We start from the raw sequence: 69,805 nt of genomic DNA on the forward strand, positions 1-69,805 counted from the left end.
GCTCAGAGGTAGAGCGGGTCGCCCACCAAGTGGAAGGTCGGCGGTTCAATCCACGGCTCCACTAGTCCACATGTCGAAGTGTCCCAAACTGCTCCCGAAGGCTGAGCCATCGGTGTGTGAATGAGTATTTTGATTAGATCCTGATGGGCAGGTTGACAGCTTCTGACATCAGTGTATGAATGTGTATGTGAACACTGACATAGCAGTGTAAAGACTAGCAAGGCGCTATATAAATGCAAGTCTATTTACCATTTAAACAAGTTTATACAACTAACCGAGAAAACATCTGTTGCTGTTTTCTGCCCACGTTGTTTACAACCTCATAAGTTTGTGTATCTCTGGAGTGTCTGCAGGAGGCAAGCAGAGATCCTGAAGTCCATGTTTCTGTTTCTGTTCAGAAGAAATGTGGCGCTTCAGCCTGTTTTATAAGTCTCTCTATGTTTTCTATCTTTTGATTGAATCCACATCGACTCTGGTTGAGTCTCTGAACAACTGCAGACCAGAGTAAAATGTGCTTCTTTAATTTTCTTCTTTTCTTCTTTCTCTCGTAGGAATGTCACATGTGGCAGATGCTCCTCCCCTCTGCTCAGAGATGGGTGAGGGGAAAAGGGGGTGAAGGGCCAAGAGGGAGAGATGTGAGTGAGGAGGAGGAGGAGGAGGAGGAGGAGGAAGAAGAGGGAGGTGTGCTGCTGGAGAAAATCCACTCCAGACAGATACATTTCCTCCTCTCCAGCTCGACCAGCAGGCTGCTTTAAAACCTCCAGCCCACAACAGTTTCTTCCTCTCTGCACGCTGACTCACCATCAGAGAGGAGGAAGACTCTCCAGACCTCCACAACATCAACCTTTTGTTCTCTGCAGAACACACTTCTGAAGAGAAAGCTCAATCTGTGCGTCTGCAGGTCAGATGTTTGAGTTGTTTTAGTTTGAGAGATTCAGAGTTTTTCTTGGTGTTTTTCATTGGAGTCATGAGGGCCGAGGTGCTGGTCGTCTGGGTGGGTTTGACCCTGAGCTGCTGTGCTGCTCTGGTCGGAGCTCGAGAAGATGATGTGGAGGAGAAGAAACTCTCCATAGATCAGATTCGAATGAGAAGAGAAACCCGAGAACTGGTGGAGCACAGGATGCCGGGGGAGGAAGAGGCTGTAGAAATGATGAGAGATGAGCCTGTTGAGGTGGTGGAAGAGGAGAGGACGAAACCAAGGAAGAAGAAAACACCTGAGGAAATTGAGGCAGGTAAGAAGCAGCTATGGTACGACTAACACAGACACAAAGTCTACTGGGGGTCTTATAACCCTCTGAGACCCACAATAGACCAGTTCTTGTCTTTATTAGTGGGGTCCAGGAGGTCTTTAGGGGAGATAGCAGGTCAACAGTAGATGTCACATAGAAGTGGTGTACATCATCTGAAAGCTGAGAACCTGGAGATTAATTTGAGATGCAGCTCAGCACTGTGTCTCAAGTTGTTCTAGTGTATCAGGGTTTAGAACATGATGATAGAAGTATATGATGGTCATCCCCATGCTCTAGTATGTCTCATAAGTTGTTGCAGCAATTTTGGGTTTGTTACACAGATTTGGTGCTAAATTTAACCATTTTTTACCACTCAAGAATTCATAAAAATGATCAATAATCCCTCCAAAATACCACATTAAGACACCGAGACCTTGAGGAACACCATAGTCAAAAAACATGCTGTGATTTGGGATCAAAAACTTTTGACATCTTGGAGATTTCTGCAACATTTTTCAGTGATTTGATGGCGAGCACTTCTGTTGTGTAAACTGCTCAGAAACAACCTTATTGTCAATCTAGCTAGGAAAGCCTTCCATCCTCTGAATGCTCTAGGTCTCTAGTTTGATCCATCCATCCTCTAAATACTCTAGGTCTCTAGTCTGATCCATCCATCCTCTGAATGCTCTAGGTCTCTAGTCTGATCCATCCATCCTCTGAATGCTCTAGGTCTCTAGTTTGATCCATCCATCCTCTGAATGCTCTAGGTCTCTAGTCTGATCCATCCATCCTCTGAATGCTCTAGGTCTCTAGTCTGATCCATCCATCCTCTGAATGCTCTAGGTCTCTAGTTTGATTCATCCATCCTCTGAATGCTCTAGGTCTCTAGTCTGATCCATCCATCCTCTGAATGCTCTAGGTCTCTAGTGTGATCCATCCATCCTCTGAATGCTCTAGGTCTCTAGTTTGATTCATCCATCCTCTGAATGCTCTAGGTCTCTAGTTTGATTCATCCATCCTCTGAATGCTCTAGGTCTCTAGTCTGATCCATCCATCCTCTGAATGCTCTAGGTCTCTAGTGTGATCCATCCATCCTCTGAATGCTCTAGGTCTCTAGTTTGATTCATCCATCCTCTGAATGCTCTAGGTCTCTAGTTTGTGGCTGTAAAGTTTCATGAGGCTGTCATTATCCTAGAGGTCAGCACAGGTCATTTTATACAGTGAGGTCAAGTCTCAAAAGATGGTCTTACTACAATGAAATGGGAGGCAAATATATCACATTTATACTGCATTCAAAAAAACTGCATGGTTTTTTAACCTCCTTCCTGACGAGCTAGTATGACATGGTTGGTACCGATGGATTCATCAGGATTTCTAGTTTTATATGATACCAGGATCTTCATTCTAGCTTTAAAACTGAGCCACTACAACCTGATTAAGTGTGCAGATCTTTCTTGACCTTGACTCTGCTCTGAGCTTGCAGCCAAGACTCTGAGGAGACACAGACAGGAAAAGCTGCAATCAATCTTTGAGGAAGGAAAACATTTGGTTTGTTATCTGGTGCAGCTTTTCTCTCTCAACTTGAAGATTAGCTTATCTTTGTGCGTGTTTACCACATGCATTAACATTTAGTTTAGACGGAGGGAGCTCAGTGATTCAGAGATGACGAGGCAGAGGCTTGCAGTGATCCAGTTGGTGGTCTGACATTTTCTTGGCAGCCTGACAGGACCGGCCGTCTCTGCCAGGAACACAGCTCTCGTACACAACTGTTTTAGGTTTAAGTAGCTTGTTTTGTCCAACACAACGATCACAGAGTGAGTTTTTACAGCGGGAGCGGCGTCTGTGCTTCTCCAACAAAGACACATCTGTGAAAAACACAAAGTCTGAGCAACAGCAGAAATATTTCCACTACGATTTTTCCATGAGTGAGCAGGATTTATGAGAGGGCCCACTTTCAGGAGCATTGATGCACCGATGGTCTGAACTTTCCGCTGCATGAAGCAAAACCACAACCCTTAGCAGCCAGAGATTTTCATGTGTGGCTGATTTAAGTTACATAAAAGGCCATAATTAACAAAACCTGAGACCCAAAACTATTTTTTTCTTTGCTTTTGTTTATCAGCTCTGCTGAGCGCGCAACATCTTTATCAGCTCTGACTTGCTGTCAAGTCATGAATGCTGTTATCTTAAGTTTACTTTGATAACATTTACTGGAAACGTGGCTGGAAAATGTGTTGTTGGGCCTCTACACCTCAAACCTCAACCTAAATGTTCCCATTAAGTTCAGACTTTATGCCCAAAGCCTCAAACTAATCCTCTGCTGACATGCTTCCAGTTGTCCTCAATGTTTCTGTGTTTCTATTAAGTTGATTAAACACAGATTTATTTAGAAAATGTATATACTGGAAAATCTGCACAGCTCACACCGGACCAACATTTCGACATATACTTATAACATAGGTTATATTTATATTTCTTTATCTTTCAGTCAGTGCTGCACCTGATTTGACTGTTATCAGCTCATTAAATGTGCGTTATCAGTCATTATAAGCCTCATAGATGATGGTCAGTAGGAGCCTGCTACACCTACTACGTTGTAAAGTGAAACTTAAAAGCAACACGTTCCAACATGTTCGGTCCAGCTTCTTTAGGTTTAGGCAACAAACCAACTTAGTTAAGTTTAGGGAAAAGATGGTGTTTTGTTGGTCGGTTGGTCCACCAACTTTGGTCCAAACTGAACTATTTCAACAACTACTGGATGGATTATTATGCAATAGACATGCAGAGAACCTGGAACGTTTGGGTCCCGCTGTGTCTGGTTGGTAATCCAGCTATGATTGTATTTTACCATCATTTGGCAAAGGAACCATTTGACTTAAAGGTCCCATATCATGCTCATTTTCAGGTTCATGTTTGTATTTTGGGTTTCTACCAGAACATGTTTACAAGCTTTAATGTTCAAAAAACACTTTATTTTCCTCATACTGTCTGTCTGAATATGCCTGTATTTACTCTCTGTCTGAAACGCTCCGTTTTAGTGCATTTCAACGGAATTGCGTTGCTAGGTAACAGCTTGGGTCCATGTTTACATCCTGTCAGCTGATGTCATTCACATACATAATGCAACAGGAAATAAACTGGGACACATTTAGTATGTTTACGTTTAAAACTGTGAAATGGTCTAAAAATTGTATATTTGGGACATCACAAATGGACAGAAATCCTGATGGCTTGTTTCAAACGCACAATTTGTGAATACGGGCTGTGTGTATTTCTCCGTGGATTGAGCTTTTTGATACTTTCACGGTATTTATATAGCACTTAAACCTGCTTTATAACATAAAAGACATGAAAATCTCACTTTTTACAATATGGGACCTTTAAAACTATAATGGTGTCTGAGAAAAGCTTTGAGGTCTGAGCACTGGACCTGCAGTATATAATACATGTTATAGTTGACTGGTAATGAAGAGTGGCTGCCCGGTTCAGAACACCGGGGGTGAGTAATGGGTTGTAGTGGAACATCAGGAAACACGTCTAGCAGAAGAAAACAAGCCGCCCTCTGTGTCGGCGTTGGCGTTGGCATTGGCGTTGGCGTTGGCGTTGGCGTCTGATGATGATGGTTACATAACGACGGTGCATTAAAAACACTGAAGTTCTTTGAAGATCTCCTCTCTGTAATATTCCTCCACATGGAACCAACTATTTTATACTTTAAAGTCTTTAAGCAGTTTCTCATCAGACAGTTGAGGAGGTGGAACGAGACTCTGAGCTGTTTGAAGGTTGTGACATCGCCTCCATCCAGCTGTTAGTGGGTCTGTTAACAGCTGGATTTACAGGATATTTACAGAGCACACACTGTAAAAACATCAGGTTTTCACTACTTAAAAATATAACTGGAATTTTGCATTTACTGTTTAGCTATTGTATATATAAGTCAACGTTTGGTTTAAAATAACTACAGAAGTGGCGTTACTGAAGTACGGAAGTTACGTGACAAATAAATCAATGTTTTTCTGGCCTCACGCGGGGCACCAAAATGGTCTCCTGAGTATTTTTTGACCCACCCATCCACCCCGATCTCCTCCTTACGCAGCGTTTCTCGCTCTTTATACTTCCTGGTTCATAATTACGTGGATTACATACAAATTGATTTCATGGAATATATATAATAAATATGAATCACTGTGCATTACTTGCTACAAACGATGTATGAGAACAGCTTGAACCAGGAGGACAAAACATGACCTTTCCTCTCGCTCTGCCATCAGATCTAGCTCTTATAGAACGACTCCTTCATGTTCTCTGGACAGTATTGACCGTCAAAGGAACGACTATCTGGGGAGATCATTAGGCCTCGGTAATGGTCGTTATGTCTCAGACTAAAAAAAAACAATGAATTCTCTTTCAGAAGCAGGTCCTGCTGCGTTTATGTGTTCTGTCTGTCTGAGTTTCAGTTGTAACTTGTTTTATAGGTACAGTTAGACGTTTCCTTTAAATACGTCTGAGCTAACAAACAGACAAACAAGACAATAAGAGAAACATAAAAGTTCATATAACCCTCCAATATAAAAATAACTGGTTGTTTTCTTCTTCTGACTCTCCGCAGCCAGAGCAAAGAAAGCAGCGGAGAAGGAAGCCAAAGCAAAGAAGCAGAAAGGCCCTAAACCCACCAAAAAGCCCAAAGCCCCGAAAGCCACCAAAAAACCCAAAGTGCCAAAACCCACGAAGAAGCCGAAGGCGCCCAAAGCCACCAGGAAACCGAAGGAGACGACCACGGCGCCGCCGCCGCCGCCGCCGGTCACCAAGAGTCCTTCTCTGGACGAGGAAGAGGAGCGGCTGCTGATTGAACTGGGCTGGGACACACGTATGTTCACAATATACTCATATATGGTTATGGTTTTTATGGGTATTGGAACACACAGATATTCCTGATATAATTTAGATGTAAATGTCTGGTCTGACAGGACGGTGGGGTTCCACCTTTTAACTGTTGAACTTGATCTCCACAGTGATCCGACCTGTGACCCCGGTGGAGCCGGCGTGGGAAGAGCCCGTCGAGCCGGGACTGGGTGAGACTTTCATCACGGGTCACTGAACCAGGTTTTAGTGCTCGCTCACAAAATAAAGTTGTGGCCATAAATGTCATAAAAGCAGAGCAGAGACTTTATCACATTAAAACCCCCGACAACGTGTGTGCTTCAGTACAAACTACTCAGAATTACTATTTCAAAAACCTCTCAGTGAGCCGGACGTACGTTTTATCATCAACATCCACTCAGAGCCAAAAGTTTTATGAAGCCTTTTACGACGAAGCTGAAGAGTTCCAGCGGGTAACGATGAAGTGAAATAGACATTAATACTGCTGTTCTCCATGAAGCAGATAAAGACACTACGGGGTAAATAATAATTAAATTAAAGGAGGTAATGCAGATTTATATCTCCTATAATGATGATGAACTTCTGTTATTAATGTGCTGCAGTGGAGTTATTTTTCTTTGTTTGATAGCAGAGATTTTGCCGTTATAATAATACTGTTTGTGCTGTTTTCTTCACAGATCGTGATAGAAAACGAACCACAACTACTGAGGTCATCATGTATATACCAGGTACCCCTCTGTCATACTATATGGGTTTCATTTTTATCTTATAATCTATGTATTAGGGTTATAATAACGCCTCTCAGGGCCTCCGTACTGAGGGATCGTCATGGAATAAAGTCTGTAATCATCTATCTGCTTCTGTTTCAGAGGAATCCACCACCGTCCCGTATGTCGGCCCTTGGTATGAAGAGTACGATTACGCCGACTGTACGTCCGTCATCATATATAACATAGATATCACTTCCTATCAATAATAAATGAGCTGCAGTTATGAGATGTTTTCTGTGTTTGATTCTGTCTTCACAGTGTCCGCTAAGAAACAAGAAGAAGAGGAGGACAGAGCTCGCAAAGAAAAGGCAGAAAAAGGTTTTTAATTTACATTTTTTTTCTGGAAATCACGTAGATTAATCCGCCGCTGAAAATAGTCCCCCAAAAAAACCCCATTTCCTTCCTGTTTGATTGATAAAATGAGCAGCTGTTTTAGGAAATTACTGAGACTTTAGAGAATAAAGTCATAGGTTTATAAAGTAGTGTTATTTTATTTTTTCTTGTAAAGTTATGACTTTATTCTCGTAATATCCCGACTTTGTTTATCGTAAAGTTATGACTTTATTCTCGTAATATTCCGACTTTGTTTATCGTAAAGTTATGACTTTATTCTCGTAATATTCCGACTTTTTTTCTCATAAAGTTCTGACTTTATTCTCGTAATATCCCGACTTTGTTTATCGTAAAGTTATGACTTTATTCTCGTAATATCCCGACTTTGTTTATCGTAAAGTTATGACTTTATTCTCGTAATATTCCGACTTTTTTTCTCATAAAGTTCTGACTTTATTCTCGTAATATCCCGACTTTGTTTATCGTAAAGTTATGACTTTATTCTCGTAATATTGCGACTTTGTTTCTCCTTAAGTTATGACTTTATTCTCGTAATATTCCGACTTTGTTTATCGTAAAGTTATGACTTTATTCTCGTAATATCCCGACTTTGTTTATCGTAAAGTTATGACTTTATTCTCGTAATATTCCGACTTTTTTTCTCATAAAGTTCTGACTTTATTCTCGTAATATCCCGACTTTGTTTATCGTAAAGTTATGACTTTATTCTCGTAATATTCCGACTTTGTTTCTCCTTAAGTTATGACTTTATTCTCGTAATATTCCGACTTTGTTTATCGTAAAGTTCTGACTTTATTCTCGTAATATCCCGACTTTGTTTATCGTAAAGTTATGACTTTATTCTCGTAATATTCCGACTTTGTTTCTCCTTAAGTTATGACTTTATTCTCGTAATATTCCGACTTTGTTTATCGTAAAGTTCTGACTTTATTCTCGTAATATTACGACTTTTTTTTCTCGTTAACTTATGACTTTATTCTCGTAATATTACGACTTTTTTTCTCGTTAATTTAAGTTTGGTGAGCCGGACGCATTGTGCTGGACGGGCTAATTTGCATAAAGGACTGTTCCCGCCTGTTCTGCGCGTTTTTAATTAATGACAATAAGAAAAGGGGGTTAGAAATATGAGCTAGAGGTGGAGGAAGAATGTGTGTTGTTATATAAAGCTCAGAGAGCAGCTGTTTGATGTTATGATGATATCAAGAGGAAGGACGGACTGAAAAGATCAGTTTGATAACGGCTGTTAAAGTCTTACATAACATTTTTCTGGAAAACAAAATGAAAAGTTACAAAACTCTACTTTGAGATCCAGTTTTCTGCGTGAAGATATTCAGCTCAATCTGACCCATATTTCAGACACAAGAGGAGGAATGTGTTGCGTGGAGATGAAGCTGCACCGTACAGCACATATGGAAATATTTTGTGTGCTGGTGGAGGAGGTGGTCGGCTGGAGAGCGAGGTCCACGTGAAAACATGTTTTAACACATGTTGTTTTCTCATTATGAAGCCGAGCGTCTGAGGAAGAAGTGGGAGGAGGAGGAAGACGAGAGACTGAAGCAGATCTCAGTGCCTGTTGAACTAAAAAGTAAGAGAATAATTCAAGTTCGTTCTCTTGTTTCTCACTTTTTAAAGTCTGAAGGGGTTTTACTTTTGAAGTATTGCACTTAAGCACAAATACGACTTGTACTTTACTATTTCCATTTTTTTTGTTACTTTATACTTTATACTTTATACTTCTACTCCACGAGTATATAAAGGAGTAAAAAATACCTCTCTTCAGCTCACATACTTTAATTCCAACCAATACTACTGTCATTGCTATTCTTCTCTTTAACATTATGCTTAACTTCATTTTATTTGCCTTTTTAAGATAAATCTATTATTATATTAAATCTATTAAAAATCTCTTTTTTATTATTATTATTATTATTTTTTATTAAATTTCTTTTTCTTTCATATGACCAACACCAACATAGGGTGGGAAGTCCTCTTTCTATGTTTTTATTTCATGTCAAAGACACTCAGTTATGTTCTACATTTAAACATTTAAAAAGAATACAAAAAGATTTTAAATAAATAAATAAATAAAAAAAGCAAAATAAAAATAAAATAAATAAAAAAAAGATTAAAAATAAAAAAGATTAAAAGAATACAAAAAGATTTCAAATAAATAAAAAAATAAAAATTGATTAATTAATTTTAAAAAAAGATTTAAAAATAAATAAAAAAAGCAAAATAAAAATAAAATAAATAAAAATTATATATATATATATATATATATATATATATATATATATATATACAGTATAGCAGTAAAATGCAACATACACTTTAGTGCAGCCGTAATATTAATCCAGAAACATCAGATAAAATAGGAAAACACTGAGAGGGAACATTTGTACTTTAACTACATTTTGCTGATACATACTTTACTTCAGTGAGGTTTTGAATGCATGACTTTTACTTGTAGTGGAGTATTTTCACATAGTGGTATTAGTACTTTTACTGTAGTAAAGGATCTGAACACTTCCTCCAACACTGTTAATCCACTGAGCCTCTTTTTTAACTACTACATTGTGTTCAACAACAACTTTTACTGCGTCTCATTAAAAAGAGAAGCAGCTTCGGCGGCTGCTCGGCTGCCAGCCAGTGTTTTGAATCAGAGTGTTTCTGGACCGTTAAACTGATCCGGTTTGTGTTTTCTTCCCGTCTCAGAGTGTCCTCCTCTGGGCCTGGAGTCTCACCGGGTGGAAGACGACCAGCTGCTGGCGTCCTCTCAGTCTCACCACGGCTTCACGGCTCAGAGGGGACGACTCAACATGCAGGTTAAACTCCAGCTACGACAGTCTACTCTCAGAGCAAACATCTGTTTACGAGTCTGGATGTAGAGTGAGCTGTGTTGTTGTGTGCAGGGCTCTGATAACGAGGAGGATCTGTACGGCGGTGCGTGGTGTGCAGAGGCAGAGGAGAGGAACCACTGGTTCGAGGTGGACGCACGCCGAGAGGTGGAGTTCACCGGGGTCATCACTCAGGGAAGAAACTCAGGGCAACTGTGAGTCTAAACTCCACTTCAGAAGATGCATACAGATGTTGATGTGATTGTTTATGGAACTGTGGAAGCCCATTTCTGCAGGGAAATAAAGCCAACAGATGAAATGTTGGGACTGACATTAAACAAGACGTTCTACTAATAGTCTGAGGTCATGTCTCTGATGTTAAATCCAGCGGTACATGTCCACCAGGTCCAGCGAGGACACTGGGGGACAGGCTGCTCCACTCAACTGGACGTTCAAGAGGTGGCGTACCCGATCTTTGAATGCACCTGATTGGTCTCTGGTTTTCTGCTCGCCGTTTCAAACAGGAAACAACACGGCGGCCTGCTCATAAACGTTCTGTTATTGTGTCTAAACAATCCAACAGAATCTACTTCTGGAATTGTTTTTTAAGAGAGAAATCGTCTATGATGCCACTACTGAATCTGGTTTCATTTTAGAACTAGATCGACTAGTTTCACACTTGGTCCAAGTTTCGTGAGCCGGATGCATCGCTCTGGACGGGCTCATTTTCATAAAGGACTGTTCCCGCCTTTTCATTTTGAAAGAGCAACAAGCCAATGAGGAAACTCCAACACTCGGCCAACCAATCGTGTGACTTCATCACTCAGTCAGTGACAGACTTTTGCGTTTGTAGGGCTGAACCTCGAGGCAAAAAGTCTAAATTATGAGATACTAGTAGATACTTTTGACTTCGTAAATATACTATGAATTTTGACAACCTGCATCAATTGAGTGTTTTTGGCCACTTGGGGGCAGGACAACAAGCTGCAAACAACATTAACATATATTTAATAACTTTATAAAGTGTCTAATATGCTCTCAAACATTATTACACGGCTTTGCTGAATGCTTGATTCGGATTGGTTAATCACGGCGTTCTACGGTCTGTTATTTCTCTATAACAGACCGTTGCTATGTATAACAGACCGTTGCTATGTATAACAGAACGTTGCTATGTATAACAGACCGTTGCTATGTATAACAGAACGTTGCTATGTATAACAGACCGTCGCTATGTATAACAGAACGTTGCTATGTATAACAGAACGTTGCTATGTATAACAGACCGTTGCTATGTATAACAGACCGTTGCTATGTATAAGAACGTTGCTATGTATAACAGACCGTTGCTATGTATAACAGAACGTTGCTATGTATAACAGACCGTCGCTATGGGCGCAGTTCTGATGTCGGACTCTGGAAGACCATTTTTGTGTCAAATTATTGATTTCTTAAGTAAGAAGCCGTGTAATAAGCGGGATAATGTACAGCTAGCGGGTCATTGTTGTGAAATAAAGCCCTTCAGGGAGGCGGAGAGGTGCCGCATCGCCCTGTCGGGGTTTATTTCACAACAATGACCGGCTAACTGTAAAAAGTCATAAGTATTATTAGTCTTATTTTGGCAGAAATGAGCTTCCATACAGATCAGCACAAATTATGATTAATCTCATTTTCCTCTCTATAGGGAGGATTTTGTGTCGTCCTACTTTGTGGCGTTCAGTAACGACAGCCGTGACTGGACGACGCTTGATGACGGCTACGCCGAGTGGGTGAGTGGAAATTAAACAATACAAATAATAGCTCACATTAGATAGATTACCGCTTTACTTTTCTACTGTTCCTCTCCTGCAGTTGTTCTATGGGAACGTGGATAAGGACACGCCGGTGTTGGGTCAGTTCGCGGCGCCCGTGGTGGCGCGCTACATCCGCATCCTGCCTCAGAGCTGGAACGGCAGTTTGTGTCTGAGAGCGGAGGTCCTGGCCTGTCAACTACCAAGTCAGTACCTCAGAGAACAACATCACGGCACCACTGACCTGCAGTCAGCAGTAAAATGTCTCAACTCTTTACGCAGCTTTGTTTGAAGACGTTCCTTGATCTCATGAGTCAGAGCGTTCTCATTCCTGACAGGAATAGGTCATCCTCCACTGGACGGAAAAACACAACGTTTTGCCAAAAAGCTTCACCCAAAAGAGTCGATTTCACAACATGAACCTCACAACATGAACCTCACAACCTCAGTGATAAAACAAAGTGTATTACATAACTGAATCACAGAATAACTGTTAAGTGTTTCCACCTTTCCCCGGTGGTGGAAAGTACATTTACTCGAGTTCTGTGCTTGCAATTTTGAGGTACTTGTACTTGGGTATTTTCTGCTACTTCTACTTCACTGCTTCTCAAAGGAAAATATAGTACTACATTTATTTTATACCTTTAGTGACTTCAAATTAATAATACAAAACATAATCGACAAATAAATGATGTTGTTTATTATTGGTTAAGATTAGGGCTGTCAAAGTTAACGCGATAATAACACGTTTATGCAAATTCATTTTAACGTCAACAGCAGAGAGATACACAGCATTACCAGTAGTAATAGTAGTAACTTCTTCTCTAGTTTGCTAACAGCGTGTTGCTTGTTTCAGGCAGCTACCGCAGTGAGAATGAAGTCACCCCGTCAGACGACCTGGACTTCAGACACCACAACTACAAGGACATGAGACAGGTCTGGCTAAGTAAAAGATAACCTGTCGTGCGTCATCGTAGTTCTGTAAAGAACGACGTCACAGATTTGTTTCTCTTCCAGATGATGAAGGTGATAAACGAAGAGTGTCCCAACATCACCAGGATCTACAACATCGGTAAAAGCTCTCAGGGCCTGAAGATGTACGCCATGGAGATCTCCGACAACCCCGGAGAGCACGAGACCGGTACGAGTGTGTTAACGTGATGCCGCTCAGGAGTCACGACTTTAAATAAAGCCACCTGTCCTGGTGTTAATAAATAAAGTTTCTGTTCTGTCCAAACTAGGCGAGCCTGAATTTCGGTACACAGCTGGTCTCCACGGTAACGAGGCGCTGGGTCGAGAGCTCCTTCTCCTGCTGATGCAGTTTCTGTGTAAGGAGTACAAGGATGAGAACCCCCGAGTGCGCCGCCTGGTGGACGGAGTGAGAATACACCTGGTGCCTTCACTCAACCCCGACGCCTACGAGCTGGCCTTCGAGATGGTACGATGGAACATTAATTACACATAAATTAAACTGCAAAACGTTGGTGTAACTACAGTAGCTTGAAGCTCTGAGACTGAGTCAGAATACTGGTATCCTCAGTCAGTGGTGGACTACGGCTGAATAGTATATCAAGTATATCAGCATCGTTGTTTTCCGCATCGTTGTTTTACGCCATGGTTGTTAACGCCATGGTTGTTTTACGCCATGGTTGTTTTACGCCAACGTCGTTGCACGCCAACGTCGTTGCACGCCAACGTTGTATTACAAAACAACACTGTGTGGAAATGAGGTGTTAACTAGTCCACCTTCTCGTTCCTCCAGGGCTCGGAGATGGGGAACTGGGCGCTGGGCCACTGGACCGAAGAAGGTTACGACATCTTCCAGAACTTCCCGGACCTCAACAGCATCCTGTGGGGAGCCGAGGACAGAGGCTGGGTCCCTCGCATCGTGCCCAACCATCACATCCCTCTCCCGGAAAACTTCGTCAACGGCTCTGTGGGTTTGTTTTTAATGCCACCAAGAACCCGTCCACCACTTATGATCCTACACATTCAAACATGTCTCTGCTTCTCGCTTTCACAGCTCGCTACGGAGACAAAATCCATCATTTCCTGGATGGAGCGCACCCCATTTGTGCTGGGAGCTAATCTGCAAGGAGGAGAAAAAATGGTCGCGTACCCTTTTGACATGCAGCGTCCATCAATCGTTGTAAGGCTACTTCACAAAGAAATAAACACATAGATGATGTCATCAGTCATATAATATTAATCCTTTAATCCCTTAAAGGTAACCGACAGCCGGCGTTGGAGAGGTAACTCCGACATGAACGAGGAGACGTGGGCTCGCATTCAGCGGCAGAACGAGGGATCTCTGAGGGAGACGGCAGACGACACCATGTTTCGATGGTTGGCGATGTCGTACGCCCACAGCCACCTGACCATGACGGAGACCTACCGAGGCTCCTGCCATGGAGATGATGTCACCGGGGGACAGGGCATCACCAACAGAGCCAGCTGGGATCCGGTGGTGGGCAGTAAGTGTGGACTTTCCCACTAATCCCAGTCATCCCTGGTGGTATCCGTGGACGGATTCATCAGTTTGGCGTCCTCATCAAGTACAGTGCACACAGGTTTACTGATCCTTCCTGTCATCCTCTCCCACAGGTATGAACGACTTCAGCTACCTGCACACCAACTGCTTCGAGCTGTCCGTCTTCTTGGGCTGTGACAAGTTTCCCCACGAGAGTGAACTTCCTCTGGAGTGGGAGAACAACCGCGAGGCTCTGCTGTCCTTCATCGAACAAGTGAGAACTGGACCGATAAGTATGAGACCGTAGACTGTATATATAGATGGACGACGCGTCTCCGCTTCTGTGCTAATGCTAACTCATTTCCATGGTTTTAGGGACTCGTTCCTGTAGCACTCGTACTCATAGTGGCTTTAAAGTCTTGTCTATAAATGTTCAACTGAAACCAGTGTAGACACTGTGATACTGTGGTTGGAACTAAATGGTGTTTCCTGTGCAGGTACATCGAGGGATAAAGGGCGTAGTGAGAGACGTGGAGGGAAATCCGCTACCTAACGCCACCGTAACCGTGGAGGGAATACGGCACGATGTCAAAACTGGTATGTTGGGTACAACAACTAAGATACTCTGTTTATTTAAGATGACAAAAATGACTTTTTTCATCAAGAACTTCAGCTCCTAACCGTTAACCCACACTCATTCTAGCTTTAGGTGGCGACTACTGGCGGCTGTTGAACCCCGGAGAGTACCGGGTGACGGCCAGAGCCGACGGCCACACCCCTCAGACCAGACTCTGCATGGTGGGCTACGACTCCGGAGCCACGTCGTGCAGCTTCACCTTAGCCAAATCCAACTGGGACCGCATCAAACAGATCATGGCGCTCAACGGCAAGAGGCCCATTCGACTAGTCCCCAAAGTCAACGTGGTGAAGACGACGGCGGCTACCAGCCCCGCCGCCCCCACCGTCGACAGCCACGCCGTCGCTCAGAACGTAGAGCGACTCCGGCGGCTACGGATCATGCGTCTACGCCGGCTGCGTCAGCAGAGACTACGAGGCGGTCTCAGCACCACTCCGACTACAACGACCACGACGACGACGACGACGACAACGACAGCCCCCACGACGATACGTATAACAGAGAGAACCACTTCCTGGTACGACTCCTGGTTTCCGGTGGACAGTTGGATGACAGAGAACCCGTTTGATAGCGTCAACTTTGACGCGGTGCCCACACAGGACTATCCTTTTGAATACACCATTGATTGATTCCTGCATCACATCTATGTAAGACCGTACTAACCACTTCAGTCAGCTGCAACATCACAGCTTCAAAATACAGTATGTTGATTATTTAGTGTTCACTTGTTGGCTAAACGGAGACGAGGGCGACTTTAAGGGAACGTCCATGAGATAAATGTTTTTGGAAAATTCTTCACAGAGAATTGATCTGGAATAGAAAGCTTCTGCTGAGCAGAGACGATATAAACACACGTTTAATTGGATTCAATAAAACAATATACGGCATGTCACAACACATATGATAATGTTCCTTTAACGGCTTTACGGTGGGATTGCTGGTTTAATGTACTGCTGAATGCATCTGATTAAAATGAGTTATTTTCTAAATAACCTTCGTCTGTGTATTATTTGGCTATTTTGGATTTTAGGTTGTAGCGGCTCAGTTTTAAAGCTAGAGTGAAGATACTGGTATCATATGACACTAGAAAACCTGATGAATCCATCGGTACCAACCATGTCATACTAGCTGGTCATGAAGGAGGTTAAATAACGCTCCAAACTTAAGCTAAATTTTGGTGAGGAAAAACTGGCATGGCCATTTTCAAAGGGGTCCCTTGACCTCTAATCAAACAAACGTCCAAAAACTTTCCAAAAAAAAGTCTGAAAAAACCTGAAAAATGTCTGAAAAACAAAAAGTGTGAACAATGTCCAGAAAAATAAGTTTGAAAAAAGACTGAAAAAAAAGTCTGTAAAAAAAAGTCTTAAAAAAAAATCCGAAAAAGTCTGAAAAATATCTGAAAAACAAAGTGTGAATAATGTCAAAAAAAAAAAGTTTGCAAAAAGTCTGTAAAAAGTCCGAAAAAAAATTCCGAAAAGTCTGAAAAAAAAGTTTGAAGTCTGAAAAAAGTTTGAAAAAAAATCTGAAAAAAGTCTGAAAAGAAATTCCCGAAAAAAGTCTGAAAAAAAAGTTTGAAAATTAAATTCTGAAAAAATCCGAAAAAAGTCTGAAAAGAAAAATCCGAAAGTCTGAAAAATGTCCGAAAAACAAAAGTGTGAATAATGTCAAAAAAAAAAGTTTGAAAAAAGTCTGAAAAAAAATCTGAAAAACAAAGTCAGAATAATGTAAAAAAAAATGTAAAAATACTTACCAGACATGTCCACTTTATGATAATCACATGCAGTTTGGGGCAAGTCAGTCAAGTCAGCACACTGATGTTAATAAAGATTTATACCTGTTGTACATGAGCATGTAAAGCATCGTAAATCTGACCCACTAGAACAACAACACAAATACTCGATGTTTAAGAAATCATTTTATTATAATAAACATTTCCAGAACAGGTGCATTAGAAATAATACAGATACTGTATTCCTCTACGTACGTTAGATTATCCAACTTCAAACTGATGTTTCCTGCGTTTTCCTCGTTTCAACGCTCACACAAGTCAGCGTTTATGGTCCGTTTCATCCATCCAGAGTCCATCCAGTTTATATTCGTCTCGTCTGGGACAACACTGAGACAGAAGCGTCCTCTTCGTTATTAAAGTCTCTTTATTATTAGTTATACGATCCAGGACTGACTGCAGCTACGACTGGCCGGCTTTTCCTTTCCTGTTCCTCCCTCCGCTGTATCGGAAACTCTTCAGCGGGTTCCTCCCCGGGATGTTCTTCTACAACACATTAAATCAATCATTCTTTAACGCATCCTTTCATTCAAACCTGTGCATTGTTGTGTTTAATATGCAGTTCAGATTTCATTCTTTGTAAAAACAAACACAGACGGAAAACATATGAAGTAGACTAGAGAGACAGAGTTTGATCGTTGATAGTTAGATACAGGGCTAAAAAAATAATGATTCATTTACAGATTATTTTCTCAATCATTCAATTAAAGGGACTGTTTGTAACTTTCTAAGCGTATAAATGTACCGGGTCGGGACACATACGCGCTCACATATGCGCGTTCGCGTGTGGCCGCTGCCTCTCCTCCTCTGCGTGCTTGCCTTCACTCAGACAACGCGCACGTTCTTGCGTATTCGCTCCACCTCTCACGTGCATGCTGCTCACTCCACACTGCAGAAGAGTTAGTTTAGCTCTGAGAATATCTAGTGAATGTTCAGTGGACGTTTGTGCAGAAATAACTGCTGCAGCTCCTCCAGACCAACAGAGGTTTCCCGTGTCTTGTGAAGTGACGGGGCTCCGCAGAGAGAAACGTTATCGTCTCCGACCAAAACTCCGCTGTCCCGTTCCCTCCGGCCGCGGTCGGGAGGCTGAGGCGGGAAAAGCCAACACTAGGATCAGCATTGATTCATGGAGAGACCTTGGTCTGGTCAGCTAACATTACTGCCAAGCAGCTGAAATATAGAGTGATATTGTGCTTTTAGCTGACGTGTGTCTCCTCACTGTGTTGATCGATGCTCGTTCATGTGTATTTAGAGCGAGCAAGCGCGAGCCCGATGCTGACTTTCGTTGATTTCACGGCCACAGGTGTCGCTGTTAACAAGCATTTTCTGAAAGTTACAAATAGTCCCTTTACCATAATGCACCATTTCCCGCACAGTTTAACACCTGTGATAATCTGACTGAGCACATACCTGTTCTCCTCATCTTCCTGTTCTCCTGCGCTGTCGGCTATGTTTAGCTCAGTTTTAGTTTGCTGTCCTGCTGCTTTCAAGATGCTGGAGATGCTGAAAGTCTCTTCCTGACCAGGTAACATCTCCTCCGAGTGATAACACTCACGGGAAGTAAAAAAAACTAAAACGTTTTCTCTGAGAAGCAGTTAGCTGTTTCGTCCTGTAGAACCAGTCCGCGTTAAATCTGGTTCTTTAAAACAGAGGTTTGGTTTGTAATAATATCCCGCAGCTGGTCGACACCGAGGTGATTAATCTCTCTTCCCCTCTCCTCACTATCACCGCCACTCTCGTCAAAAGAAATGTAGTTTTGTTGTTTTCCCGCAATCAAGGCAGTAATAATAATAAAGATAAATAACAGCGTCAGTTCCACTAAAAGCGAGCTCTCTTCTGCTGCCAGCAGGCGGCGCTCCGTCTCACCTTGAAGCTGCTCTTGACGACTCCCTCCGGTTTCGGTTTCATCTTCCTCTTCCTCCGGTTCAGCAGCGGATTCACGGCGCCCTTCAGAGTCTCGGGGACTGGAGGAAATCAGAGAAGATGATGAGTTCTCTGTAACCAAGGACATTTTGAGGTACTTGTACAGTATTATTAATTATAAAATATTATTATTATCATTAGTTTATTTATATTTTTGTATCATTAATCTGAATCTGTGAAGTAACTAAAACTATAAAAGAGATGTAGTGGAGTAAAAAGTACTAAAAGGACAAAAATATTTGCAGAAGTATAAAGTACAATAGAAATACTCAAGTGTCCTTTTCATATGAAGTTGCACATGCATATGCTGTGTATTAACTGTTTTTTTCTTAAATTGTATTTCATTGAATTAAATAATATAATTTATAATTAAATAAATAATTAAATGTAATTTTTGTATATATCATCTGTTTTTATTTATTACATTATGGACCATTTTTGTGTCCTTAATAAAGTTATTATTATTTACAGTGACAATATTAATAGCAATGACTTTATTAAGGACACAAAAAAGGTCCATAATGTAATAAATAAAAACAGATGATATACTTCTAATTAATAATACTTATAATTATATTTTATGGTACTTTATACTTCTACTCTATTACATTTTGGAAGCAAATATTTTTAGTCATTTTTAGTACTTTTTACTCCACTAAAACTATTTTACAGTTTTAGTTACTTTACAGATTGAGATTAATAATACAAAAATATAAATAAAATACTACGATTATAATTATAATGACTTTAAAGACACAAAACAATATTTGTAAATAAAAACAGATGATATATACAAAAATGCAATTTAAAAAAAACAATTTATACACAGCATATACATATGCAACTTCAGAAGAAAACTTTACTTGAGTATTTATATTTTATGGTACTTTATACTTCTACTCCACTACCTTTTGGAAGCAAATATTTTTTATACTATATAAATATTTTAATTTTTTACTTTCAGAATATTAATATAAAAATATAACTCCACTAATAGATTAGGATGTATTATAGATTAAACTACCCAGCAGTATATATAAAGTCATTAAAATGATCTCCACCTTTACCAGCTGCAACATTAAAGCATCAATGATTAGAATATATATATAATATATATATTGTTCTGCACAATGAGTCCTTTCACTTTTGCTACTTTAAGTATGTGTTGAAGCGTCTTACTGAGGTACTCGGGTACGTTCCTCAGGTGCGGTTTGATGACGGCAGGATGGAGGTCTTTGTCGTGTCGGAGCAGCTGCAGGTCTCTGGGGTTGTCCTCAAAATATGTCTGAGAGACGGCAGATAAAACATCCGATCACTAAACGTCCTCACACACACACACTTCCTCCTCCTCCTCCTCCTCCGTTTCTCTCTCTCTCTCTCTCTGCAGACGATGGAGATCATCTCTCACCTTCAGTTTCTCGGAGTTGAGCAGCTCCTGTTTGATCTCCTTCAGTCTGGCCTCCTTCACTGCCTGCTTCGTCACAGACCGCATGGCGTCCTGCGAACAAAAAGAGTCATCAACCAAACATTGAAATGAACTGAAGTCTGAACTGATGCTCATTATAAGAGACTTCATGTCTTTGTTTTGACTCGTCACAGGTATGATGATGGTACTCACCCTGCACCTGTACCTGAAGCCTTCAATCTCCTCCATCTTAAACTCATAAGGTTTCAGAACAGATTCAGTATTATCTGAAACAAACAACGTACACGTTTCATATTAATACATAAACACGTTCTTTTCCTACTAAACAGGAAGGACCAGACACAGTTTACATGACACTTCACATATTCATTAGAAGAAGTCCTCGTTACCTCCGGTGAGCGCCTCCTCCACCTCCGACAGCAAATGGAGCTCCGTGTGAGAGATGAAAGACAGAGCGGTTCCTGGGTTGTCTGCTCTCGCCGTTCTACACAAACACAACCGTATCAGAGGTCGACTCTCATCAGAGATAAAACTGCTTCTTACTGCGTCTCAAAATAATCAAACAGAGCTGAAGTGAAACCCGACTCACCTTCCGACTCGGTGGATGTACGACTCGACGGTCGTGGGGAAATCAAAGTTGACGACGTTGGCGACATTTTGGAAGTCCACACCTCTGGAGACTCCGTACTCCTTGTCCTTCGTCCTTTAAAAACAGCATTCATACGTCACCAAAGACGTACAGTTTGGCTGTTTGATCACTTTATTTAATATCTGAAGAGCAGATTTACCTCTACAGATTCAGACTTTGTGAAAAAAGCAACATCTAAACATGCAGATTGAACAGAACTCACTTCCCTCCTCGCTCTGAGCTCTTCTTCTTCTTCCCTTTGCCTGCAGTCGTCTGCGGAGCGGCAGTGGGGTCAGCCAGACTCTGTTCATCTGTGGCGATGATGTAGTCGTAAAAGCCCTGGTTGAACTGGGTGATGATGTGACACCTAAAGGAGAGTGGCGAGAAACATCAATACGAACACAAAGAAAGAGGATTAACATTAATAATCTACTGTATAGATAACCGTCCTCTCTCACCTAGACTGGACGGGCAGCTCTGAGTTGAGGACGCAGGCAGGAATACCGAACTGCTCCATGAACAGTTTGAGTCTGTAGCATCGCTCCACGGCTCCAACGAACACCAGCGTCTTCCCCTGAACCAGACGCAGCTTCAGCAGCGTGTAGACCAGCAGGAACTTGTCCTCCTCCTCACACTTGATGCTGTACTGCTGCAGCTGGCTGCTGTCTGGCAGCTGAGAGCCCTGCAGCTTCAGGATCACCTGAGAGGAGAGACAGGTTTAACACTGACTGTACAGTATCTGTAATAATGATGACCAGCTCTCTAAGACTGTGAATGTGACCTTACAGGGTTGTGCAGCAGCAGCTCCTTTAAGGCCTGAACGTCCTCGGTGAGAGTAGCCGACATCAGGAACGACTGGTAGATCTTCGGCAGATGACTGTTAACACGCAACAAGATACAGAGGAAAGCTTCAGTTTAGGGGGAAGAGGGAAATAATCCATACAGCAAAGTATCGCCATATTTTGCGTGACAATATTGCATCGATTCACAGACGTCAAGTTCAAACAATTAACCTCTTAACAATCCGACGGCCCGCCTGCGGACCCGGACGCTATTTATTTCTCTTTCAGAGGTTGTAGCTCATGCAGCTTCTCATTTCCTGATTTTGTGCGTCCTCGTTTCCTCGTCTCATCCCATAGATCTCAGTGCTCCATCAATTCCTAAAATGCATTTCGAAGAGCGAAGAGGATTGCCAGAAGAGCTATAAGCGAGGATACACCAGTGTATAATCTCAAACCACGGCAGGACTCTACACATCTCACTGATCCTTTTGTTTTCACCAGTCGTCGTTATTTAAGACGATCAAACTGACTGACCGTCACCGTTTGTGTAGCGCCTCGTAAGGCGATGTTCTAACCACATTCCTTAATGACATTTCACCTTCATGTGTTTATTATTGAATGTAGGCTACATCAAATCCAACTGCTATAATCGTGACATTATGTTTACAGCCGCAAACAGCTAATTATGATATCACACAGTAAAACCACTCTGCAGCCTGCAGTTCAGTGTGTCCGCCTGTTTCACCTAAAATACATTGAAAAAAAAAAAAAAACTTAAAACAATATTATAAACGTTTTTTATCTCACTGCGACGACATTTACTGATGCATACGTTTACTGATGCATACGTTTACTGATGCATACGTTTACTGATGCATACGTTTACTGATGCATACGTTTACTGATGCATACGTTTACTGATGCATACGTTTACTGATGCATACGTTTACTGATGCATACGTTTACTGATGCATACGTTTACTGATGCACGTTGGAAGTAATGAATGAAATGCAGAAGAGGAAAATTAATCAGAAAACAACTTTTCTTTCTCTCATTCACAGCACCGCCGCGATGTTCTCCCTCTTCTAATGTTACAGCTCGCCTTCGCCATCTCTCTCTTTTTATCTTTTCTTTTTAAATGAGTCGTGGAGCCGACAGCAGAACCGCGGTACACGAGTTGAAGCAGCAGCGCTGTGTGTGTGTGTGTGTGTGTGTGTGTGTGTGTGTGTGTTTGACCAATCAGCGACGGTCATCTCTGTAAACTCCACCCCGAAAGTTCCTGTACTTTCAGAAAGTACTACTACCCTGGTCCCTGCTATCGAAACGCAATGAGTTCCTCAAAAGGTTCTTAGTTCAGGGGGAAAGTTCCTGCGGTGGAAACGGGGCTTATAACCACATTTTCAGCAGCAAGACAGCTGTTTTCAGATCAGTCACAAGCAAAGCATGTTGCTTAAACTCTACAAAGGCGACATGAGGCAACGCAACAGGCGTCCTCCATCGCCGCTATTCTTTGATGTCGGCTTGGTGTGTCTGGGCCTTTACAGCTTCATTAAACCAATATGTTTGTATCAACATTGAATTAAATTAAATAGCGCAGCAAAAAAAATGCTGCAGCACTTTTAAGACTTAGTTCATTGTTGTGGTTTCACAGCACATTTGCTGTTTTGGTTCAGTCTCAGACTCTCCACAAACACATTTTCAGGCAGCTGTTTTCAGCAAAAACGTTCTGATAAAGCCACCGTACACCGCCTGCTCAGCAACAAACAGCAGACAGACAAAGTTAGAGACTAGTTGGTGAACATAGTGGAGCATTTAGCAGCTAATGCCGAACTCACACTACACAACGTTAGCAACATCCTTCAAATGAAACAATCTGAGAAGGAAAAACATATTCTCATAAGCACACTCAGGCCATAACTGCTTAATTTTAAGGAGCCACAAGCCAAAAAATGTTGGGAATAAGTGCTTAAACTCTTCACTAAATGGGACGGTGATCTTTCTGGTGAATGAAAAGTCTTCGTGTTCTCACCACAACAAGTTCTTCAGGTCCGCCTCGAAGCCAAAAGAGAAGAGCAGGTCGGCCTCATCGACCACCAGCATCTCCAGGGACGAATGCAGGACCAGGTTCTGGGCGTTGAGGTGGGCGAGCACGCGGGACGGCGTCCCCACGACCACGTCGGGCTTCTCCATTAAGATTGGCCTGTTAAAACACGACCAGAGCGTCAACTACACACTAGTCATCTATATCTAGTTACACTGGATACAGATCCTGAGTGAGTGAAATGTGTACATGGACTGACCTCTGTGCCGACAGGTCAGCTTTCCCGGTGATGTCGGCCACTCGGACGTCCCTGGAGCAGTACGCCGTTAACTGTCTCATCATGGTCTGGACCTGCTGACCCAGCTCTTTGGATGGAACCAGGATCAGAGCTCTCACATCCTGCTCACGAACGCTCTGCAGACAAACAACGACAAACACAGAGTGAGCTGTCAGGAGGATGAAAATACGTAGACATGCATCATCACACAGGTAAAGTCTTTGGGTTCATGCACCCTGAAGTGTTTCCCCTCACCTGTTTGGAGGCCAGGATGCGCTGGATGACGGGTACAGCATAAGCTGCAGTCTTTCCAGATCCGGTCCGAGCTCGAGCCAGGAGGTCTTTCCCCTCCAGGGCCAGAGGGATGGCCTTCTCCTGGATCAGAGTCGGCTGGGACCAACCCAGATCTGCAACCGCCTACATCACAACAACAACAACACAGAGAGAAAGGACTGAACACTCACTTTTACTGCTGTTTGTAGATTGATTACTTCTTTAAGGTTTGATTTTCTTCCCAAAACATTTTGAAAAAGTATAATTCTAACAAACATTGAGATATTACTCACTTTTAACAATACCAGTTTTTCAGCAGATGGAATTTACATAATTAATTTGATTAATTTCGTAGCAAAATATCATATCAAATGATATGGCTTAAAAGAATACCCTCCTTTTATGCTTTTAGAGATACTGATTTTAAAACATATTTGACTATGATTAAAACTAAAAAAATCTAAATTGGCAAAAAAAGATTATTTAAACATTTCAAATTTATTAAAATTGTTTAACAGACCCTGATTATTTTTTCTTTATTATTATTGTTTATTCAACTTGTTTCCTTTCCTTAAATGTTTTCGTTGTAATTTATTTTATTTTTATAGTATTTTTATACTGTGAAATATATTTACTGATTATTTCTTTTGCTGAAATGTCTGAACATGTACTTTATGTAACTACTGTATTGAACTTTAGAAATAAAAATGGCAAAACCTATTAGATTATATAGACATTTCAGATTTATTCCAATTGTTTAACAGACCCTGATGTGTATATATATACATTATATAATATATAATATATAATATAATATATATTATATATTATATATAATATATATAATATAATATATATTATATTATATATAATATATATTATATTATATCCTACTCAGGTTACAGAATTTAATGTAACACCGGAAGTCGTTTTTATAGCTATTTTGACAGCTTTAATGTAAAATGTGTTGCATTAAACTGGATTTAGCATAAAACAAAACGTTTAAGGTCAAACTGAGAATGATGTAAACTCTACTATAGATATAAAAACACAGTTATTTGATATTTTCAGCAGGTTTAACGTTATTTAAAGCAGTTTAACGTTATTTAAAGCAGGTTTAATGTGTTTTTTAGCAGGTTTAATGTGTTTTTTAGCAGGTTTAATGTGTTTTTTAGCAGGTTTAAGGTGTTTTTTAGCAGGTTTAATGTGTTTTTTAGCAGGTTTAAGGTGTTTTTTAGCAGGTTTAAGGTGTTTTTTAGCAGGTTTACGGTGTTTTTTAGAAGGTTTACGGTGTTTTTTAGCAGGTTTAATGTGTTTTTTAGAAGGTTTAAGGTGTTTTTTAGCAGGTTTGCGTCTCTTTTCTTCGGTTTTTACTTCCAGCTGAAGGTTCAACGTTTCACTAACACTGTATTCCACATTAAGTGATCATGTTAAACGTGTTGTTACCTTTAGAAGACGGTCGTCTAATCCCATCTCATGGAACTGAATCCTCTCAGCGGCCATCTCTCCTCTCTAGCAGCTCACATGTGCGTCGCAACTGTTTGACGTCATGTTGCCTTCAAGTCCCTCCTCTAAAGATCCGTGTTCCCAGATTCTGCTTTTCTTCTTCTTCTTCTTAAATGAAATAAAACACATAAAATAAAAATGTAATAAAACAAATTAAATAAAAAATAATAAATAATTCGAAATATAATAAAGACATAAAATACATTATACAACAAAATAAAACACAATAAAATAAAAGACAATGAAATAAAGTAAAGTAAAGTAAAGTAAAATTAAATTAAATTAAATTGAATTAAATCAAAATTTTAAATTAAATTAAAACGTAAATTAAATCAAACGAAATAAAATGTATAAAACTGTAAAATATATAACAAAATTATAAAATTATAAAATTGTAAAATTAAATTCAATAAAATACAATTAAATTCAATTAATTTAATTTAAATAAAAAATTTAATTAAATTAAACGAAATAAAATTAAACGAAATAAAATGTATAAAACTATAAAATATATAACATAAAATAAAAAAATAATCAAATTAAACTAAATGTATCAAAATTAAATACAATTAAATTAGATTAAATGCTAAACTAAATAAATTGTTTCAAACTACAGAATATATAACATAAAATTAAAGAATAATAAAATTAAACTAAATTAAGTACAATTAGATACAATTAAATCAAATTAAACTGAATTAAATACAAAAAAAAAATGTCTGAAAACAAAGTTTGAAAAATGCTTGAAAAAAAGACTGAAAAATGTCTGAAAAATGTTGGAAAAAAAAGTTTGAAAAAAAAGTTTGAAAAACGCTTGAAAAAAAGACTGAAAAATGTCTGAAAAGAAAGTCTGAAAAATGTTGGAAAAAAATGCTTTAAAAAAGACTGAAAAAATTAAAAATTAAAAATTAAAAATTAAAAATTAAAAATTAAAAATTAAAAATTAAAAATTTAAATTAAATTAAATTAAATCAAATGTATAAAACAAAATTTAAAAAAAATACATTAACTGTACTTAAGTACAAATTTGAATGGACCTTGTAGTGAGATTGTTTACTCCATATTTCTCCCTGATTTCCTTCATTTGACCAGAAGATGGCGACAAAAACTTCACCAATGACTGAAGCACCAACGTCACACAGACCCTCATTATCAATTAAATATAAAAATAAATAACCCTCGATCATTTCAGCAGGACTGAAACACACAACACACACATGAAGCTGCGAATATCTCCATGAACACATACAGGTGGCTTTAACCACCCAGGCTAGTGGAGTCATGTGCACTGAGGAGGACTTGTTGAGAAGATGGTGCTGAAGATGAAGATGCCTGGAGGTGGATGCTCAGCAGCAGCAGCAGCATCAGCAGCAGGATCAGGACCAGCATCAACAGCAGCAGCAGCATCATCATCAGCAACAGCATCAACAGCAGCAGCAGCAGCAGCAGCATCCTCTGCATCCTCTCCATCCTCCCACAGCAAATAAATGAGTGAACATGGCCGCGGAGCAGCTCTTCCTGCAGCACCACTGAGACAAGGAATAAACAACACACAGGTACATTAAATAATAAACATATATAGGGGGGGAAATACTGGGCCTGTGTGATTTATTTCACATTTTAGAGGACTGTGGATGCATCTTGATTTCATAAAATGCTTTGATCCAGGAGTTAATGCAGATAGATGACAAAATATAATACATAATAAAATATATTATAGAGGAGTTTAAAAGTGTTATCATCCAACAGAACATTAAGGTTGAAGCTGAATCTTAAAGGAAAAATACCTTTATGTCACTTATTAGTATTTTTTATTGTTATATTAGATTTTAACATTTATTTATTTATATATAATTAAATTTATTATATTATTATTTTATTATTTATTATTATTTTTTGTATTTATTTTTTCTACTCTTATTTTTATTTATTAGTTGTTTTTTTTACTTGGTATTTTTCAGTGATTTGACATCATGCTACCTCAGTTTTTGAGTGATTCCATGTTTTGATAAATCATCTGTGCTCTTGTGTTTTTATTGTAGGAATTAATCAATTAATGCATTAATTCATTTAATCAGTCCGGACATGTGTCAGTCAGTCAACAGCATTTATTTATCTATTTGGTGTACAAATAAATAGAAAATGTATTTAAATTAAATATTGATGGAGTTAATCATTCTCGCTGTAGCCTGTTGATGGTCATAGCTTCAACCACAGGCAGACAGTCAGCCGAGTCTTCACCAAAATAAAGCCACAGGTTAATATTTGTTATATAATGATGAATTATTTCCATTTATTGCGATTCTATTTTATATTAAATTAAATTAAACTAAACTAAATTAAATGTATAAAACTATAAAATATATAAACAAAATTTAATTCAATAAATCACAATTAAATTTTATTAAATTGACTTAAATACAAAATCAAATTAAACTAAATTAAATTAAATTAAACTAAACTAAATAAAATGTATAACGCTATAAAATATACAAACAAATTATATTCAATAAATTACAATTAAATTAAACTAAATTGAATAAAATACAAAATTAAAATAAACTAAATTAAATTAAACTAAACTAAATAAAATGTATAAAACTATAAAATATATAACATAAAATTAAAAAATAATTAAATTAAACTAAATGTATTAAAATGAATTACAATTAAATTAAATTAAATTTTAATTTTAATTAAATTAAACTTAACTAAATAAATTGTATAAAACTACATAATATATAACATCAAATTAAAGGATAATAAAATTAAACTAAATTAAATCAAATTAGATTCCATTAAATCAAATTAAATTGAATTAAATAAAACAAATTAAATTAAAATTAAAATTAAATTAAATACAATGTATAAAACTTTTTTTTTAAAAATACATTAACACACACATAATGCTTTAATATTTCATTATAGAAATTAGAGAGATTTTTCTTCTCTGTTGTTTTTTTTCCAGATTAAATGGCGTTCATGTCCCGGTTCTCCCGGTCCAGGAGCAGCTCCAGGTCCCCGAACAGAAAGGACTCGGAGCGCGTCTCTCCGACCCTGAGCGTGTCCGAGCTGGAGAGGCTGCTGTGCACCGGGAAAACAGCCTGCAACCACGCAGACGAAGTGTGGCCACGACTTTATATAGGAGATCAGTGAGTTTACATAACACTCAACTCAGTGACACTTCATAATAATAATAATAATAATAATAATAATAATAATAATAATAATAAGTAAAATCTGCTACTGAAGTAAAAGTAGCAATAAAATAGTGCAGAAATACTTTGTTGCATTCAAAAAATAAATGTACACAAGTATGCACTTTTGGTTCAAAATATACTGAAAGTACAAAAAGGAAAAATACTCACGATGCAGAATAATAAATGACAAAATAAAATAAAATAAAATAAAATAAAATAAAATAAAATATACAACATTCAATAAAAGAATAATAAAATTAAACAAAATCAAATACAATTAAATACAATACAATTAAATGAAACCGAATTAAATTGAATTAAATCAAAATTTAAATTAAATTAAACTAAATTAAACTAAATAAATTGTAAAAAACTATAAAATATATAGCATAAAATTAAAGATTGATAAAATTAAACTAAATGAGATACAATTAAATCAAATTAAATTTTCAATTAAATAAAAAAAATAAAGTAGCAATAAAATAGTGCAGAAATACTCTGTTGCATTCAAAAAGTAAATGTACACAAGTATGTACTTTTGGCTCAAAATATAATAAAAGTACTAAAAGGAAAAATACTCATGATGCAGAATAACAAATGTTCTATTATTGGATTATTGATGCATTAAGCATCACAGCTGGTAAAGGTGGAGTTAATTTCAACTTTTTTACATACTGCCAGGTGGCCTAATCTCTAATTCATCATTTATTAATTCAATATTAAATCTAAAGGAACAGTGTGTAACATTTCGAGGAATCTATTGGCAGAAATGGAATATAATATTAATAAGTATGTTTTCACTCAAGCGTGGCTTTCAGGTACTTCATCCACCACTGCGTTTAATACAAATGTCCTGCAGTTATTGCATTCATTATTTGCATTGAATATAATATGAAATATCCATAAAATATAGTCAGGGGTCGTCAGTTTACTCAATGATAGAAAAGGAGTCCCCTTAAGGAAAAGGATTGGGAACCAATGATGTAATGCATGAAATAATGCAGGAGAAACTTTCCTCCTTCAGCAGATGAGAGTGAAAACAAACTGTACACATGCATCCTTCTGTACAGACTCGAACCCTGAAGCATCACAAGATAGTTAGTCAGCAGGCAGGTTCAGACAGGTAAAGATCGGGCAGATGCAGACGAGTCAATGTGGTGAAGAACTAGTGGAAATAAACTGGTTTACATTGTTGTATTGGTACTTGTACATCTGCATGTTGCTGCAGGCCTTTGTTTGTGTGAGTGTTTCACAAGTTTTTACTTCAACATATAAATGATACTGGGCTGTAAAAGTTTCCTCCTCTCTGTAGAGAAATCGCGTCAGACCGGCGTGAGCTGGCCAAGTTGGGCATTACACACATCCTCAACTGCGCCCAGAGCAAGTGGCGCGGTGGCGCCGAGTATTACGCCGGGATGAACGTCACCTATCACGGCATCGAGGCTCACGACTCCCCGACCTTCGACATGAGCGTCAACTTCTACCCTGCTGCTGAGTTCATCCACAAAGCCCTCACGAGTGGAGGTCAGTCCGACGACATGTGTGTGGATGTACATCCTTTATAATGTCTTGGCGGCATCTATGGCGATAAGCGGTAATAGCAGGCAAACAAACACGACTTTCAACCAGGAGACCGCTGTTAATGTCCCGTGTGAAGTAACGTTGACTTATTTTGTCAAGTCAGTCGTTAATCATGTGACTCGTCGGTATCGTCAGTCCTGTGAGTCGTTAGTCCCGTGAGTCATGTGAGTCGTTAGTATCGTCAGTCACGTGAGTCGTTAGTATCGTCAGTCCTGTGAGTCGTTAGTCCCGTGAGTCATGTGAGTCGTTAGTATCGTCAGTCCCGTAAGTCGTTAGTATTGTCATTCCTGTGAGTTGCTAGTCACGTGAGTCGTTAGTATCGTCAGTCATGTGAGTCGTTAGTATCGTCAGTCCCGTAAGTCGTTAGTATTGTCATTCCTGTGAGTTGCTAGTCACGTGAGTCGTTAGTATCGTCAGTCCCGTGAGTTGCTAGTCATGTGAGTCGTCAGTCCAGTGAGTTGCTAGTCATGTGAGTCGTCAGTCCAGTGAGTTGCTAGTCATTTGAGTCGTTACTCCCATGAGTTGCTAGTCATGTGAGTCGTTAGTGCCGTGAGTTGCTAGTCACGTGAGTTGTTAGTACCGTGACTTGCTAGTCATGTGAGTCGTTAGTCCCGTGAGTTGCTAGTCACGTGAGTCGTCAGTCCAGTGAGTTGCTAGTCATTTGAGTCGTTAGTCCCGTGACTTGCTAGTCATGTGAGTCGTTAGTCCCGTGAGTTGCTAGTCACGTGAGTCGTTAGTATCGTTAGTCCTGTAAGTCGTTAGTATTGTCAGTCCTGTGAGATGCTAGTCACGTGAGTCATTAGTCACGTGAGTCGTTAGAATCATCATTCCTGTGAGTCACGTGAGTTGCCAGTCAAGTGAGTCGTTTTAAAACTTTAAACCTTTCACAGTATGTTTTCAGTTAATTATAACATTTTGGTCGGCTAAAATGTCTTATACAGCGTTCGGTTGTACTTAGCTCCACCCTTTCATGTCAATTCTGGTTGCAAGAAACCAAGATGGCGATGACGTCACATAAATGTATAAACGTGAATAACTTCCGAACCAGATTTAATTAATATTTTGTGTGTGTTTGTAGGTAAAGTGCTGGTCCACTGCACTGTGGGAGTGAGCCGCTCAGCCACGCTGGTGCTGGCCTACCTGATGATCCGACAGAACTTGACGCTGGTGGAGGCCATCAAAACCGTCAAGGACCACCGAGGCGTCATCCCCAACCGAGGTTTCCTCCGCCAGCTCAACGGCCTGGACGGCATCCTGAGAGAGAGCCGTAAGACGTCGCCGCAGAGCTGAAAACACACATTCACACACACACCTGAGGTAGCAGCTAGACTGGTTACACTGGGGGAGGTAATGGGACCAGGAGCAACTGGTGGGTTTCTAAATGGTAGCAGGCGATTGACTGATAACTTCAGACTCAATCCATTCATTTTTATTTATTTATTTCATATTTTTTATTTGTGTTTGAGCCTCTGGAACAACACCAGCGCTGGATGGTAAAACTCTCCAGTGATGTCCTTTAAGATATTACATATGTTTACTGAGGAAACCCATTAATTAATAATTCATTTAAGTCAATTCTAATCAGTTTTATCGATTTAATTCAACCTGTGACGAGCAGTCTCTTCTTATACCAGAGTAAAGTTTTTCACTTTTTAATAAAACTTCAGACCATTCCACTTGAACCTGACGTTTTACTGCCACTGTACCTGCAGAAAAGTATAAAAACAGAATCCGTGGTAGCTATAATACACTGCAGGAATCCTTAACAAGTCCCGAGGTCTCATCTCTGGATGGTGCATGTTTTTCTTGTTTCAGGAAATTTCTAGAAATGTGTCGACGACTCTACAAAGGACTTAAAATGAGCTGAATTATACTGGAAGTATAGATGAAATAAGATCATCTCACTGGTACATTTGCGAACCAAAAAAAAATCCTGCAAACTGTCAGTCACTTGAACTCACCATATTAACATGACTATAAGGAACTTTCATTTTGTGTTGATTTTGGCGGCCAGAAGTCAAAGTTGATTTATTCGTCACGTAACTTCCGCACTTAAGTTACGCAACTTTCAGTGTTATTTTAGCCCAAACCGCAATCTTTTCCTAAACGTAACTAAGTAGTTTTTGTCACGTAACTTCCGTTGTTAAGTTACACCACTTTCGGTGTTATTTTAATCCAAACCGCGACCTTTTCCTAAACCTAACTAAGTAGTTTTTGTCACGTAACTTCCATACTTAAGTTACGCAACTTTCAGTGTTATTTTAGCCCAAACCGCAATCTTTTCCTAAACCTAACTAAGTAGTTTTTGTCACGTAACTTCCATACTTAAGTTATGCAACTTTCTGTGTTATTTTAGCCCAAACTGCAATCTTTTCCCTAAACCTAACTAAGTAGTTTTGTTGCCTAAGCCTAACCAAGTCGATCTTTTCCTAAACCTAACTATTTATTTTTTGTCACCTAACTTCCGTGCTTAAGTTACACAACTTTGAGTGTTATTTTAGCCCAAACCGCACTCTTTTCCTAAACGTAACTAAGTAGTTTTTGTCACGTAACTTCCATTGTTAAGTTACACCACTTTCGGTGTTATTTTAATCCAAACCGCGACCTTTTCCTAAACCTAACTAAGTAGTTTTGTTGCCTAAGCCTCACCAAGTCGACCTTTTCCTAAACCTAACTAAGTAGTTTTGTTGCCTAAGCCTAACCAAGTCGATCTTTTCCTAAACCTGACTAAGTAGTTTTTGTCATGTCTCTTCCATACTTAAGTTACGCCACTTCTGGTGTTATTTTAACCCAAACCACGACCTTTTCCTAAACCTAACTAAGTAGTTTTATTTTGAAAAGACTGGAGTCACGAAAAAAAAAAAGGTTAATTCGTGTTTATGTACACGAATCAAATAGATTCAATATTATTTACATTTCATGAACTGCTGTGAGACTGTGTTGGTCCAAAATGTTAAAATGCTCATCTGAAATAATTTAGCTTATTTTTACATACAGATAATTCTCCTAAAAAGATCATCAATCAACACTAATGCAGTAAAAGACAGAACTCTTTGTACTAAAGATATAAATAAAACATTATTTATTGAGTTTAAAGGTTCATTGTCGACATGGGAAATGTTAATTTCACTTTTTGTTCAAATATTTTTATATAACGTAATAACAATATTTATCAAAAAGCATCAAGGAAATCATATATGACTATTGGGTTAGTTTATTATAATGTGGCTTTTTTGTGTACTAACATTGTCATGGAAAGCATGATAACCAATTTAATCATAATTAATTATATGCTGATGATATGCATGTATATAAACGGAAGAAAATAACATTTATATTACTTGCATATACTTGTTTTTTTGACAGAAACGTCATTAATAAAGTGAACACAAGTGATCGACCGGGTGCAGGATTCAACAATAGACCAAAATAACTGGTTGAAATGGAGATTACAGTATTGCCACTGGCCTCTAGTGCTACCAGTAAAATAATGAGAGAGCTATTGTTTTCTCATTTTAGAGATATTGCCTGCAGTGTTCCTATCGTGCAGCCTGGAGCTCAGGGTTGGGATTCAAGGGGCCCCAATGCTTTATTTTGTGTGGACCCACCTGGTTCTGTCCACGCATGGGCTATACTGTCTTTTGTATTCCAAATTGGAGGTTTAAACCCGCAACACCAGCCCTCAGAAAGACGACTCTTGCTCAGTGATTCTTCCCCGTAGTTCTAAAGTCTTTGCAGGTCTTCCCTCGACTTACTTTTTCTACATTCAGCAAGTGTCATTAAGTGCTCTGAACAACTCACACACTAGTTGTAGCCCAGGTCTAAACCAGCACAGTTATGTAGCCTGTTGATTATTATTGTACTACAGTGTTGTCACAATCTGTACACAATGTTTATCTGTGACGAGTTTGTGAATAGCAACATATTGTATACTACGATTTCTGTTCAAGTTCAATGTATTGTTTCAATCCAATGTATTTCAAATAATCACAGACTTTTTCTTTTATTAGATATCTTGTGTGTGATGATCTGAAATTCATCCAGTAGAGAGGACACTACGCCCATTTGGACGGGATTGGTATTATAGGTGGAGGTGGAGGTAACAGACATGGACATTCAGCAGGACAACTTTAGGCAAAGATTCTGCATGAGGTGAATTTGAGTCAAAAATCACACTCCTTTTCGGAGTCATAACTCAGTGAAATCTGAACACACAGACACAAAACACATTTTTTTAGATTCAATGTGACTTACCATTCCCGGGGATATATTATATCTGATGTCCATCAGGAATAAACGTCCATAAATCCGCTTGGAAATCTTAGAGAAAAAGACGCTTCAGACCTTCATTGAGAATCAGCACATTTTTAAGTTTTCTTCAGTATAAAATTAAATCAGTGATAGTTGTCTGTACATGCATGGGTTCACTGTAAACAGGAGGTGCTAATAGATAATTCGGCATACTTTTAATGGTAATTTGCAAAAAAAAGAGGCTTTAAAAAGGGCTCAAAAGAGAATAGTAGTAGCCTACTTACCTGTAGCTGCAACCGTATATTTGTTGAGCTTTTTTTTATGGAAATAACTCCAAGACACACTTTAAAATACAAGAATGTGACTTAAATTACAAGAGGACCAGCCAGTTCACATAAAAACAGTAGAATTTCAGTAGAAACTCACCCCACCTCCCCTAGAGAAATAAATCCAGTCCGAATGGTGCTTCAGACTTTGACGAGGCTATTAAACAACTTCCAGTCCGGTGTATCACTTCAACTTTACAGTGACTGTTAGCTGTCCAGAGTCGTAGACTAATCTAAGTGATAATTTAAAGATGCAGGCACAAGAAGCATTTAGTGCAGACGTGCAGTGGGAGAAAATACCACAAATGTGCCATTGCAAAAGCTACCAACTGCCTGGATGTCAGGAGAGTGCACCGTGTTCAGCGCTGCACGCCTCGAGTCTTGCAAAGTCTTTTGTCTCGGTGTTAAGTGAGGCTTGTGTTCTCAAGCTGATGAAAAACAGAAGATCCAATGCTGAAATTCAAGCCAGCTTTTCAAAATGTTATTATTATTATTGATTACCTCAAGTACCAAACACATGTTTAGTGACTGGTGGTCTTCGTCTGTGCTGTTTTAACACCACCATGATGAAGTATACAGGTAAACTTTGCTCAGCTCATATGCAGAAAAATGTAAATAAAAAGCTGATTTGTGGATTTGTACAGTCCGTGGAGATTTAAAGGTATAGTTTGAATATTTTGGAATTAAGCTCAATCGCTTTCCTGCCGAGAGTTAGGTGAGAAGATCGATTCCACTCGTGCGCTAAGTATGGAGCTGAGGCGGGAGGCGATTAGCTTAGCTTAGCATAAAGACTGGAAGCAGGGGGAAACTGCTAGCTGCTAGTTTTTACATTTCTGTTTGTTACAGATTAAACAAACAAGAAGTTTCAGGCTGCTACGCCTTTCAAAGTGTGTGTTTACCAACCCGGTCTCACGGGAAGGAGTATAAATACCACGACATTACACGGACATTCTGTACCCATTTTAGCGCTTTCGCCTGTCATTCGCACGCCACGAAAACGTCCGTAGTTAGGTTTAGGCAAGAAAACTAGTTACTTAGGGTAAGGGAAAACGTCATGGTTGGACTTAAAATAAGTAAGTAAACTAAGTAAAACACGTACGGGAACAACTACGGAAAACACTTGACAAGCGTCACTAACGTAACTTACGAAACAAAACACCGGTCAACAACGGTCTCGAACTCCGGTCTTCTGGTTAAAAGTCTGGTACAGGATACCTGGTGTACAAACGACACGCGGAAATCAAGAAAGGCGTACTTATTGCACGCTAAACGCCTTGCGCATTATCGTGGCATTTATACGTCTTTTCGTGCGAACGGGCTGGTGTTTACAAACAGCAGCGGTTTAACGGTCATTTTTGAAACGATGGGTCTTTGATCACATTCTCTAACAGACACTCTAACAGAGGTTTGACGTTTTTCGTTGGCGGAAATGACGCTAGCAGATTTGTATCAGTTCTAGCTAACTAGGTTGTGTAAGTTGGCTGAAAGCTGACTTTTTAACGTTTCCAGATGACTCGTTTCAACACAAGAAACCTTTAAAAAGGCTCTGAAATATGCACCTGATGGCAATATACAAATATCATGCTAAAAAAAAGGCTAACGCTAAAATGTCCCAAGTAAAAAAGCAGCATCCTCACCAGTCGATGATCCACTTTAGAGATGTTGGTAGCCTTTTTTTTTTTTACTTTGGAAAGGGCCAGGCTAGCTGTTTCTCTCTGTTTCCAGTCTTTATGCTAAGCTAAGCTTAGCTAATCGCCTTCATAGCCTACTTACTGCACAGCAACCGGAAGACGTATAAATACCACGACATTACACGGACATTCCGTGGGTCATGAGTACGCATTTCAGCGTGTCATTTGTACGCCACTTTTCGATGTCATTTGTGCGTCACGCAAATGTCCGCAGTAAGGTTTAGGCAAAAAGACTTCTTAGTTAGGGTAAGGGAAAACTTACTAGAGTACACTAAGCAAAACACGTACGGAAACGACTACGGAAAACACGTAAGTGGTCTTTCTCGCTTTTTATACTACATCATTAACTCTTACCGTAGCATTTATACGCGGATGCGTTTACATCGCAGTCAGTTCAGGATACACGGCGTACAAATGACTCGCGGAAATCAAGAAAGACGTACACGCTAAACGCTGTGCACGATCTCATCTAACTCTCGCCAAGAATGCGATTATTCCCCAAAAAATGTCAAACTATTCCTTTAAAGAGTGTTTTGTATCATGGCCTTGGAAAGTTTAAGGGACAATGTGTTTGCATTGTGTGTTAAATTAATACCCGTTTGCATCATAGCTGGCTACTTGGGGACCAAACGATGACCCCGAGGGGCCACATCGGACCCCTTATCGCATGAAAGATATTTTCATGAGATCCTGGATATTTTAAATCGGACTAAAACTCCTCCTCTTGTTACGTTTTGTGTCAGGAAAACAGAGACTTCCTTTGCTACGACTCTGTTAAATACCACGATGTCCCGGTGCAGCAGAATCTGCCTTTTTTTCCAGAAGCGTTCCACTCAGTTAAAACACTTATAAAACAGGTGAACTATCTATCGGTGGATATTTTTTTGGACGGGGCCTCTTTAACCGTAACGATCTTTACCTTTTGCTGTATTGGATCTGTATGTTTTGTATTTTTGTGGTTTTACTGTGCCGTGGTTGGTCGTTGGTCTCACTTCCTGTTTATATTCTCGTAATGCGGTTGTTTTCTTACAGAGACCTTTCTATAGGAAAACTTGAATTCTTTTGAATTTATTTTTGTATCACTCTCTTTGTTGAAGGAGAATCAGGCAAAGGAGATGTTGATGCCTTAATCTGTGTACGTCAAGTTTAGACTTTTGTTTCTATGTTTTTATTGTAAATAACACTGAGCATTGATAACTTTGTTTTGATAAATTCTGTACTTAATCGGAAATAAAAATAAAAAAAACTTCTCTCAGAGCCGTTGTAGCTACTGTATTTTATATTAAATAGACGTTACTGCACTACATCTCCACATAACCCTCTGAGACCTGTTTTTGTCTGTTTTTAGCGGGGTCCAGGGGGTCTTTAGGGGGAGATAGCAGGTCAACAGTAGATGTCACATAGAATTGGTGTACATCATCTGAAAGCTGGACACCTGAAGATTAATTTGAGATGCAGCTCAGCACTGTGAGTCAAGTTGTTTTAGTCAGAAATCAGATATAAACATGAATTAATTAATCAAAATAAAAAGTGTGAAAGGATTTAGAATATTATGATAGAAGTGTATGATGGTCATCCCCATGCTCTATTATGTCTCTTAAGTTGTTGCAGCAATTTTGGGGTTGATACCATTTGTTACACAGATTTAGTGCTAAATTTAAACATTTTTTACCGCTCGAGGATTGATAAAAAATCTTTCCAAAATCCAACATTAAAGGTCCCATATCGTGCTCATTTTCAGGTTGTATTTTGTGTTTCTTCTAGAACATGTTTACATGCTGTAATGTTAAATAAAACAACTTTATTTTCCTCATACTGTCTGCCTGAATATACCTGTATTTACCCTCTGTCTGAAACGCTCCGTTTTAGTGCATTTCAACGGAATTGCGTTGCTAGGCAACAGTTTGGGTCCATGTTTACTTCCTGTCAGCTGATGTTATTCACATACACTGCAACAGGAAATAAACTGGGACACATTTAGAATGTTTACGTTTAAAACCGTGTAATGGTCTAAATATTGTACATTTGTGACATCACAAATGGACAGAAAATCCTAACGGCTTGTTTCAAACGCACAATTTATGAATACGGGCTGTGTGTATTTCTCCGTATGTTGAGTGTTTTGATAGTTTAACAGTATTTATATAGCACTTAAACCTGCTTTATAATATAAAAGACCTGAAAATCTCACTTTTACAATATGGGACCTTTAAGACACTAAGACGTTGATGAACACCATAGAAAAAGCCATGAAGACTATTCATCAGTGAAACACAAAATAAGCTTTCAGTTTGTTTTATTGACACCATCAGCATCATTTTATTCAGATGTTGTTAACAAATGTGGTCCTCAAAGAACAGAGTACAAGTACAAAATATTACACAACGAATGTGGTTAATTAGGGATACATCTGACAGGAGAACAGGCTGAACTGAAGGAGATTTGTCACACTATAGTTGACCACTGGCAGCGATGGCAACCGTGGCTGAAGTTTTGCCGTCCTTTGAGCCTACCGCCTCCATCTTCTTGACAATTTCGATGCCCTCCACAACTTTGCCAAACACCACGTGCTTCCCGTTCAGCCTGGAGAGGAGAGACGAACATCTGAAATGAGCTGAAACTGATGATTAAACCTGAAACCAGCAGCACACGAGTCAAAGTGGAGCTTACCAGTCAGTACCAGCTGTGCAGATGAAGAACTGGGATCCGTTGGTGTTTTTCCCGGCATTAGCCATGGACAGTGTGCCGAGTCCTCCGTGCTTCAGCTGGAAGTTCTCATCATCAAACTTGTCTCCATAGATGGATTTACCTCCAGTTCCATCGCCTTTGGTAAAGTCCCCACCCTGAAAAAAACAAACAAAAAAAGGCTTAGTTGACTCAGGAAACGAGGAAACAGGACAACTTTCTTGCCTTCACTGTACCTGGCACATGAATTTGGTGATGATTCGGTGAAACTTGGAGCCGGCGTAGCCAAAACCTTTCTCTCCGGTGCACAAAGCACGGAAATTTTCTGTAAAATAAAGACACTTTATTAAATACAAAAAATTACAGGTCCATGTCACCAGTAATGAGCATTATTTATTGTCTCAAACTCAAACCACCTGAGGTCACCAGTCCGGCTGTTGTACTTCATTTTTTTCTTTTGCAACAATCATTTTCAACTCCCTCTGAACCTGTAATATCAGCTTTGCATGTACAGTGGAGTAATGCTGCTGATATGTACCCCTCCTATACAGCAGCAACATCGCTTAGTGTGTCTGTGCTAATTCTGTCTCTCTTTGTGGTTGTTTTGTGTCTCTTTGTGGTTGTTTTCAGTGTCTTTGTGGTTGTTTTGTCTCTCTTTGTGGTTGTTTTCAGTGTCTTTGTGGTTGTTTTGTCTCTCTTTGTGGTTGTTTTGTGTCTCTTTGTGGTTGTTTTCAGTGTCTTTGTGGTTGTTTTGAATCTCTGTGGTCATTTTGCGTCAAAGAGATGTGTTCGAGACCCCTGCTTTAGAGACTATGACAATAGAAACTACTTTATGCACAAAGGAAGCACATAGACCATTTTTCTTCTTCTTCTACTCTTACTTCCTCCTACTTATTAATCATAGCAGTGGTAGCATTCCTTGTACCATGGTTTACACTCTCGTTTGGCTCTGCAACTGGTTATTCAGGCTCTCACACCCTGATTCATCCACAGCTCCGCCCCATATTCTGATAAAGTCTCAGGTGAGGATTAATAGCCAATCATAAACCCTTTTAAGGTGAGTGGAAAAAGCCAGAGCAGCAGCTCTGTGGTTACTGCTGCATGCTTTCTCCTCATTGTCAAAGCTCACCTACCTGCAGTCTTTGGGACCATATCAGCCCGCAGCTGCAAAACACAAACACTGGCTTTTTACTAATCACACAGACGGATGCAAAATACATTTCATAGCTGTCCATTTTAAACCTTAATAAAATTACCATACTTGAAATAAACTGAGGTGACAAAAGTTAAGTAAATAGTCTGATGTTTATCTTACCTCCATTTCAATCCTGCCAGCCGGAGTTCCATCGATAGTGATGTCAAAGTAAACTCTTGGCATTGCCATGTTGATAAACGCGCTTGTGATATGGTTATGAGGGGAAAACACACTTGAATGAACAACGCGTCAGACACACTTTATCTCTTCAGGTCTGTATTTATGTGAGTCTATGCACCGGTGATGTAAAGGCTGCTGACAGCCAATCACAGACAGGTTCGTCTTGAAGGCTCAAGAATGGACCAATAGGAATGAAGATGGTCTGCTGGTAACATTACTCCCAGGGCGGAGCAATGACCAGGCGGACTGGTTTCTGTCGAGAAAATCAGCCATTCCAAAGCACTCGTGTACAAACGTGTTAGAATCCAACACACCCAAAGTAAAAGGTGAAGTTCAATGGCCTTTCAGTGGAGGGGGGGAAGGGAGGTAGTGAACTCATCTCATGTGGAAATAACCAAACTTTGCTTTCCAATTTGCTTATTTTTCTATCAAAATCTTGAAAATATGAGTTGTGTTTTTATATGTTGTCTGCCCTCGTGACAACCAGCTAACTAAAAACCCTACTTTTATTTAAAGTAGATTAGTGGATTTGTGCGGTCGGTGGAGATTTAAAGGAAGAGTTTTGAAATTGTGGAAATATATAAGTAAGGGATAATGTACAGCGAGCGGGTCATTGTTGTGGAAGAATTCACTTACGGATCGCCCTGAAGCTGTACATTATCTCACTTATTACACGGCTACTTACTGAAGAAATCAATATTTTGACACAAAAACGGTCCTCTAGAGTCCGACATCAGAACTCCGCCCATAGCAACGGTCTGTTATACATAGCAACGGTCTGCTATACATCGCAACGGTCTGCTATACATAGCAACGGTCTGCTATATATAGCAACCGTCTGCTATACATTGCAACGGTCTGCTATACATAGCAACGGTCTGTTATACATTGCAACCGTCTGCTATACATAGCAACGGTCTGTTATACATAGCAACGGTTTGCTATACATTGCAACGGTCTGCTATACATAGCAACGGTCTGTTATACATTGCAACCGTCTGCTATACATTGCAACGGTCTGTTATACAGAGTAACGGTCTGTTATACATAGCAACGGTCTGCTATACATAGCAACCGTCTGCTATACACAGCTACGGTCTGCTATACACAGCAACGGTCTGTTATACATAGCAACCGTCTGCTATACATTGCAACGGCCTGTTATACATAGCAACGGTCTGCTATACATCGCAACGGTCTGCTATATATAGCAACGGTCTGCTATACATAGCAACCGTCTGCTATACACAGCAACGGTCTGCTATACATAGTAACGGTCTGTTATACATAGCAACGGTCTGCTATACATAGCAACCGTCTGCTATACACAGCAACGGTCTGCTATACACAGCAACGGTCTGTTATACATAGCAACCGTCTGCTATACATTGCAACGGTCTGTTATACATAGCAACCGTCTGCTATACATTGCAACGGTCTGCTATACATAGCAACGGTCTGTTATACACAGCAACGGTCTGCTATACACAGCATAAATTAAAGGTCCCATATTGTAAAAAGTGAGATTTTCATGTCTTTTATAAGGCAGGTTTAAGTACCATATAAATACTGTTAAACTATCAAAACGCTCAATATACAGAGAAATACACACAGCCCGCATTCAGAAATTGTGCGTTTGAAACAAGCCGTTAGGATTTCTGTCCATTTGTGATGTCACAAATATACAATATATATAGATCATTACACGATTTTAAACGTAAACATTCTAAATGTTGCAGTCCTGTTGCACTGTATGTGAATGACATCAGCTGACAGGAAGTAGACATGGACCCAAACTGTTGCATAGCAACGCAATTCTGTTGCAATTCCATTGAAACGCACTAAAACGGAGCGTTTCAGATGGAGGGTGAATACAGGTATATTCAGGCAGACCGCATGAGGAAAAATAAAGTTTTTTTTAACATTAAAGCATGTAAACATGTTCTAGTAGAAACACAAAGTACAAGTATGAACCTGAAAATGAGCACGATATGGGACCTTTAAGAACGAATCATTGTATTAATCACTGAGAGGACATTAAGCCCACTAAGTAAGCTTTCAAGTTGTTTTATTTTCACCACCAGCACCATTTTATTCAGAAAATGTGGTCCTCAAAGAACAGATTAGAAGGTACAAAATATTACACAACGAATATCAACACAGGAGACGAACATTTTCAGAGGAGAGAGTGGGTTAATTGGGTGTTCTTCTACTGATGCTGCAGATATACACCATCTAAAATATATTAACTGGGATGTGGATGATGAATCAGAACCAAAGGAGCTTCGTCGCACTATTTTAGTTCACCACAGTCGGCGATGACAGCCTTGGCTTTAGGAGTGCCGCTCTTTGTGCCTTGCTTCTCCATCGCCTTGACAACATCGGTGCCCTCCACAACGCTGCCAAACACCACGTGCTTCCCGTTCAGCCTGGAGAGGAGAGAAGTCGATTAGTATGTGAGACGAACATCTCGCACTGTTGGTTCAATCTGAATGCAGCAGCAACATGAGTCAAAGTGGAGCTCACCAGTCAGTTTTATCTGTGCAGATGAAGAACTGGGATCCGTTGGAGTTCGGCCCGGCGTTAGCCATGGACAGTGTGCCGAGTCCTCCGTGCTTCAGCTGGAAGTTCTCATCATCAAACTTGTCTCCATAGATGGATTTACCTCCGGTTCCATTGTGCTTGGTAAAGTCTCCACCCTGAAATAAAAATAAAAAACAATCTCTCAGCCTATGAGGAAACAGCAATCAAAAATACAACAGCTCAGATTTAATCTGAACGGGTGAAAACGAGGAAACGGGACAAATTCCTTGCCTTCACTGTACCTGGCACATGAATTTAGGGATGATGCGATGAAACGTGGAGCCCTTGTAGCCGAAACCTTTCTCTCCAGTGCACAAAGCACGGAAGTTCTCTGTAAAATAAAGACACTGTCACTTTATTAAATATACTTAAACCAACTAAAATACAAAAATAAGTTCATACCACCAGTAATAAGCGCTACCAGCCAGGCTGTTGAATACCTGTTGAATAACTTTTTGCATCAATAACTATAATGGACGTTGTTTTGAGTCTCTTTCTAGTCGTTTTATGTCTCTTTGTGGTCGTTTTGAGTCTCTTTGTGGTCGTTTTGCATCTCTGTGGTCGTTTTCAGTTTCTTTGTGGTCGTTTTGCGTCTCTATGGTCGTTTTGTGTATCTGTGGTTGTTTTGAGTATCTTTGTGGTCGTTTTGAGTATCTGTGGTTGTTTTGAGTCTCTTTGTGGTCGTTTTGTGTCTCTTTGTAGTCGCTTTACGTATATCTTTGTGGTCGTTTTCAGTCTCTTTGTGGTAATTTTGAGTCTTTTTGTAGTCATTTTGTGTCTCTTTTAGGTCATTTTGATTCTCTTTGTGGTTGTTTTGAGTCTCTTCGTAGCTGTTTTGAGTCTTGTTGTGGTCATTTTGAGTGTCTTTGTGGTCGTTTTGCGTCTCTGGTCGTTTTGAGTCTCTTTGTAGTCATTTCGTGTCTCTTTGTGGTCATTTTGAGTCTCTTTGTAGTCATTTTACGTGTCTTTGTGGTCATTTTGCATCTCTTTTGTGGTTGTTTTGAGTCTCTTTGCGGTCATTTTGCATCTCTGGTCGTTTTGAGTCTTTTTGTAGTCATTTTACATGTCTTTGCGGTCGTTTTGTGTCTCTTTGTGGTCGTTTTGCATCTCTGTGGTCGTTTTCAGTCTCTTTGTGGTCGTTTTGAGTCTCTTTGTGGTCGTTTTGCGTCTCTGGTCGTTTTGAGTCTCTTTGTAGTCATTTTGAGTCTCTTTGTAGTCATTTTACGTGTCTTTGCGGTCGTTTTGTGTCTCTTTGCGGTCATTTTGAGTCTCTTTGTGGTCATTTTGAGTCTCTTTGTAGTCGTTTTGAGTCTCTTTGTGGTCATTTTGAGTCTCTTTGTGGTCATTTTGCATCTCTTTGTGGTTGTTTTGAGTCTCTTTGCGGTCATTTTGCATCTCTGGTCGTTTTGAGTCTTTTTGTAGTCATTTTACGTGTCTTTGCGGTCGTTTTGTGTCTCTTTGTGGTCGTTTTGCATCTCTGTGGTCGTTTTCAGTCTCTTTGTGGTCGTTTTGAGTCTCTTCGTAGTTGTTTTGTGTCTCTTTGTAGTAGTTTTGAGTGTCTTTATGGTCGTTTTGGGTCTCTAAGATCATTTTGGGTGTCTTTGTGGTCATTTGGAGTCTCTTTGTGGTCATTTTGTGTCTCTTTGTGGTCGTTTTGCATCTCTGGTTGTTTTGCGTCTCTTTGTAGTAATTTTGCATCTCTTTGTGGTCGTTTTGATTCTCTTTGTAGTCATTTTGCATCTCTTTGTGGTTGTTTTGAGTCTCTTTGTGGTCGTTTTGCGTCTCTGGTCATTTTGAGTCTCTTTGTAGTCATTTTGCATCTCTTTGTAGTCATTTTGGGTCTCTTTATGGTCGTTTTGGGTGTCTTTGTGGTCATTTGGAGTCTCTTTCTGGTCGTTTTGATTCTCTTTGTAGTCATTTTGCATCTCTTTGTGGTTGTTTTGAGTCTCTTTGTGGTCATTTTGCATCTCTTTGCGGTCGTTTTGTGTCTCTTTGTGGTCATTTTACATGTCTTTGCGGTCGTTTTGCGTCTCTGGTTGTTTTGAGTCTCTTTGTAGTCATTTTACGTGTCTTTGCGGTCGTTTTGTGTCTCTTTGTGGTAGTTTTGCGTCTCTGGTCGTTTTGAGTCTCTTTGTAGTCATTTTGCATCTCTTTGTAGTAGTTTTGGGTTTCTTTATGGTCGTTTTGGGTGTCTTTGTGGTCATTTGGAGTCTCTTTCTGGTCGTTTTGATTCTCTTTTGTAGTCATTTTGCATCTCTTTGTGGTTGTTTTGAGTCTCTTTGTGGTCGTTTTGCGTCTCTGGTCGTTTTGAGTCTCTTTGTAGTCATTTTGCATCTCTTTGTAGTAGTTTTGAGTCTCTTTATGGTCGTTTTGGGTGTCTTTGTGGTCATTTGGAGTCTCTTTGTGGTCGTTTTGATTCTCTTTGTAGTCATTTTGCATCTCTTTGTGGTTGTTTTGAGTCTCTTTGTGGTCGTTTTGCATCTCTGGTCATTTTGAGTCACTTGGTAGTCATTTTACGTGTCTTTGCGGTCGTTTTGTGTCTCTTTGTAGTCGTTTTGTGTCTCTTTGCGGTCGTTTTGTGTCTCTTTGTAGTCGTTTTACGTGTCTTTGCGGTCATTTTGAGTCTCTTTGTAGTCATTTTGCATCTCTTTGTGGTTGTTTTGAGTCTCTTTGTGGTCATTTTGCATCTCTTTGCGGTCGTTTTGTGTCTCTTTGTAGTCGTTTTGTGTCTCTTTGTAGTCGTTTTACGTGTCTTTGCGGTCATTTTGAGTCTCTTTGTGGTCGTTTTGCGTCTCTGGTCGTTTTGAGTCTCTTTTTAGTCGTTTTGTGTCTCTTCATAGTTGTTTTTAGTGTCTGTGTGGTTGTTTTGCGTCTCTGTGGTCATTATGATTCTCTTTGTAGTCGTTTTACGTCTCTTTGTGGTCGTTTTGTGTCTTTTAGTAGTTGTTTTGCGTCTCTTTGTGGTCATTCTGTGGCTCCTTGTGGTCGTTTTCTGTCTCTCCCCTAGTATGCACAAAGGAAGCATGTAGTCCATTTTTTCTGCATCTACTGAGTATAAATGAGGTGATATAACTAACACAGTCAGTCAGTAATGTATCATGCAGGTTGTCTTGTTGGGAGTTGCATGAAGGTTTTGGGACAGAGCAACCAAATCATCCAGCAGGTGTAAATGACCAATACCAGATGACCATCTTCTGATACTCTTACTTCTTCCTCCTATTTATTAAACATAGCAGCAGTAGCGCTCCTAGTATCACCGTTTATACTCACATTTAGCTCTGCAAATGGCCATTCGGGCTCTTTTGATCAAAGCCTTTTCACACTCTGAATTGCTCACAGCCTCGACCCATATTCAGAATGATTCCTCAGCTGGGGATTAATGGGGACGCGTATAGTTTCCCCAACAAGACATGAATCCATTTTGGGTGTGCAGCAGCAGCTCTGTAGTTAGACTGCTGCATGCACTGAACTTACAAAGCTTTCTACCTTTTGTTAAATCTTACGTACCTGCAGTCTTTGGGACCACATCAGCCCGCAGCTGCAAAAAATACATTTCAATTAGTGAAAAACAAACAGGGTGACACATAATGCATAGAAAGGAAAAGATGAGTTATAAGCTAAACCTTTGGAAGAAGGCTCAAAATGTCTGGAGCTTCAAATCTGATGACAGCAGCAGCAATACGGGGAAACTGACTTGTTTTGATAGTCATTTTAATTTCTCAAACTAAACAAGATTTAAAGCCCATCGCAATTATTTTCTTGAATAATCATTTTGTCTGTAGAAATGTAACAAAACATTGTAATTTAATGCAAATCCCAATATTCAAATGTCTTGTTTTGTCCAACCAGCAGCACAAAACACAAAGATATTAAGTCATCTATGGTATATGACAAGATAAAGCAAGACATTAATGCATCTGAGAAGCTGAAACCAGATTTTTGCTTGAAATATAAACGATTATTTGACTGTCAAGAGAGGTTGATTTTCTGACTAACCACTCTTATAATAAGATAAAATCATATATAATAAGATAAGATGCATCTCCAGCCTGACCTGCCTGTTGTAACTGCAGCATCATTTGTTATTAGCTCCCAGCTGTGCTGCTGCTGCTGCTGCTGCTGCTGCTGGGCGTTTCCACCAGGATATGAGCTCTCTGGTGGATTTAATTAATCTGCATTTATGCAATTAATCAGGATATTAAAAAAAAACCAAATAGGCTGGCCTATATGTGCAAAAAATTGCTACCAAAATGGAAGCTGCATGATGCAACATGTCTGTCAGAGGCCTTTTTGTAGATCATCATACATTTCCTACCACCTATTAGAAATAAAAACAACATAATGTTAATTCAATAATGTGATATTTGACTCACCTCCATTATAATCCTGCCAGCGTTAGCTCCATCAATAGTGATGTCAAAGAACACTCTGGGGTTTCCCATGTTGATAAACGTTATGTGGGTTTTTTGATGATGGAGATGCGCACTAGAATGAATTCCTGTCTTCTATTTAGGTCTGTATTTATTTATGGGGGGTCTGTGCACCGCTGACGTAATGGCTGCAGACAGCCAATCACAGCCACGTTCTGCTGAGAGGCTGCAGAATGGACCAATAGGAGAGCAGATCAGTGTGATGATGCTGTGATGTTGGTAACATGGCACTGACCACTCACATCACAGACTCATATTATAGATGCACTCCTCTATAAAGGTGTTAGAATCCATCTCACCCAAAATAATAGGAGAAGTTCAATGACCCTTTTCATTAGTTTATCTCATCTGTCAAAGAAATGCACCAAAACTGTTAGAAATGTGCAATAAAGTACATCAGTTACTGTACTTCAGTGGGGGGAGAAGTACTCAGATACTTTACTTAGGTACTGTACTTCCTTTATATATTGTGCATATAAAAAAAAAAATAGTATTCAAAAAATATTTTTCTTTAATTGTTTTTGTAAAAATAAAAAATAGTATTTAAAAAATATTTTTATTGTATTTTTTTTAAAACAAAAAATTATACTTTAAAAATATTTGTATTGTATTTTTTGTAAAACAATAAATTATATTTCAAAAATATTTTTATTGTATTTTTTGTAAAACAAAAAATTATATTTCAAAAATATTTTTATTGTATTTTTTGTAAAATAAAAAAATATATTTAAAAAATATTTTTATTGTATTTTTTGTAAAACAATTATATTTTAAAAATATTTTTATTGTATTTTTTGTAAAACAAAAAAATATATTTTAAAAATATTTAAAACAAAAAATTATATTTCAAAAATATTTTTATTGTATTTTTTTTAAAACAAAAAATTATATTTTAAAAATGTTTTTATTTTATTTTTTGTAAAATAAAAAATTACATTTAAAAAATATTTTGATTGTATTTTTTGTAAAACAAAAAATTACATTTCAAAAATGTTTTTATTGTATTTTTTGTAAATTAAAAAATTATATTTAAAAAATATTTGTATTGTATATATTGTATAAGCAGTGTTAACTTAGCTAAAGTAACTTGTTTCACCATGTAAAAATAAATAAATAAAAATAATAAAAATATTAATAATATAAATAATAATACATGTTAGGCTAACGTTAGCTAAACTAGCTAAGCAGTGTATACTCGTATTATAGACGGCTTCTGTGGAGAAAATCATCTAATTAAACGCACTCCTGTATAAAGGAGTTAGAATCCAACTCTCCCAAAATAATAGGAGTTCAATGACCTTTTCATTATTTAGTTTATCTCATGTGGAAATATCTGTCAAAGGAATGCACCAAAACTTTTAGAAATGTGCAATTAAGTACTGTTACTGTACTGAAGTACTCTGATACTTTCATAGGTAAAAAAAAATATCACAATGTGCCAAGCTCTTTCCTTTTTTAAATTGTGCATATTAAAAAAAGTATTTAAAGTATTTAAAAAATATTATTTTATTTTTTGTAAAACAAAAAAATATATTTTAAAAATATTTTTATTGTATTTATTTATTGTATAAGCAGTGTTAGCTTAGCTGAAGTTACTTGTTTCACCATGTAAAAACAAATAAATGAAAATAATAATAATAATAAAAAATAAAAAACATCCAAATAAAAAAAAAAAACTTGTTTCATCCTGTTAGGCTAATGTTCTTTAGCTAAGCAATGTTAACTAAAGAACAGTTTTTCAAGCATTCATAAGAACCCACAAAATCATTTCTTAGAAATTTCCGTGCTCATTTTTTGGACGAAAATCCGTCCGTGGTGGGAAACAGCTTTAAATCTAAATCTGTAAAGAAACTAGTAACAACAGTTGATAAATGTAGTGGAGTAAAACAAATACATACGTATTAATTAGAAGAAAATGTAAATACTCAAGTAAAATACAACCTCAAATTTGTATAAAGTAGCATATAAATGAAAATGACCTCCACTACAACATTAAATACCGAGCTATGAAATGTCTAATGAATGCTTAATAAATACCAGATCCTCCAAAACAAACTATTTTTGTCAAATAAAGTGATTTTTAATTCTGATTCTGAGATTCAGGAAAGGGACAAGGTAACTGTAGGTACAATGACGATTATGATTAAAAAATAAATAGAAAATAATGGCAATTACAATGTGTTACAAAATATGTGGAATAGTTTACATATTAAAAAACTTTTTTTTTTTCTAGCAAATTTGCAGTTAAATAGTCCATAATTTCCAAATATAACATTATTGTGTTGCTCAATTGGCAAAGAACCTTATTTCTTGTTTCCTTGTTGGACCACAAAGGGTAAAATCATTCATAGAAAAAAGAACGTCAGCTTTAAAAAGTGGTATTAAGAATAATTTCTTCCTCTGCATCTTTAACTGCATTACTCAGCTGACTGTTTTCTGTCATACATGCATCAGTATGACCTTTTTACAATTGCTTTATAATTTTCTAACATACAGTATGTATACAGTGCCAACAATGATCCATTATCCAACTAAATAACATTAAAATTACCATGATTAACGATTCATTTGATACACACACGTTCTCTAATGAAAACAGCTGATTATACAGTACATAAACCCGCGTCATGATGGGTTATACATGTCAAACCATTTTTTTTAAAACATACTAATAGCGTTCAAATGGCAGAAAAATGCCACGACACACGGCTGTACTCATTTACAGTATGCTTGAAAAGACCCTCGGAAAGAGGGCGAGACCAAACAGAGGGGAAGATGGGAGTTTTTATATATTTCACAGTGCTGAAGGATGTCAGAGATACAATGAACCTCAGCGCGCTCCCAAACTTCATGTAGTAAAAAATGTCTATTGTACATCTGGGCCCTGCCTTTATTTTTTTCTTTTGCTCCGTCATCTGACCGATCATAGAGAAACAAAAAAAGTGACCACTGCCCTTATCTTACATCATTATGAAGTAAAGATTAAGTCTGGTGATATATATTTTTTACGACGTCATCACCCTAAAAAATATTTTAAAAAAAAATCTCAATTTGAATAAAGTGATTTGTGTTTTTTTGACCTCCGTGAAAATTTTGTTTTTGAAAGGCTAAACGCCAACAAATATGGATTGAAGCAGAATATTTTGTTAGATAAAAAACATGTGAATTTAGGAAATGATTGCATCTATAAATGTTGACTTTTGGACTTTACAACACTCCATGTCCGTTATATTTTATGATGTCATTGTGGCTGCAACTAACGATTATTTTCATTTAATGTGATTTACTGTGGAAAATCTATGAGAAAAAAATTTAATATTCTGACATTATAAAGTCGTAAATTTATGAGAAAAATCTCAGAAATCCTCTGAGATCAAAGTCGTAAATTTACGAGAATTTTTTTTAAATATTCTCAGAGATTAAAGTCGGAAATTTACGAGGAAAAACTTGAATATTCTGAGATTATCAAGTAATACATTTGCAAAAAAAAGAAAATCTGAAATTCGGAGATTAAAGTCGTAAATTTACGAGAAAATAACTTGAATATTCTTTGAGATTATAAAGTCATAAATTTGCAAAAGAAAATCGGAAATTCTCTGAAATTAAATTTGTAAATTTACGAGAAAAAAAAATTAAATATTCTGAAATTAAATCCGAAATCTGTAAAAAAACAACTCAGAAATTCTTTCAGATTAAAGTCGTAAATTTACGAGAAAATAAACTCAAATATTCTGAGATTATAAAATCAGAAATTTGCGAGAAAAAACTCAGAAATCCTCTGAGATTAAAGATTATTTTCATCAATCGGTCAATTATTTTATCAGTTACTGAGCCTTTTTTTAAAAATGAAACTATATATTTGTGTTTTTAAAGCTGTTCGTCTTCAGTAGGAACCAATGGGCACGGAGCTGAGAGACACAGAGCAGGAAGTCAGACCGTATAGAGAGACGGACTAAACACCTTGGTGTGTTTTGTCGCTCTCCTCATTTCTCTCTCAAATCCATCTCGAGGAGAGAGGAGGCTCGCCACAGGAGCTACGAGCGAGGATGCACAGGTGTATCCTTTACAGAAGTCTTTTCGGCTCATCTGACGTATAAAAGAGATGGATGATGACGTTATAGTTACTTGACGTCGCTTGTTAAATGCCTGTTCCCTCGACTCCTCTCTTCTCATGTCTCTTCCTTGCCTCTTTCTCGACGAAGACGCAAGGAGAGGTGACGAGGAAAGGAATCGAGGATGTGAAGGGAGTCGTTGACAATAACAAAAAATATAAAACATCACCAGCTTTAACCTTTAGGTGCAGTGGTTCCCAAACTGGGAGGTTACATCGGGGATGGGTGGGGTTTAAAATATTACGAGAAAGGATTTTACAACTCTGGAAACTTAACTTAATAGTTTTATATTTTGTTGCGGCGACTGTGAGGTAAACAGTAGAAATACGGCGTTTGCGTTACAAAGTAATCTACCAGGAATGTGCGTGTGTGCAAGAGGGCGCCCCGACAGACAGAAAAAAGATATAAACAGCTTGGGAACCACCGTTAAATTAACTGACCACTGTCCATTAACTCCTCACAAACAGCTTCCATTATCCTCCACTTCATCTAACACAATCTATAAATTAAATACTGTATATTTAAATCCTTCAGCCTGTGATTTGTGCTATAGTTTAAAATGCTGGTCTGCAGAGTCAGTGCCTACAGTATGTTCTGATATAGATTCTTCATGTGTTCCCTCCAGTTCCCGGATACTGCACTACTGGATGAGCTTCAAAAGTACAGCAGGACACTTCAAAAAGACAAAAGATACACAAAACTCACACTCACACACTCAAGCATTTACACACTCACACACACAGGAAGTGGGTGCCGACAGAGACGGCGTTGTTTTCGACCAATGAGGGCAGAGCTACAGCAAACAGAGAAGCGGAGGCTGGAAGATGACCGGTGTGACAGTATGAAGGTGGTCAGTTGTTCTCGAACAGAGACAGTAGGTCGTCACTGCTGTTGTTGGGCAGGTCGGGGGGGCCCAGGTAGGACAGCAGCTCGTCCGGGTTGGTCAGCTCGGGAAGAAGCTAAACGACAAAACAGAGAATTTAAAATTTAATTTAATACCAAATATACTGTTTTAAAAGTCTGGACAAATAAAAGAGCGAGAGATTGGAAGTCCAGGCCTGTTTTTATTTAAACTTTGACAACAGAGTTACACTTATGAATGCTCTGAGGTATGACGGCGTATGAGGGCCATTGTATGTCAAATAAAATAACTTGCGCAGCCAAGGGAGATGGGTAATATTCAGAGAAAAAAAATATCTGAATTTCCGAGATTAAGGTGGGAAATTTACGAGAAAAAAACTTTGATATTTTTCTCTGAAATTATAAAGTCATAAATTTGGGAGAAAAAACCCCCAGAAATTCTCTGAGATTAAAGTCGTAAATTTACAAGATACAAACTTTAATATTCTCTGAGATTAAAGTCGTAAATTTACAAGATACAAACTTTAATATTCTCTGAGATTAAAGTCGTAAATTTCAGAGAAAAAAAACTTGAATATTCTCTGAGATTATAAAGTGAAAATTTGCGAGACAAAAAACTCAAACTCTGAGATTAAAGTTGTATATTTACGAGAAAAAAACTTGAATATTCTCTGAGATTATGTTGTCATAAATTTGCGAGAAAAAACTCAGAAGGTCACTGATATTAAAATCATAAATTTACGGGGAAAAAACTTGAATAATCTGATTTTAAAGTCATAAATTTGCGAGAAAAAAACCCTCAGAATTGTGCCAAACCGTGATAACGCAGTACTACAGTAGTGTTATTATGGTAAAGATGGCCATTGAGCGTGGCGAAGGCCCCAAAAGTGAAATAAAGGTGATAAATGTGGTGCCTGAACGTACAAACAGAGAACTGAAGTCACATTAAAGTGCTGCAGAAGTTACAGTATATGTGCTCTTATATAACTGAGCACCGGACCAACCGGGTGGGCCACTCACATCTAGTGCATGATCGGCGCCCTCTCCTCCAGGCGCTCCGGGGCCTCCCAGACCGAAGGCGCCTTCGCTCTGCAGCCGGGAATTCTGGGCGTTCACGTTCCGCTGCGGCAGCGGACTGCCGGCGTCGCCGAGACTCGGGTTCCCGTGAATTCCACCTGAACCGTGCTGCTGGAGGATGTTATGGGCGTGTTCGATTCGTCCAGAATGAGACGTCTGATGGACGAGGGACCAGGAAGAGACACAGAGACAAGAGGAGAATCTTTATTTAATAATAATAACAACAAGTTTAATTCATGACAGCGGGTCAACTCTGTGATCCTGTTGGTCTTTTCTTAAGAGGCACCAGAAGTGTGTGACAGTAGAGGACGGCGGCCGAGCAGCTGCCTGCGACACGTGACGTTGGTTTAGTGGCTCGGTATGTGAGCGAATATCTTCTCAGTCAGTGCTGTCCACTTCAGGCTCAGTTAGAGGCTCTTAACTCAACTCACAAACCAGAAGGCCGAGACAGTCAGTGTTTTCACTAACGCAGCAGCAGCACACTACGAGCCCCTTTCAACCAAACACTTATACTAAAGTATACTAAAAGAACTAAAACGGCATCCCTGTTTGTGTTTCCGCAGCAAATTAGAACAATTCAAAAAATGACGGCGGTGTTTGGAAACGAGAACGAGGAGTCATCCTGTTGGTCTTTGTTTATTTAATGCTGAGACTCTGATGTTTAAATGGATGTGATTAGGGATGCACCAATACCGATACCAGTATCGGGTCCGATACTGTGCTCATGTACTCGTACTCGCAAAACGGCACCGATACCACTTTACAGCAGCGTGACGTTAACCCTCGTAACCATCTTTCGGGTCCTCACGCTCCACCTCTCCGACGGGATCCCACCTCAGCCGACGCGCACCAGCTCTCACTTTCATTGCGCCACGGGGTTTTGCTTGCACCCTCTGACTCGCGCGTGCGTTAGACTCTTTGGTCCGTGTTTCAAGACGGGTCGGGTGGGTTGCAGACATCGCCGCAGACATCGCCGCAGACATCGCCGCAGACATCTGGCGCCTTTTACGTGGGCCGCGGCACAACACGGTTGGGGCGCACTGAGGACAGTCTGCCCCGGTCGACAGTCGCACCGGGAGCAGGAAGCCCCGTCACGGTGCGGCGAGGTCCGGGTGGGGAGCGCTGTAAAGCTGCAGCCGCGAGCCACCTTCGCCTCGAGCCTTTCCAAGCCGACCTAGAGCCGGTGGCGGCGCACCGCCTCATATGCGGGACTCCCCAGCCTGCCGTGTGTCGCTCACACCCTCCAGCTGGCTGTTAACGAGGGTCTTTTGGCACAGAGAAGTACTCGTATCGGTACTCGGTATCGGAGAGAGTACCCAAATGTAAGTACTTGTACTCAAGGAAAATAGTGGTATCTGTGCATCCCTAGATGTGATGAATGAATAAAAAGAAGGCATGCAGAGGTTTGAAGGTTACCTTTTTGCCAGAATTGATATATTTGCTTCATTTGTGTCTATGTGGAGGTAGAAGGAAGTTACCGCTTTTATTGTGGTAGTCTGAGTAATGTGACGTCATATCCGTTCCGTATCCGTCTACCAAAACAAACCTCAGAGAGTCTAAAACGTTGGAGGGTCAGCGTGGATACGACCTGCACCCTCCCATGTTAAATCCAGTGTGGTAAACACTACACATCCAGTAAAGGATGGAAACACTTTGGGTTTCACACATTGACAGGAAAAGCAGAGCTACACAGAGCAGAGCTAAAGCTGCATGCTAACTCTGTCACGGACAGGAAACGTTATCGTATCGCCGTAACGTGGCGATCAAGTCGGCCGTCGCTCGTCTCCGTGGTCAAATGGGAGACCACCTTGGAGAAGTTAGAGGAAGTAGACACGTGAGACTGCGTCCGCTTTTCAAAACAAAGGGAACTGTATTTACAAAATACATCTATGGAAATCAGACTGATGGATTATATTCACCAGAAGTATAAAACATTATAAATTAAAAAGAAGATACCACTAATCTGTGAGGGAAATGTCTTTATTCTTTGAGTTTTGGGTTGCTGGATAATAAATAATTCCTGACAATGACTGATATATTTGACTTCAGGACATCTCTGACTACATACATGATGAAAATCAAACATTTATACTGGATTCATTCAGAGATTTTCCAAATTAAAAGTCCCTAGAAGTTTATGATTCAACTTTTTCCCTCCATGGTCTAGTGGTAAAGAAGTTAACAGAAATCACAATAAATCATAATATGGAATCACATCCTGTAGATAGGTGTATCGTCCCAGCAGCAACAGATACCTCTGACTCTGGGTCTGTATGTGAAGGAAGCTCAGTGCCATCTGGCTGCGCTCTATTCAAACTCTGTCTTACCGACTCGGTCATTAAAGAAAATGCCGCAGGCTACGTTGAGAAACCGGACAGGAGCACGCTTCCTGTGTGTTTGCTCATCGGGTGGTTATATGTTATGTAACATGAGGGTGGTGTAGAAGGTGTCTAACCTGCTCGGGCTGATAGGGGAGTGGAGGTCCAGAGGAGGAGTACTCTCCGAGCGTCGGGGTGCCGGGAGTGTTGGGGAAGTCTGTGAATCCTGCTCCGCTGGAGAATCCCTGGCTCCCTACGAGACCAGAAGAAACAAACTTCCAAATAAAAACAGGTCAGCGTAGACGTCCTGTTACATAATAGAGAGCAGAGCAGCATGGAGGGAAAGTGCCTCCAGCTGTGGAGCATTAGAGGATGTATACAGAGAGATGATGGCACTCGCTGGTCTTCAATTACCGTTCTGGGTCACCTCCCGTCTAAGAGCAGATGATCTGAATGACTGAGCTGCAGTGTGACTGTGTACAGTACATGTATATATATACATTATGTACAGTACCAGTCAAAGCACACATTCCTTTCATCAGGTTTATAAAGACCTTGAAGGTTTAACATGTAACTTCTCCTCATTAAAATGTCTAAAAACGACTAGAACAGGAGTCTGCAACCTGCGGCTTCGGAGCCACATGCGTCTCTTCAGCTCCTCTCCCTGGGGATTTTTAAAAACAGTTTTTGGGAAATTAATAACTGTTCTTTTGTTTACATTTTCAATTTGATGTATCATTGTTGTAGGTCTATGGTACGACAGAGTATTAAGGCCACATTGAGGAAAACTTCTGACTTTTTTCTCATAATATTATGACTTTATTCTGATAAATTACGACTTTTTTTCTTGTATTATTATTATTATTATTATTATTACATTCTCATATATATAAAAAAATAGTCATTAAATGTATGCAATAATAATTATAAAATAAAAATAATATAATAATTATAAAAAATAAATGTAGCCATTAATAAGTTTATAAAAATGTGATATAAATTGATTTGTTTTAATTTGCTTCTTTATTTATTTTTATGTATTCCCTTATATATTTACTTCTTTGTTTAATTTTATTATTTTTCCCATTTTATTTATTTATGTACTTATTTGTATTAATTTTTTATATTATTATTAATATTATTTTTGCTACATTTAATGACATATTTATTAATTTATTTATTTTTTGAGTCATTTATTTATTCATTCATTTATTTCTGATTTTGGCAGGTTCCGTCTTCCATATAAGACAAGTTTGTGCAGTAAAGAGAGTTTGGTGAATCTGACTTGGAACACTCGCAAGAACAAGCCTAAGTACATTTACTCAAGTACTATACTAAGTACAAATTTTAGGTATTTGTACTTTACTACAGTATTTTTACAGCGTGGTATTAGTACTTTTACAGGATTCTTCCTCCACCACTGACTCCGACCCAGTGCCCCGTCCTCAGCCTGGACTCTACCTGGCCTGTTGTAGTCGGGGGTGTTCCTGCCGCCTGCAGTCAGACTGTGGTAGGGGGACGACGCCGGGCCCAGAGCGGCGATCATCTCCATCACGTTGGGCAGCACCATGTGACTCGGGCTGACCGTCCGGCAGCGTTTCAGCACCGGACCGTCGGGCTCCTCCTTTATGTGCAGGTCTGGTTTGACGGGCACCGGCCTCCACCCACACACCGGGTCTATGGTGATCTCCTCGTAGTCAGAACTGAGGGCAGAGATTAGTCGATTAGTTGCTGGACAAACGCACCATTAATTTTTATTAACATGAATCCACATTTAAACACTCACTTCTGGATGTAGACCAGAATCCCGAGCATGTACTGGTCCACCTCCAGCCCCTCTAGCAAAGCTGTTTTACTGTGAACGAGACGAACAAACGAGCTGGTTAAACATCATCCGGAGAAGATCGGATACTAAAAGGTGTAATGATGCAGAACGTACTTGCACACAGGACATCTCCAGGTCCCTCGTTCACAATTAAGCTGCAAATAGGACTCCAGGTCGAAGCACTGCAAAATAAAAGACATCAGTGTGAGTGATTTGAAAGTATAAACCAGGGAACCAGGAGTCAGCAACCTTTACTATCAAACAAATAAATAAATAATCTGTCTGGAGCCGCAAAACATGTGATCATTGTGATGAAGGTAACAGTTTATAGTCTAAGTATATAGTATATAAGTCTAATGCAGTGAGGGCCAAAGAGACAATGTACTACGGAGTATTAGGGCCACATTGAGGGAAACAACATCTGAGATTTACACAATAAAGTCAGAATATTACGAGAATAAAGTCATAACTTTACGAGAATAAAGTCTAAATTTTTTCTTGTAAACCTGTGACTTTATTCTCGTAATATTACGAGAATAAAGTCGTAATATTACGAGAATAGAGTCACAGGTTTACAAGAAAAAACTTCGTAATATTACGACTTTTTACGAAAAATAATATTCATAATATTACAATTTTTATTCTCGTAATATTCTGACTTTATTCTCGAAATCTCAGATTTATATTTTTTCCTCAATGTGGCCCTAATACTCCGTCGTACCGTCGTACCATAGACCTACAACAATGAGAAATAAAAAATGAAAATGTAAACAGAAAACAGTTTTTAAAAATCCACAGGAACCACTGGAGAGGGGCTCAAGAGCAGCAGGTTGCTGACCGCTGGTAGAGGTGTATGTAGGTGTGTGTAGGTGTGTGTGTGCGTGAGACCCACCTGTATGTGTCTGCAGTCGTGACCTCTGGCTGGCAGCTGGATCCGTCTGAATGTGATCGGGCATTTGAGGGAAACTTTGATGGCCGTCTGCTCCACGCCGTCCTCTCCGTTCAGCCCGGGGGTCCCGGGGATCGTTCCACTACTGAAGTTTCTCTTGACTGAAACAAAAAGAGTCAAGTTAAGTCAGCACACTGACACACTGACAGCTGTTGTTGCCTGTTGGGCTGCAGTTTGCCTTGTTATGATTGGAGCATATTGTTTTATGCTAAATGCAGTACCTGTGAGGGTTTCTGGATCAATATCTGTCATTGTTTTGTGTTGTTAATTGATTTACAATAATAAATATATACATACATTTTGCATAAAGCAGCATATTTGCCCACTCCCATGTTGATAAGAGGATTAAATACTTGACTAATCTCCCTTTAAAGTTCATTTTGATAAAAAATGTGCGATTAAATTGCAATTATTCGCAATTAAATATTTTAATTGATTGACAGCCCTGATTTTATTTCATCGTTATCTGATGAAAAAACAGGTTGAATGATTAAGAATGCAGCTTTGCAGTTACTCAGAGTCCTCTTGATTGCGCTCATCAGCGATGACACGGTTGCACCTACCGGTCCATTATGAGAGCCGAGCCAAGCCGCCCAGCATGCATGCATAAATATGCGTTAACAGAACCACTACCAGGGTAAACTTCATATCAAAGAGATTTCTACTCACTCTTAGTGATGCAGTGCTCGGCCGGCAGGAGTCTCTTCTTCATCAAACCCTGCAGGACGGACCGGACAGACGGCCGGTGGACCAACTGTAACACAAACAGGTGGGACTGGAAAGAGACAAAGATGTGTTTAAACTGGGATTTCATCTGTTTAATCATGTAAAACGTATAAACGTGTTGGATCGTGGGAAGCGAACCCTGAGACAGGAAGGCGTCATTTCAAGGCGACTTACACAGCAGCAGGCGGTGACTGTGATCTGTACGGTGTTACGTCCCGGCTGACACACCGGCTTCAGGTACAAGGGCTTGTGGGAGGTTTTGTTGTCCCCTCTTTCAATGCACAGAGGAGTTGCATTGACACTCACCTGATATACAGAAGGAAAAATAAGGGACAAAATTAACTGACAAGTACATTTATCTGATGCTTTTTAGCCTCGTCTCTGACAGCTGAATCCAAAAATATATTACAAAATTGTTAGTTGCAGCCCTAAACTTTTAACACACTACAGGATATGGAAGCTCATAGTTTTGGGATGGAAGCTGCCAAAATCAAAAATAAATGAATAAACAAATAAATTACTCAATAAATATATAAATAAATGTCATTAATAGTAGCAAAAATATTAAAAATAAATGTAGCCGTTAATTAACAGATGAATTGATATTTCTGTTTTAATTTGCTTCTTTATTTATTTATCTTTGTATTAATTCCCTTATTTATTTACTCTTGTTTAATTTCCACTTTTATTTATTCTTATGAATTTTTAAATGTATTTATTTTTGCATTTATTTCTATTTATGTATTAATTTTTTTCATAAAAAGCAACACCCCTCAATTGCATAATGATGCAGAAATGCATTAAGAAATGTAAAAACAAATGTATGAATAAATGTATAAAGAAAGTAAATTAATAAATGCTTAAACACATAAACAAATACTTATATTTAAAAATAAATATAAAAAAATGAATGCAAAAATAAATAAATAAAAGTAAATCATAAAAATAAATACAGAAATAAAAGTGGAAATTAAACAGAAGAGTAAATAAATAAGGGAATTAATACAAAGGTAAATAAATAAAGAAGCAAATAAATATCAATTTATGTCACATTTTCTCAATTAATTAAAGACATTTATTTTTAATATTATTTTTGCTACTTTTTCACTATTTATTTGTCGTGACAATTATTTAATTATTCTTTTTTCTTTATTTTGGCAGGTTGCGTCCTCCATACTTTTGGTGTTAAAATGAAAATGAATTATATTTTAATTTTTAAGTTTCCATTATAATTTTAATAAAGTCCCCTATGGGCTTCCATAGACGTAACTTATATCCGTAAAAATAATAACTTTATTATTATAATTATTATATACTATAAAAATGATTACAACATTCAAGTTTAACGGTCAAAAATATCATCCAGGAGGTATGAAATCTCTACAGTGAAGACATGTTCAACAGAATCAGTCCTCATGGTGATAAAAACTAGAAAAAGAACCATAATTAACCTTTAAGAAAGAGCGCCATCTCAAAGACTCCAACAATAAAATGCAGAGAAAGCAGATGCTGCTTACTTGTACAGAGGCCGGCCAGTTAGTGTTCATCTGTCGGTCCTCGTGGTGGTAACACTTAAACTGCAGCTCCAGGTCCGGCCTGCAGGGGGCGACACAATACAACCATCAGAGAGAGACACTGGGTGGGGTTATCACACATTCCTCATGTGTTTGTCTTCACTCAGGAAGAGAAACAGCTCTGAGCTCACACTGAAGCCACATTTTATGTTAAATAAATAATAATTAAATAATAAATAATACCAATAATAAATAATACATATCATAAAATAAATAAAAATAAACAATAAATAATAAATAAATACACAACTATCATGGAGAGAGACTGGGTGGGGTTATCACACATTCCTCATGTGTTGTTCTCCTTCATATTTTAAAAATCACTCAGGAGGAGAAACAGCTCTGAGCTCACACTGAAGCCACATATTATGTTAAATAAATAATAATTAAATAATAAATAATACCAATAATAAATAATAAATATAATAAAATAAATAAAAATAAACCAAAACAATTTAAGTAAATAATAAAATAAATTAATAAATAACAAAATAATGAAAATTAATAAAATAAATAAATATGATACAAATAATAAATAAATAAATATTTATATATTACAGATGGAGTTTTCAAGGGGCATAAAAACATGGACATTAACAGACATTTAAACAAAAAATAAATACATAACTAATAATAATAAATTAAACAATCCCAACGGCACAAAACAATCACTGAGTACCTAGATAATAAAGATTAAGGTAGATACAAGTAAAAACTTATTATAAAATTAAAAAAACTTAAAGGTCTTATTGATAACATTTTTATGTAGACAAATAATAATAAAATACATCCACAGAGTTTTCTAGAAAGGTGCCCAAAAATATGTTTTTTCCAAAAGAAAAATATTACAATTGCTGCAAAACAGGATAAATACAGCGGTAAAAGACAAACAACCAAAGAGAGGAGAGTGTTTCTACCTCAACATGAGTGTTTTGTAGACGGAGTCTCTCAGCTGGAAGGCGTGGTTACTGACGGCGAGGTTGTGCTCCAGTCTGAACGGCTCCAACACGACGCCGTCTCGTACCGGGAACGTCAGACGCAGATCGTCACTCGGGTTACCTTTAAGTGGAAAACAAGAGGCGGCTTTTAGGGCGTTTCCACCGCAGGTACTTCCACCAAAGGTTCACGAGACTTTTAGTCCCGGGAACTACTTTTCAAGGAACTAAAAGGTTCCTTCCACCCACTGTGTCGTGTCTCACCTGTAGAGACCTGCTGGGGGTTGATGTTGGGTTTGGTGTCCGGCGGGAGGTACGGGGGTTTTGTGTCCTGGCCCGGCGACAGGTAGGGAGGTATGGACGTCCCGGGTGTCATTGGAGGCGTGGGATTCCCTCCCATTGGCGAGCTGGGATATCCGGGCATCACGCCACCCCGACCTGGCTGAGGGACGAGGACGAGTGTTTAGAAACTTCAATCATCTTCCATCATCACACAGTATATATTTCTCTGAGGTGTTACTCATTTAATAAGGGGGTGAGCTGAGTTACCCCGTTGACTGCAGCCTGTGTGAAGGCGTTGTATCCTCCGGCTCCTCCAGATGGCAGGCTGCCCTGACCGTTGAACGGCTCCGACTGGAGAACACAGACAGGAAACACTCAGCTAATGATGCAACTAGAACTGAGCTTCAACAGCTTTATCAGAAAGAAATATAAGATTAAATCCTTGTGTTTGATTGTTTCCAAACAGATTTTATTGCTGTTGATCAAACGTCACCAAATCAGGTGGAAATAGAGCTGCAGCGAACGATTATTTCAGGGCTGTCAATCGATTGAAATATTCAATCACAATTAATCGCATGACAGTCCGTAGTTAATCATGTGGGCATGTCTGTAAAGGGGAGACTCGTGGGTACCCATAGAAACCATTTTCATTCACATATCTGGAGGTCAGAGGTCAAGGGACCCCTTTGGAAATGGACATGACAGTTTTTCCTCGCCAAAATTTAGCACAAGTTTCCACTCTAGCTTTAAAACTGAACCCCGCTACTACCTCCGAAAGATTGATTATGTTAATGCATTACCGAAATAAGTGCCGTTGAAACTAATTTGGCGTTAACGAGTTATTATCGCGCTAACTTTGACAGCCCTAGATTATTTATTATGAATTAATCTCCCCATTTATTTCTCCATTAATTGACAGTTGTTTGGTCTATATAATGCCCGTCACAGTCTCTCCTTTAGATTTAACAGATGATCAAGTGAAGGACTAATTTCTGTGGACAATACCGTTTCAGAGCTTGTAGATTTTTTATTTTACCTCCATATACTTATATTTTCATTGGCGATTAATCTGTCTAATTATTTTAATGATTAATCAATTAGTTGTTTGGTCTATAAAATGTCAGAAAATGGTAAAAAATGTTGATCCCTGAATCCCAAAACCCAAGATTATGGAGGACGAAACCTGCCAAAATAAAAATAAATTAATAAATAAATTAATAAATTAAATTAAATGTAGCAAATAGACTATACAAAATAAATGTAGCCTTTAATTAATTAATAAAATGTGAAATAAATTGATATTTCTGTTTTACTTCTATATTTATTTATCTTTGTGTTAATTCCCTTATTTATTTACTTTTGTTTAATTTTCCCTTTTATTTCTTTGTATTTCTTTTTAATAATTCTTGAATTTATTGTTTATTTTTGTATATTTATTTTGTATCTATTCATTTATTTTTGCATTTATATTTTATTTATTTGTTTATTTTTTAACTTATTTTTTCATGTATCTTCTATTTATTTTTAAATGTGCGTATTTATTTACGTATTTATTTATTTCTCAATGATTTTTCCCTTTTTTTCATCCCTTATTTATTTCCCCAAACATATTTATTTCTGTAGCATTTTGCAACTTTTGTTTTGAAAAGTCTAATACAACTAAATCTTTACTTATTTACAATTATTTTCAAACAAACTGAACATTTTTGCATATATTATGCGTTTGTTAAAAAACTAAAACTCTGAAATATCGACGTCGGTCTCAAACATCCGGCAGCAGTCAGACTCTAGCTGATGAAGGAAGAGGAAGTGGATTACCTTATAATACTGGGGTGGATTGGGCTGGCCGGCTCCGGGGGGGAACTGTCCCGGGTTGTGTGATCCAGATGTGTACTGCCCCATGAGAGGCATCCGACTGGAGGGGTAAGAGGGTGAGGGGGCACATCGCTGCTGTGGACCGGGGGGGTACTGCAGAGGCTGGGTAGGGTACCCCGACATCCCACCGGAGCCGTACTGCTGCACCGGAAAACCCTGGGAAAAAAAAAGTTTAAAAAAAGTTTAGTAGGGCTGTCAAAGTTAACGCCATAATAACGCAAATTTGTTTTAACGCCACTAACTTCTATAACGCAACTTGTGATTTTTAGGTTTTAACGGGGTAATTTTTTAAGTTACAGTGAAGATGTTACATAATTATTACATCAATATTTTTTTTTACCCATTGGTATGAGGTAAAAAAATATGAGATTAATCGCAATTAAATATTTTAATCGATAGACAGCCCTAATGTTTAGTAGTTTCAGTAGGCTGTGGAAGTGCATTAACGTTACAACATAGTCAAACTTATTTATTTTAATTTATTGTTTTTATATTATTTATTTAAATGTAAATATTATATTATATATTTGTGATTACTTTTTTTAAAAACTTTAAATTATATTTAATGTTTGAGAAAATTCACTGTTAAAAAAGACTATTTAAAAAAAACAAAAGTTCAATAAATGCATGATGATGTGTAACCATGTTAAAATAATTATTACATAAATATATTTTTTTTACAAACAATTAATTAATTATCAAAAGAGTTGTCGATTTATTTCCTGTTTATTGACTAATCAATTAAATAGACTGTTTTAGCTCTAATCATATCTACTACCTGCTTATTTAATACATGAAGCTTTAAACTTCTTGAGCCCATGATAGTGTAAAACATCCAAAACGTCCCTCACTGACCTCTGAATGAAAAGGGCGTTTGAGGCCCTGCTGTGGACCGGGGTAGCCTCCGTGCTGGGGCATCTTCTGAGCCTGGGCCGGGTGAGTCGGGTACAGGCCTCCGCTGGAGGGTGGAGGTCCGGGCCTGGAAGAGACCATCCCTGGAGGGCCGCGGGGGCCCGCGTGAGACAGGAACTGGGTGCTGTAGGAGGATGCTCCACCCATCTGGGAGGGAAAGGGAAGTACGACAGCAGAGGGTGAAAACAAAGCTCACCGGGTGTCTGACACAGAGAGAGAAAAGTTATTCAAACACTGTAAGAGAAGGAGGTCAGGACCTGGATCTATTAAAAGACATCAGAATCACTCCAAAGTATCACACTAAAAGAGGAAGTAGGACTAAAAACAAGCAGAAATTATGACGATGTATTGTACTTTTCTGACAGATCATCACTTATTACCACTTTTTTATGTGTTGGCTTTATGCATGTGGGTCATTCTAGGCCTGTAGGCTACTACATATATGTAACGTGATACCAACCTTACTATTTAAAACACTTCCACACAAACAGTCTCATGCTTGCGCAGGTGAGTTACTCATCCATGCGAAAAAGAGATGAATGAAAAGACTAAAAGATCCCGGGCTCCAGTACAGACATATTTACCTGACGGAGATATTTACCTGGCCATAGCTCAGCTCCTGGTTCTGTTTCTCCTGTATTGCCGCAACAGTTGCCGTAGCGGTGGCAGTCGCTGTGGCGGCGGCGGCGGCGACAGCGGCGGCAGCAGCCTGAGTGAAGTCCGAGGGAGGACGGACGCCCATACCGGCGCCTCCACTGTTACCGGAGTAACTGCGAGGGAGGAGGAGGAAGAGGAGGAGGAGAGGGGAAGACGGAGAGATGAGTGGGAGCGCTGAACCCGCTGAACTGAGAGTATGAGTGAGTGTGAGTGTGTTGTTTCGTCATGAGCATGAGTCATGAGAGCGGTGGGTGAGAGCCGCCACGCTGACATATGTTGATGCAAAAAGAAAAACCCTGCAGATAAATATAGATCAATATACAACACTGTTCAATACATATTTCATTTTCTTTCATGATCAAAGGAAGGAGCAGGAAACTAACAATAGCAGCTGTTTAATTAAGTCTTAGATCTGTGGAATGGCATTAATTAATTACAGTAAAGAGCTCCCTTGTTTTTTCTTTATTTGAATTTCATAATGTTTATTTTCTGGTTGAGACACAATCAGAGATAAATTTCCGAATAGGGAACATTTCTCTACCTGGGCGTCTCCTTTAATGTGTGAAGGAAGGACTCTTACAGGTCAAACAGGTACGCTCGGCTGATTTTTCACCTTCAAAAAACTTCCACGGAACTCATTTCAAGTGAAAACAAATATTTGTGTGGAGCACCAATCTGTTGTTGTAATTTTGTGGAGCTCAGTTTAAAGACCTTTAAGCTGCGTTCAGACCAAAAGCGAAGCGAATAATCGTCTCGCTTTACTCGCGCTAGTTGGACCGCCGGTATCATTTGTGTTCATTCGCGCCAGACGCGCCGGAGAGGAGAAGGAGCTCGTCTCCATAGATACCAACAACTTCTCTTTCCTCCATCTCCTCCATCAACCATGGAAGAAATAACCCCTGTTGCTGCTTTGTACATGTTGTGGAAGTCCCAGATATGTCAGAAAACCAAACGCCGTCGTCTCTGGGATCATAACATCACCCGGCGGCGAGCTGTATCTAGCAAGCCACACGTCGCTGCTGCGGTATGAAACCAAAATAAACAGATTGTGCTGTGATTTAATATCAATAAATGGATCAAAATGATGCCGAAATAACTACATAATGATGCTGATTTGTAAAAAGTATGAATTCATGCTTTGTCAGGTCTGTTACCATGACGACAAGCAAACAACTTTTAAATTGCTTGTTTTCTGAATGGAGTTCGGATGGATCAGTGCCAGGCTATGCAGCTGCTCCATCAACACTCAACGTAAAGTCATCTAGAGACGTTGTTGTTTTGTTATTGTGAAAGGTAAGAACGGAAGGAGTGGATCAGAGGCCTGTACTACGAAGCGAGTTCAACATACCCAGGGTATCTTCTCGTTATCTGGTTTAACTAACCCTAACAAACGAGATCACACTAAGCGGTCCTACGACGCTGGTTATCAACTCGGTAAATCAACCCAGGGTTTCTCTGTCTGGCTGTGAGCGCGTTCACATGAACGGGGCGGCGTTTGCAGCATCTGACCAATCACAGACACGGACACGTCTACTGACAGGCAGACAGACAGGCAGAGTAAACTATATTAAACACTTAATCCAGACTAATAGTAACACAGTTGAAGCTGCCAAATACAGCAAGGACAGCTGGTGAAGGAAAAAACTCTTGATGTGTGAATGCGTAAATTAACAGACTTATTAATTTAACGGAACACTCAAAAGTCAGATATAGTCGTCTAGATATAAAGAGCTGTAAGAAATGTAATGGATGGATTACACCTCATTATATCCATTAATAAATACGAGGCGTGTATTATAATTCCAACCAAAGCGGTAAACACCCACAGCATAAATCCAGCTGTCCTTCCTGCATCTGTCAGTTTAAACTGTGTTGTTGTTAGTCTGGATTATGACTTAAACTTCTTCGTATTTGTGTAATATTATTATACAATCACTGCACTGAGCTCTGATTGGTCAGTACGAGGTGCTTTTATACGAGTTGATCTCTTATCTGGAACATAACCTGCTCCGGAGCAGGTTAGCTGTTCAGCATCAGTTACCATGGCGATCCGGAGCAGGTTAGCTGTTCAGCATCAGTTACCATGGCGATCTGGAGCAGGTTAGCTGTTCAGCATCAGTTACCATGGCAATCTGGAGCAGGTTAGCTGTTCAGCATCAGTTACCATGGTGATCTGGAGCAGGTTAGCTGTTCAGCATCAGTTACCATGGTGATCTGGAGCAGGTTAGCTGTTCAGCATCAGTTACTATGGTGATCTGGAGCAGGTTAACTGTTCAGCATCAGTTACTATGGTGATCTGGAGCAGGTTAACTGTTCAGCATCAGTTACCATGGTGATCTGGAGAAGGTTAGCTGTTCAGCATCAGTTACCATGGCAATCTACTCCGGTAAGAAGTGATCCACCTTCGTAGGACGGAAAATCCTGAAGGGTTAAACCCTGAAGTTACCTCGCTAACGCCAAATCCCGCTTCGTAGTCCAGGCCTCTGGTCTGCGCTGCCTCTGTCATCAGTTGTCTGTCAACATCAGCACGTTAGCATAGCGACGTTAGCGTTTGACTCAAACTACAGTTGTTCCTGAGCGCCGCCTCACAGAGCTGCTAGCATGGCTGTAAACTCATCTTGTTATCTAATGTGAATTAGATAACTGTGATTAGGTAACTGTGAAATGGCTGAGACACATCTTTTACTGTTACAGCTGTAGCATCACATGCACATCTGCATGTAGACACGGAAGAAACGCAATTCTATGACGAGTTAAAGTAAAAAAAACTGGAGAAGAGAAGCATCGTACCTTCCACCGTAGGCTGAGGCCGGGTTGTAACCAGCGCTGGGACGTCCGTACATGACCGGCTGTCCGTAGCCTTTAGAGACGGCGTCTCCGTACGACTGCTGGCCCATGAACTGGGAGCCCATCCCAGGACCCATACCGGGGCTGCCACCGGGCATCATGTGACCGCCAGAGCTCTCACCGGGACCCATGGGTGCACAGAACACCTAGAGAGGAAATAAAGAGAAAGGTGTTATCACAGTGAACCGCAACAAGAGAAACACCGTTTGAATATTGATTGGTATATTTAAATGTTCTGTGTTTGATATATCCTCCCAGAATGAGCCCGTAGGTTTGTCCGACCCTCATTATATGCTTATTATAGGCTCTGCAGCTCTCCTACATCCTGACGGAGATATAGCCCAGGTCCATAAAATGCCTTTACTCCTACACTTATAAGAAGGACCAAATATGAAATCACTCTGAGAAGTTTGGGAGCATATTTAATAAAGTTAAAAATGCTCTAATGAGCCAACTGAGGAGTAAAAAAATGTTTTTTTAATAAGAGAAGAATGAGACACATTTATCAAGCGGCTCACTCCTACTCACAGCGAGGCGTAGGAGTGACCTTTAAGAGCAGCTTTCAAGTGTTAATTTACGACTTCACAACATCAGAGAGGATTCAGCTTTAGTCTGCTGCTTCATTCAGAACTTTCTTTAAATACATTCCTGGAGTGAAACGACTACACGCTTTTACTTTGCTTTTATTTTTATGAATTCTTAAATATCTCCAGGAACAAATAGCACACATGGAGTTAACAACTAGCATTCAACAAATCAAAATTATAGGAAACAAATTGAAATAAATACAACAAAATGTATGGAGAACCTTCATTAATTTAGATTTAACAGACGATCAAGTGAAGGACTAATTCCTGTGGACGATACAGTTTCAGAGCTTGTAGATGTTTTATTTTTCTTCCATATACTTGTTATATTTCGCATCTAAAGTTGCACCATTTATTAAAACAGGAGGAGTAGGGCTATGATTATTTTATTGATTAATCGATTAGTTTTTTGGTCTATAAAATGTCAGTGTTTCCCAAAGCCCAAGATTATGGAGGCCGAAACCTACCAAAATAAAAAATAAATGAATAAATAAATAAATGACTCGATAAATAAATAAATATGACATTCAATGTA

General features: G+C 39.0%; 6 protein-coding genes across 8 annotated transcripts in view; 2 read left to right on the forward strand and 4 right to left on the reverse strand.

Annotated features, from left to right (window-relative positions):
- The first annotated feature begins 673 nt into the window (after positions 1–673).
- On the forward strand, positions 674–15,960 carry aebp1a (AE binding protein 1a). Its single transcript, XM_074618419.1, has 20 exons — positions 674–1,232; positions 5,839–6,096; positions 6,242–6,301; positions 6,788–6,838; positions 6,980–7,039; positions 7,139–7,198; positions 8,742–8,819; positions 9,950–10,059; positions 10,147–10,286; positions 11,756–11,840; positions 11,923–12,067; positions 12,718–12,797; positions 12,879–13,002; positions 13,103–13,299; positions 13,624–13,797; positions 13,885–14,010; positions 14,089–14,335; positions 14,466–14,605; positions 14,829–14,928; positions 15,035–15,960. Exons 1-20 carry the CDS (start codon positions 968–970, stop codon positions 15,595–15,597), a joined length of 3,063 nt encoding a protein of 1,020 aa, XP_074474520.1. The 5' UTR covers positions 674–967; the 3' UTR covers positions 15,598–15,960.
- Positions 15,961–16,873: 913 nt separating this feature from the next.
- On the reverse strand, positions 16,874–25,707 carry ddx56 (DEAD (Asp-Glu-Ala-Asp) box helicase 56). Its single transcript, XM_074618430.1, has 14 exons — positions 25,552–25,707; positions 24,088–24,249; positions 23,815–23,969; positions 23,544–23,714; positions 21,518–21,608; positions 21,190–21,431; positions 20,955–21,098; positions 20,693–20,806; positions 20,493–20,587; positions 20,296–20,369; positions 20,086–20,175; positions 19,857–19,962; positions 18,621–18,718; positions 16,874–17,240 (listed from the first exon to the last, which is right to left on the reverse strand). The coding sequence occupies exons 1-14, from the start codon at positions 25,606–25,608 to the stop codon at positions 17,157–17,159; spliced, it is 1,683 nt and encodes a 560-aa protein (XP_074474531.1). The 5' UTR covers positions 25,609–25,707; the 3' UTR covers positions 16,874–17,156.
- A 985-nt stretch (positions 25,708–26,692) lies between these two features.
- Positions 26,693–37,917, forward strand: dusp26 (dual specificity phosphatase 26). 2 transcript variants are annotated; one of them, XM_074617527.1, is made up of 5 exons: positions 26,693–27,167; positions 28,580–28,763; positions 30,124–30,335; positions 31,471–31,659; positions 34,403–37,917. In XM_074617527.1, exons 2-5 carry the CDS (start codon positions 28,585–28,587, stop codon positions 34,423–34,425), a joined length of 603 nt encoding a protein of 200 aa, XP_074473628.1. In that variant the 5' UTR covers positions 26,693–27,167; positions 28,580–28,584; the 3' UTR covers positions 34,426–37,917. The 2 variants fall into 2 exon arrangements, with proteins under 2 accessions (XP_074473628.1, XP_074473627.1); XM_074617526.1 differs by lacking the exon at positions 34,403–37,917 and having other exon boundaries at positions 26,720–27,167; positions 31,471–32,062.
- A 1,022-nt stretch (positions 37,918–38,939) lies between these two features.
- On the reverse strand, positions 38,940–40,846 carry LOC141757201 (peptidyl-prolyl cis-trans isomerase-like). Its single transcript, XM_074617529.1, has 5 exons — positions 40,661–40,846; positions 40,479–40,509; positions 39,582–39,670; positions 39,331–39,503; positions 38,940–39,243 (listed from the first exon to the last, which is right to left on the reverse strand). The coding sequence occupies exons 1-5, from the start codon at positions 40,727–40,729 to the stop codon at positions 39,111–39,113; spliced, it is 495 nt and encodes a 164-aa protein (XP_074473630.1). The 5' UTR covers positions 40,730–40,846; the 3' UTR covers positions 38,940–39,110.
- A 1,925-nt stretch (positions 40,847–42,771) lies between these two features.
- On the reverse strand, positions 42,772–47,834 carry LOC141757200 (peptidyl-prolyl cis-trans isomerase-like). The gene is made up of 5 exons (XM_074617528.1): positions 47,677–47,834; positions 46,811–46,841; positions 43,546–43,634; positions 43,247–43,419; positions 42,772–43,149 (listed from the first exon to the last, which is right to left on the reverse strand). Exons 1-5 carry the CDS (start codon positions 47,743–47,745, stop codon positions 43,014–43,016), a joined length of 498 nt encoding a protein of 165 aa, XP_074473629.1. The 5' UTR covers positions 47,746–47,834; the 3' UTR covers positions 42,772–43,013.
- A 1,956-nt stretch (positions 47,835–49,790) lies between these two features.
- zmiz2 (zinc finger, MIZ-type containing 2) overlaps positions 49,791–69,805 on the reverse strand; it is a 32,273-nt gene continuing 12,258 nt past the window's right edge. For both annotated transcript variants that reach the window (XM_074618423.1, XM_074618422.1), the window contains exons 4-20: positions 68,627–68,829; positions 65,781–65,949; positions 65,123–65,326; positions 64,211–64,423; positions 62,660–62,743; positions 62,375–62,552; positions 62,093–62,234; positions 61,119–61,197; positions 59,776–59,907; positions 59,545–59,650; positions 58,819–58,976; positions 58,041–58,108; positions 57,888–57,956; positions 57,563–57,804; positions 56,239–56,354; positions 53,727–53,939; positions 49,791–52,804 (exon numbers count right to left, since the gene is read on the reverse strand). In XM_074618423.1, coding sequence (XP_074474524.1) covers positions 52,697–52,804; positions 53,727–53,939; positions 56,239–56,354; positions 57,563–57,804; positions 57,888–57,956; positions 58,041–58,108; positions 58,819–58,976; positions 59,545–59,650; positions 59,776–59,907; positions 61,119–61,197; positions 62,093–62,234; positions 62,375–62,552; positions 62,660–62,743; positions 64,211–64,423; positions 65,123–65,326; positions 65,781–65,949; positions 68,627–68,829 — 2,484 coding nt within the window. In that variant the 3' untranslated portion in view covers positions 49,791–52,696. The remainder of the gene's footprint in view (positions 52,805–53,726; positions 53,940–56,238; positions 56,355–57,562; positions 57,805–57,887; positions 57,957–58,040; positions 58,109–58,818; positions 58,977–59,544; positions 59,651–59,775; positions 59,908–61,118; positions 61,198–62,092; positions 62,235–62,374; positions 62,553–62,659; positions 62,744–64,210; positions 64,424–65,122; positions 65,327–65,780; positions 65,950–68,626; positions 68,830–69,805) is intronic.

Source organism: Sebastes fasciatus, chromosome 19 (genome assembly GCF_043250625.1).
Source record: "Sebastes fasciatus isolate fSebFas1 chromosome 19, fSebFas1.pri, whole genome shotgun sequence".
NCBI lineage: Eukaryota > Metazoa > Chordata > Actinopteri > Perciformes > Sebastidae > Sebastes > Sebastes fasciatus.

What these genes read in the sequence shown, in the direction of transcription:
- dusp26 (XM_074617527.1), top strand. Translation starts at nt 28,585, where the DNA reads ATGGCGTTCATGTCCCGGTTCTCCCGGTCCAGGAGCAGCTCCAGGTCC. An exon ending in CGACTTTATATAGGAGATCA is followed by an intron (nt 28,764 to 30,123) that starts GTGAGTTTACAT and finishes TCCTCTCTGTAG; the next exon opens with AGAAATCGCGTCAGACCGGC. An exon ending in CAAAGCCCTCACGAGTGGAG is followed by an intron (nt 30,336 to 31,470) that starts GTCAGTCCGACG and finishes GTGTGTTTGTAG; the next exon opens with GTAAAGTGCTGGTCCACTGC.
- LOC141757200 (XM_074617528.1), bottom strand. Translation starts at nt 47,745, where the DNA reads ATGGGAAACCCCAGAGTGTTCTTTGACATCACTATTGATGGAGCTAAC. An exon ending in CTGGCAGGATTATAATGGAG is followed by an intron (nt 46,842 to 47,676) that starts GTGAGTCAAATA and finishes TATTTTTTGCAG; the next exon opens with CTGCGGGCTGATGTGGTCCC. An exon ending in TCCCTAAATTCATGTGCCAG is followed by an intron (nt 43,420 to 43,545) that starts GTACAGTGAAGG and finishes TTTTTATTTCAG; the next exon opens with GGTGGAGACTTTACCAAGCA.
- aebp1a (XM_074618419.1), top strand. Translation starts at nt 968, where the DNA reads ATGAGGGCCGAGGTGCTGGTCGTCTGGGTGGGTTTGACCCTGAGCTGC. An exon ending in CAAAGAAAAGGCAGAAAAAG is followed by an intron (nt 7,199 to 8,741) that starts GTTTTTAATTTA and finishes CTCATTATGAAG; the next exon opens with CCGAGCGTCTGAGGAAGAAG. An exon ending in CCTGGCCTGTCAACTACCAA is followed by an intron (nt 12,068 to 12,717) that starts GTCAGTACCTCA and finishes TGCTTGTTTCAG; the next exon opens with GCAGCTACCGCAGTGAGAAT.
- LOC141757201 (XM_074617529.1), bottom strand. Translation starts at nt 40,729, where the DNA reads ATGGCAATGCCAAGAGTTTACTTTGACATCACTATCGATGGAACTCCG. An exon ending in TATGGTCCCAAAGACTGCAG is followed by an intron (nt 39,671 to 40,478) that starts GTAGGTGAGCTT and finishes TTTATTTTACAG; the next exon opens with AAAATTTCCGTGCTTTGTGC. An exon ending in TCACCAAATTCATGTGCCAG is followed by an intron (nt 39,504 to 39,581) that starts GTACAGTGAAGG and finishes TGTTTTTTTCAG; the next exon opens with GGTGGGGACTTTACCAAAGG.
- ddx56 (XM_074618430.1), bottom strand. Translation starts at nt 25,608, where the DNA reads ATGGCCGCTGAGAGGATTCAGTTCCATGAGATGGGATTAGACGACCGT. An exon ending in GACCTGAAGAACTTGTTGTG is followed by an intron (nt 21,609 to 23,543) that starts GTGAGAACACGA and finishes GCGTGTTAACAG; the next exon opens with TCATCTGCCGAAGATCTACC. An exon ending in TCGTCAAGAGCAGCTTCAAG is followed by an intron (nt 17,241 to 18,620) that starts GTGAGACGGAGC and finishes AATGTGTTGTAG; the next exon opens with AAGAACATCCCGGGGAGGAA.